General features: G+C 32.2%; 1 protein-coding gene across 1 annotated transcript; it reads left to right on the top strand.

Annotated features, from left to right (window-relative positions):
* The first annotated feature begins 14,579 nt into the window (after nt 1–14,579).
* On the top strand, nt 14,580–57,085 carry LOC123657725 (homeotic protein Sex combs reduced-like). The gene is made up of 2 exons (XM_045593243.1): nt 14,580–15,339; nt 55,157–57,085. The coding sequence occupies exons 1-2, from the start codon at nt 14,580–14,582 to the stop codon at nt 55,459–55,461; spliced, it is 1,065 nt and encodes a 354-aa protein (XP_045449199.1). The 3' UTR covers nt 55,462–57,085.
* Nucleotides 57,086–72,089: the final 15,004 nt, after the last annotated feature.

The raw sequence follows: 72,089 nt of genomic DNA, 5'->3' as shown, positions 1-72,089 counted from the left end.
CCAACTCAGTAGTTGATCCGATGAAGCAAATTAATATAATCGGTGCGGTCGATGCCAGCCTTAGTTTAAAAGAAATACACATGCGTTAAATATTTTTTTGCTTAGGTAGCAAATAGTACTAAAACAGTACTGAGTAAGTAGCAATATTTCAAATCAAATATTTCACGACACACGACACGACATGGGTCTTAGAAAAAAAGCTTTTATGAGAGTGGGGGTTAGAGATGATATTGATGCTGCCAGATGATTTTGAGAATGAGAAAGAAAATCGTAATTTCGCTCTTAAACTTAGATAAAAAAAATGATAAAATATATTTTTTTTTATTGTATATTATTAAAATCATCGACGCCTTCCAAAATGCGACGATGTTCTAAGGTATCGCTCGTCTTGCACTTCACTAGTTTTCTCGCTATTCGCTTATGACGTCATCAGCGTGTCGTCTATACTTGACAACGGCGTGTAGAGAACGGATTAATGACTACGCGCTAGAGATGCGCCAGATTTGAGATATCAGATTTATTATGGCGATTTGATTGATTTTAGTTGATTTGATTTTTTATTCATTTGCTATTTATGTGTTAGCTGATGATAGTTTTATGTTTTTTACCTTTTGTTTTATTCAAATATTAAATAATTTATAGAAAATATAACACGTTTGAGTTGAATTTTGAATAGCTAATTTCAAAAATGACTTTTAATTATGATTTTTTTAAAGTGCAATAAAGAATATATAAATCATCTATACCATTTTGACTAGCCCGTTGGCGCAGTTTGTAGTGACTACAGGTCAGCGATGCTTTCTGCTCCGGAGGTTATGGGTTTGATTCCCACCCCGAGTCTGGGTATAATATATATTTATCTATATGTGTATTATTTACATGTATGCTTATCAAAAAAAAAATAGCTATACCAGTCAGCTGTTACCCAAGCATTAAGTTGCTTACTTTAGGAACAGATGACCGTGTGTGTATGTTGTAAATATTTATTTATTTATTGTTTATTTATACCTCTTGCGTCACATCCCTAGCGGTCAACTATAGACGACTTCGGCGTTCTGGACATATCATTTACGTGGAATAAAAATGCATGTTTTTATTTCAATGTTTCTCAGTACGTGTAGCTCTAAAAGACTTGTTTTTTATACTCAAATGTTGCGGGGATATTCTATTTTCATAAATGTTGAATTAAAATACTAGAAATATTTTTTTAATAATTTTATTTAATATTTTTGTGGTCCGGGTTTTTTGTCACCTATAGACGTCGCTGGCGCACAGGACTCGCGAGCCCTTGTCAAGTATAGGTGACTACGGCGGTCAAAAGGTTAAGAATAAAATAAGTTGCCTAGTTGAAGCTCATACGACCATCTGTGTCACTGTGCTAAAGTTATTTATTTACTTCAAGTTTTAAAGATCCGTACTTCAAAAGGAAAAAACGGAACTCTTATAGGATCACTTTGATGTCAATCTGTCTGTCAAGACCATTTTTCTTGGAACGCGTGGAGGTATCAAGCTGAAATTCATATCAAATACTCAAATCTACTGTTCCTTGGCGCTGTAAAAAATCAAACTTCTAAGCCAACGCAATCTAATGATACAGCCGTTAATGCTGCAAATTTTCGACTCTCACAGGGGAATCAAAACTTACAGGATACTTCCCGTGAACTCAGAATCTTGAAATTTGGTACGAAGCAACGTCTTATAGCACTGATAAAGGAAAATTTGTGAAGAGCATAAATTTTGAGTTACATCATTAAAAATATTTTTAATAATTTTGTTTGTACGGAACCCTCGGTGCGTGAGTCCGACTCGCACTTGGTCGATTTTTTACTTAGACTGTAACATACCTATTGCAGAATGATAATAAAGTAATCATTGGGGTTTTTTATAGATCAATAAATGTAATTTAGATTTTTAGTTATAAGTAGATATTTGTAAGGAATGGAGAACTGCAAAAAGTATAGGTACGAAAACTGACTTCATAGGTTTTTATGTTGTTTTATTGCTTTTTCAAATTGAAAACAATGAGACAACACAAAACAGGGTTGTGAATGTTGGTAGAAAAATTTTAACATCTGTGGATATGGAACTTAAGAAGCTTTCATCCATGGATGCGTATGCGGATGCGGAGTCTCATAGGAATGCGGATGCGAATGTCCACAACAACCCTAACTCAGAGTAAGTACATCTAAAAACTTTACATGACTGTACGTCATCTGTATCTGTACGTCATTATTGCTAGAACTAGTTATATTAATATTATTATTGTTTATATATTATATATTTTCAGAGCAACTTACAGTTGCACATATTATGGAACACAATTAAGTATGCAAAAGTCGTCTCTAAACTTCAGGCAGAAGTATATAAATAAACTCAAATGTAGGATAGAAACGTGCACTAATAGCTAGCAAACGACATAGGGATATGACAAGCAATACAAATTAGTATTTTTAATCATTAATTTTATTGGTGTCAAGATAGCATTATAAAATAAATAATTGTGTTTGCTAGCAAACGAAAAAAAAACCGACTTCAATTACATCGACAAGTAATACAACGCAGATCGACGAAAAAATAGTCAAGCAACTACGCGTTATCAAAGATTACTCAAAAAATAGTTATCAGATCTCGATAAAATTTATATGTGACCACATTATAAACATCAGCTTTCGATTAAATTAAAAATGATCAAAATCGGTAAACCCAGTAAAAAGTTATTTCGGATTTTCGAGAGTTTCCCTCGATTTCTCTGGGATTCCATCATCAGATTTTGGTTTCCTTATCACGGTACCAAACTAGGGATATCCCCTTTCCAACAACAAAAGAATTATCCAAATCGGTACATCCACTAGAAAATTATGCGGTATAATACAACGTAGGTCGACGAAAAAAGCGTCAAGTAAAAACGCATTATTGGATATAACTCGAAAAGTAGTTGTTAGATCTCAAATAAATTTAAATGGGACCAATTGGCACACACCACCTTTCGATTAAAACAAAATTTGTCGAAATCGGTCTACCCGGTCAAAAGTTCTGATGTAACATACATAAAAAAAAAAAAAAAAAAAAAAAAAAAAAAAAAAAAAAAAAAAAAAAATACAGTCGAATTGAGAACCTCCTCCTTTTTTGGAAGTCGGTTAAAAAAGTCAAACCTAACAATCAATCAAAGCATTACACTTTAACGTACCTGAGAATAGGTACCCACTAGTTGATCCTTCGAATCTCTTTACCTTTTTTTTTAAATGTGTTTTATTAATTTAATTTAATTTTAACAAATCTTGTTTTTACAGTAACGGATACAAAAGTTGTATTCTTTTAAAAGCGTAATAACTTTTATCTGAACAGACTGTGTTCTGACTTGATTCAGATATAAGAACACATTTTTTGTTTTCCTTACATAGGCCTGCGATACTACTTATCACAATAGTTATACAGTGGATAGTGGATACGATCAAATTAACTCAATTAAAAATAAACTTCACTTACAAAATGAAAGCTAGCAAATTTGACAAACAGTGTTTTTATGAGTTTCTGTGTTTTCGTTACAGTTTGTTGATTGATTGACTACGATATTTTTTTTATAAAAAAAAATCTTATAAATTGAAGAGTTTAAGTAAGACAAAAGCTGCTGCAATTAAATGTGGAAATTTTAATATCAGGTATAATGTATTCGAATTTTAAATTTATCATTATTTGAAACTTCAGTGAGGATTAGTAAGTAAAAATATATTAATTGATAATATTAAAGCTTGAAATCTTTCGTTTAACTAACTAGTCAGAGTCTCACTTCACTTTGAGTTTCGGGCCAGTTCTCAAGGTTATGCAGAAACATAATATATAGGTAGGTACTTATTAACTACTGCTACGCTTCAGCCTGTAATATCCCACTACTGGGCATATGCTTCTTTGCCCATGTAGGAGAAGGATCAGAGCTTAATCCACCACGCTGATCCAATGTGGGTTGGCGGATTTATTCTCTACTATGAGTAACGATCGCTATCAGGTTTACATGATAACAATCGGGACCGACGGCTTAACGTGCTCTCCGAGGCACGGTGGGGAGACCCACAAGGACGCCGCGTTGGCGCAGCGGTTACAGCCATGGATTGTACCTGTTGCGCTGGCGATTGCGGGTTCGATCCCCGCACATGACAAACATTTGTATTGGCCATACAGGTGTTTGCCGTGGTCTGGGTGTTTGTGCAACTACTGCTAACTATTCTAAAAATCTTAACTACTTTCGAGGTTTGAAAAAATAAATAAATAAATAATAAACATTTTTTTTTTAAATTAATTACCTAGTTATGTTGAGGCTACCACCGATTTGTAATGAAGATTTTGTACAGAAGTATTGGCAAAAAGCTGTACAGTTAGTCTTTAAAAAAACTTTCAATTGTTATGTAATAAACATCAGACGATTATGATTACAATCGGAATCGCTGTACGTGTTCTCAGAAGTACGGTGGGAGTGACCAACAACGTGGGCACTGTAGTTGACAAAACATGTATTTATATTAATTATTAAGGAAATCGTATAATGTTTATTAGTGTTAATGCAAATAAACGTTTAGTAATGCAAACAAAATTATTATTATTATTAAATATTTAAAAAATGTAAATACACTAATTCAAAAAGAAACAGAACCCGGTATACGTAACAAACTATGAATACAATAAACACGTAGGTAACTAATAAAAAAAAAAAATCATATTTAGGTCGAAAATGACAAATTTTATGTTCATAGTTTTAAGACATAGGTATTTAAATTTAATTAATAAATTCATGCGTTAATGTCATTTATTAATTATTTAAAATTAATGTCATCCATTACTAATCTTAAAAAATGAATTTGAGTGGACAAATAAAAATATTTTATCAACGAATGAAAATTTTAACAAAATATTTATAATTAAGTATACAACCTTTACAAAGAGTGAACCATTGTAATGTATACTCTGAGGAGTGAACTATGTAGGATGGTAGGAATTATAAGACGAAAGAAGAGAAATGTGTTGATCAGCGCCATCTATCGAGCGATATTGTATTAACTAGCTTACCATGTTACAACAAAATGAACCGCCAGGCGGCGACACTTTACATTATATTTAAGAGCAATTATAATAGTAAAATAAATATTTAATAAATTAATATTAATTTTTAAACTGTTTGTGTTTACATATTTAAATATGCGATTGCGTTAAACATTTTAGTAGCTCGTGTAATTGTTTCTATATCTGCATGGTATAGCTTTTGAAGTTGATAAAAATCGAGGATGGAATTTCATACTTATGGCTATAGACATAGGGTGTGAAATTCGTTTGTAAAATACATTAAATAAAATATTTGATTAAAGTTAAGTGGGCAGTAAATATTTCAGATTAAGAGAAATATTCTTATGAGAATTTAGATACTACTGTTTTGTATAGGTACATAACATTACTGTTACACTGTCACTTTTACTGTTTACTTTATACATTAACAAAAAAGTAAAAGTTATTACTGTTAGGTATAACTATTAACTGTTGTATGTTCCTACACTTTACAAGCTGTTTATATTAATTTTATTTATAAGTACACTTAAAATGCGAGAAAAACGAATAGGTTACTAGCTACATATAGGTAGATACTCATTATTATAAATACAAACTGGGTACCTGATATGTTTCACATCTGTGTAAGTGCACGTACCAATTTATATTCTAATAAAAAATGTTAAAATAATCGGAGTACCCATCAACAAATTTATAGAATATTTAAAAAAATTAAAGTTGTGGTAGTTATCCTGTAGGTAGCTAGGTACATATCTATGTCGAGATAATTTTAGTCAAAATGCAGATCATTACTGTTTCATAAATAAATATAAATCTAAATGCATATAAATAAATTTTAATCTACTAATTTTTTAATTTAAAAATTTTCTCTAAAATAATATGCTAAATAAAAAAAATACCTATCTTAAAAAACCTGAATCCAAGATAGCGTTACATATTTTAAATCTCATCACGTATTATAAAAAAAAAAAATCAAGAGGAGAAAATTTTATCAATCGTAAAGTTTTCCGCTATAAAACTCAACTCAACACTTGCACCCCACTTTCCTCAACTAATTTCAACCAATGAGAAGTCAACATTTCACGCAAAGGGCCGCGCCCCCATACACTGCAATACGCATGCTTTCGTTGCAGCGAAATAACAGTCAACCGTCTGTCCCTTTCACTTCTACATCAGAATGAAATGCGTGAAAGTGATAGCGTGTATATTTTCCGACACGACATGCAAATTTTTATTCAATTGCAAATTAAATGTATTTAAGTAATTATGTATTATCTTTGAGCTGTAGTCGCTTAGAAATAGTGAAAAGAGGATACGGTAGGTATATTTGTGACTCTACTTACAATAAACATCCACACCTTATAAAATCAAAATAATATACAAATCATACACATATCAAAATAATATATAAGGTGAAAAAAATATTAAAATTTCACGAAACTACAAATTATACTTTTATAGGTATATTCTATAGGTATATTCTCTATATGTAGAGACGAAAGATTTCTTTTAATATTATTAATTAAATTTATTTATTTTAATTTTAATAAAAATATATCATTAATTACATTATTTAAAATTATATCGATTTCTGATTAGAAATTTATTTTAGATAAAATGAGTAATATATCAAAGTTAACTATTTTGTTTTCGTTCAATTGGAAATCGAGTATTAATTATTTATTAATTAATTGCTTTATACCTAATTGTAAATAAACTTCAATTGATAAATATCATTAATAATACCTAATTTTTTTAACACATTTAACTCTTTTAAGGAAACGGTACTTCTCATCAGTAATGTTGTGAAAGGAATTTAATCTTTGTATCTAGGTATTGTAAAACTGTCTCAGTCCCAATGTTGGACAAAATCTTCTACCAAAGGACAGGATTAAAATAGTTGTAAACATCTATCTACGTACGTAAGTAACTAGGTAATTGGTTGATTGTTTCACTGATCGATTCATTTTAAGTTTCGATTCCTGTTCAGTTATGTTTGTGCCAGCGCTTCTTTAAATCATACATACCTTAATCATACATTTTTTACTATAGACAGGCTTGTTTTTAAATAACTTTTATCAGAATTTTAGATTTTATTGTAGTAATTAGTGTTTTAATCCCTAAATAATATTATAAATTCGAATGTAATTTTGTTTGTTACGCTTGCACTCGAAATCTACTTAACCGATCATCATGAAACTTTGTATACATATTTTTGGGGGTATAAGAAGTAACATAGGATACTTTTTATTAAAAAAAATCAAGGAGTGTAAAGCCGCGTATAAGAGCTAGTGATAAATACAAAAATACGCACAACTTAGACATATAAAATACCAAAGTAATATATACAATTATAAGTATCTCCATGAGCTTATAAAAAATTAAGTAATATCTGTCTTACATTCTCATTTTATTTTAGGTACTTATTTAATTTCTTAATTTCTAATATTCAAGATAGCTTTCAATGTTAATTTCTTATAAGAAGGAAATAAATAAATAAATCATTATTTTACACTAAAAGTTAAAAATTCTTTACAGTAAATATTGTATAAGTGTTTTTGCTTACAAAGGCATAATTACGTTTACCTACGTTACGTGTTTTACATAAATTTAAGTATAATTCCTTTATCCTATTAGAATCTGTTGAGTTCAATGTATCCAATTAGAATTTATATCAATAAACTTTGTGCAAAATTATACTAATGTGTTACAAACATATAAGTACTCTATAGTAAAAAAAAAACATTTTTTCTGTATTTTTTTAAAATTAGAATCCCAGCAGTGGGATCTTTAACTCAAGCACACACAGTTAAACACCTATTAACGATTCTTGAATCAACACTTTTGTTCTCTTTTTTTCTTATATAAACAGAAAGAGAGATACACTACCCTAAGTCGTAAATTTCCGAGACAAGTCGCCGTTTGAGTTATGTGTTAGAACATGTGCATGTTTTGTCGTTTGGTTTATTAAGTTGTAATAAATTTTATACCCGAGGGAACGGGAGGTGAGACGTAGCTACATCGGCTATTTACTATTTTATACGCACAAATAAATTAGGTATAAAGCGAATTTGATTTTTTCACGTCTTAATATGAGTATTTTTATGTGGACCAGAAAAAAATTAATATAAATTACAAAACAAGAAAAAGTACAAAAGCCCGCTTTGTCAACATTTGGATAGAAGCTGACTGACTATTAATTATAATAAAAAACAGTTGCAATGGAAACGTGTACCTATTGATCTATACCTAAGCTATCAAACATAGAGTTATTGTGTTTTATTCATAAGTATCATCAAATCAGCCTTTCGCAGTGCACTACTGGACATAGGTCTCCACAAGTTCACGCCAAAAATGGCGTGAACTCGTGTGTTTTGCCCATAGTCACGACGGTGGGCAGGCGGGTTGGTGACCGCAGGGCTGGCTTTGTCGCACTGAAGACGCTGCTGTCCGTCTTCGGCCTGTGTATTTCAAAACCAGCGGATGGGTGGCTATCCCGCCATCGGTCGGCTTTTTAGGTTCCAAGATAGTTGTGGAACTGTGTGTTATCCCTTAGTCGCCTCTTACGACACCCACGGAAAGAGAGGGGGTGGCTATATTCTTTAATACCGTAACCACACAGCATATAGAATCATAAGTATAAAGAACAAAATTAGCAGCTAATTCCTTATAACTTTATTAAACCATTATTAGCATTAAATACGTATGTATAGATAAGCTTTATAATGTTTTAATACATACTCTTATTACAATTGTTATTAAGTACCCAATCATTTATTTTCATACACTATATCTCTCGTTGTTTTCATCACCAACGTGAAGGTACCTTTACCTATAATTAAAATTAAGTAATACCTACCTATTTAATTAATGCACCTAGAGTATATTGTGTGACACTACTCTGGCTAATGGAAGTTGTTTGTGTGATAATCTTTTATTTTACGTAAGTGATAAATTTTAAACGATACAGCAGATTTTTATGCTTATAGGATTCATCATTACAGCCTATACAGTCCACTGCTGGACATAGGCCTCCACAAGTTTACGCCAAAAATAACGTGAACTCATGTGTTTTGCCCATAGTCACCACGCTTGGCAGGCGGGTTGGTGACCGCAGTACTGGCTTTGTCGCACCGAAGACGCTGCTGCCCGTCTTCGGCCTGTGTATTTCAAAGCCAGCAGTTGGATGGTTATCCCGCCATCGGTCGGCTTCTTAAGTTCCAAGGTGGTTGTGGAATTGTTATCCCTTAGTCGCCTCTTACGACACCCACGGGAAGAGAGGATATTATTATAGGATTATATATATAGGTATATTATAGGATTAGATGGCTTAAAAACAAAAAAGAGCGAAATTGTATGAAATAGGTAAATCTATTGTCAGAATGAGTGAACATCAAGAAACAAAAAATTAAAATATGGTATAATTAAGTGATTGCATCAATTTATGAACTCTTTGATGGAAGAAGGTATGTTCATTACAGCAACTTATAAGTATTAAATGTTTGTGTTATGTATACCTAGATAGTTAATACACTATTTAATCGAAGAAAGAATTCAATCCGGTTAACTCTGGAAACATGATAAGCATAAATATTATATATATGAGTATATAATATATAATAAGCGGTACACAAAAACTAAGAATAACATAAATTACACACTACTTTTAACTGTATGGGCACGCTAAAAATCAAGACTTAATTACGCGTATCGTTTGTTTTATATCAATTAAAAAGCAATTGACTGGTTTTAAAAATTGTGTGGTACACAGCTCATTACGGAATAAGAACGCCTTTTATTCATATCTAGGGATATGGTTTTTTTCTTGCTCATTATCTATTTCCATGTTTTCGGTTGTAGGAAAATATATATTTTTGTATAATAATAATAATAACACTTTATTTTATACTAAACGAAAAATAAAATAAATAGGCAACATTAACAATAATTGATAGAAAAATGTACAAATGTACAATAATTTGTGTTTATACCTAATTATATAATCCGCGCCGTATTTAGCTAATTTCTAAATCACATACAGCTCTTGATTTAAATTATATTCATTAAATCAAATTTAACTTAACATAATTAGTTGCTTAGAAAATGTAAAAAAAATAACAATAAAGAAAACTTAGACATACAAAGTACCTAACTCTTTACATACTTTACATAATTACGTACAAACATATGCCTACGCTTACATGTACAATTAGACGATTTAATTGTTAATATACATAATTAAAATTAATTTATTCAATTGTGTTTCTGTAATTAACACATAATAATTACTGTGTGGTTAGACGGGTACATTGAATGAACTGGTAATTGAACGTACCTACTACATTTGTTAAGAAAGGTTTTTATTTTATAAAAAACGTCTAATAGCTATTAAAAATTGTTGTGGACTAGTTAATGTATTACCTTATATTATTACTACATCATTGTACAATACATTAAAAAATTGTACAAAAGGCAGGCTTAATGCTAAAAGCATTCTCTACCAGCAAACCGTAGGACGTATAAGAGTATATTTAAGAGTATATAGATGTATTATATGATATGATAGAAAAGCTTTAGAGTATGTTTTATCATTTACATTTACTAATTTTAATGAATAAACTATTGCGAGGAATTTTCGTAAAGATAAAACGATATACGTTATTTAGGTACGGGATGAATTTTCAAAAGCTTGTTTTAGTTTTTGCCTACCCTATACATTCCTAATACAATAATGTTATATTATAATGTTACCCATACCTAAAGTATTCCAGCGTAACATCAATATTTTTTGTTATGCTAGAGTTTCTTAAAAAAAAAGATAGGTAGGTACTTAATTTTAATACTAGTCGGAAATTCATTTGTAACATAATATCACATGAATAGGTAGACATTTTTAAATAGCCGGGCAGATTCTAAGATAAAATAAAAATAGGTAGGTACGGTAAATTTTAAAACAATTTTAAATTGAATTCGAAACAATTTAATATCAACGAATATTTCCTTATAAGTTAGATATAAGCGTAGTTCTTAATTGTAGTGACATTGTGAATGTAGAGAATATAAACTAAATACCTACCTATATTATGGTTTTGATAACAAATATTCCTCGTAGACAGGCTTTCAAAAGGTGCAACAAACAAATTTTAGCATATAATGATTTAATTCAAAATAATATAATTTTACTTCAAAAATCCGTAAATAAAAATCTTGAACCTCAAAATTATGTTTTAAGAGTAACATGGTCACTCTACCTACCATAAAGATGAATTATACATATACCGAATAAATATATCGAGTGCTATGTATATGTGGAATCATCTCGTTTACGTAAACAGAAATCAAACTAAGTGTGTACTTATATTATCTTGTCAAGAAACTAATAAGTAAACAACAATTTGTTTCAAGCGCAAAAACGTAGAAAATGTCAACATTTTATTTTGAAAACACTGTTTACCTCTTCCATGCAAACAAATGCAAGACAAGACGTACATCACTATGCCACCGACTTTCCTGAATCTATCACCGTTTAATTACCACAGTGCAATCCTTCACATTGTCTTAGGGTGCATAAAAATAGACATATGTACATGTAACACGTAACATGTCATTTATTATGAGTAGCGGTTGGCAATTTTTATGCCTTACTCCTGTCACTCCCGCCACTGATGCATGGAGTGTGTCCGTCCATTCCGACTTAGATTGAGCACTTGTAGAATATTTTAATACAGTTTTGTCGTGCATATAATTTTGTAACTACCTCGTATTTCTTTAAAATAATATTTCTATACGACTCTGTCAATTGAAGTCAATATCTAATTCATTGAAATAGGTATATAAACTACAATCCATAATAATCATTAAACTATTCAAGCCATATCCAAAAAACGTATAATTAAACCACTTAAAAGCAATTACATCGACCACTGGTACAAAAAAACATCAACAAATAAAAACAAATAGCGAACAGCGGATAACAACGCTCTCAAAACGCTCGGACGAGAGCGTTTCTTTAAGCTCGAGCGGGAGCGTGTTGCGAGCCAGGTGCGCCCCGCCCCACCCCGCCCGCTTAGCTCGACTCACCTCATCGCAGTGCACTCGACGCCCGAACGCCGGGAAAACATCAACGTTTTTCCACCGCGACACACGCTTAGTTCGGAAATCTTTGACTCGTCTTCGAATACGATCGACGTTCTAGTGAAGTGACGATAAAATTGTGGGATGTTTTGTGATTTTATGTGCTTTGTTGTTAAATAACTTTTAAATATTTTAGAGTAAGTATTTTTTTTTGTATATTTGATAGTTAAAGAATCAAAGCGGATCGGTAATAATCTACTAAGATAGGTTGGATTTAATGTGTCCACTTGGAGCTTAAAGTTTTATACTAGAGCTTTACTTGTCTATGCTGTTAATAGGCATATTATACTTCGATATTTTTAATAGCGATTAATTAATAGTTAGTTTTGCTTATAGGATGTTTTTAAAACTATTTAACTTATTATTTTATTTACTGTATATTCGTATTGAATATTATTTTTTATTGATTAGTATATATTACAAAAGTTCATATTAAATTCATTTATATTTATTAAAAGGTTAAAACTTTTCGTATTATCCAATTGTAATTAAATAAATTACAAATAAAACTAAAAGGACACAAGAAATTTATTTCAAAAATATATATGTATTATAAAAGATAAAGTTATTATATTTACTTTTATATCTATATAAAAGGTTCTACAACATTATAAGTATAAAAATAAAGAAACATTCGCTATGGACAAACGATGCATCGTTGCATATAAACAACATTATATAAATATTTGCTTACAACATAATAAAAGCAATTATAAAAATTAATCTAAAACTAAAATTATAGAAATACCAAATCGCCTCATCAAAGGATGTCGAGGTTAGGCCACTAAGAAAAGCAAAAAAAAAACACAAGAATCGTTCGGCCCATTTAATGTGGACCGGACGGGAGTGACAAAAATCTAAACTGAAATAAACTAGCACATGTTGTCTGGATGTCACACGAGAATGAGGGGATTAAACTGTAAAGTTATTTTATAGAAAGTATCGAATAAAACCTCTTTTTTGTCTTACGAAATTATTTTGCTATAAAATTTATGTTTATTTCACTGTCGGTGGTTTTACCTTTATGGTTGTTTTACTGCAATAAAAATAGAGATTTAGTACAGTGTAGATTTACAATTTGTAGTAAATAATACATAATAATCAGTCTTTTTTATTTTATGACTAGAAATGCGTTTGTTTTATAATATAAAAAAATTGTTGTTTTATATCTTATTTAATTTTGAAATTAATTTAATTATTATGAAATAATAATAAATTACTGACTATAAATCACACCCGTCGACTTTCTGTAGTACTTTATATTTAAACGCTCATAGCGCAATATCGTTTTAAATTAATTACCCTTAAAATATTGAAAATCATAACAATATTACAGTCACGTTGACGTGTAATAATATATCACTCTTGCAATTCCTTGACTTTGAGACAAATAGAAGACGGCGAGACCGTTCATAAATAAATAGAGCCAAGAAACCAGTTTACAAGTGCATTAAAGTGAAAATATTATAATATTAATACGAAACAATTATTCATTTCAATAATAACTCATTTCAGTTCGTCTTCATCGCACAATAAATCTCTCAGAGTCTAAAAAAATTCGAAACGCGCTCCACATAAGATGCAGCGTGAAAAATCTGCCAAATGCACAAAATTACGACGCATTTCGGCAAAATTCACACATTTGTCATTCGTTTCGCGTACGCGACAAATAAATCGAATACACAATGACTGCTAATTTGCTCATAAAGATGTATGCACCGAGCGGAGTTCATAAATCGGCAGAAGTCACATTCGGCCTACCGCTTACACCCATAAACCTCTGTGGACACTTTTATAGCCCTACCACGTGGCGGAACAGAGATTTTTTCTTCACGACACTTGACATGTGCACTTCTCACTACGCTTCAAAATGTCATTTATTAATTTATTGTTTAGTAATAGACCCCGAGTGGGACAAATATTTAAAACTATGTAAGTTGTACAAAGTATCGAAATCCTGTGAAGTATTGTTTGATGGTGCCGTCGTTTTTCGGTTTTACTGTGTTGATATTACTACGATATTTTATTTTTGTATTGTGTAGCATTATTTTAAATTACTATTGAATTACAAATCTATTAACTACCCTAAACATTAAGCTCCTCCAAGAATATTAAGTTTTATGATTTAGTTTTATAATATTTATTGGCTTTAAAATATTGTGTGACACGTGTAATATACATTTATCACTTGTAACGAGACATCGTACTTGACCAATTAATGCGTTTCGTTCTTTCACAGGTCCATCAATCAAGCTCCACTCTACGAGGACAATTGAGTCGGACCGCGAACATCTGTAGCACTTAACATGTCCAACTAGACAATTCAGAGTCCGACTAAGAATGACATTCTTCGAGTAAACTTCAGAGATAAGAGAGAAAACAATCTGTTACCAATGAACGACTTAAATTATAACGCAGGAATGAGTTCCTACCAATTCGTTAATTCCCTTGCATCATGCTATGGGAATCAGGGACCAGGACGTACGGGGACACCTGTGGAACAATCTGGTCATCCAGGATTGCCGACTCCCGGTGCAGACTATTACAATCCGAACGCTACAGCGTCATATCCAAATACTTGTTACTCTCCGCCACAAGTCGGCCACCATTATCCTCAACATCCATATGCGACGCCAGCAGCCGGAGCTCACATGCAACCTCAAGCTATGATCGATTACACACAATTACACCCACAAAGACTGGGAAGTGCAGCCAGTCATATGCATCAACATTCGAACCCAAGCCCCGGGGCTCTATCACCGAATATTATGTCAACACCACCCAGCCAAGCGACAAGTGCGAGTTGCAAATTTGCTGACTCGACTTCTACAACCGGGGTTGCGTCACCACAAGACCTGTCTACGTCCTCTGGTCCTGGTCGAACGTCACCGGGTTTTGGGAGCGTGGGTCAAAATTCTGGCGGAACGACCAGCACCAAACTCGGTCTTACTACACCCATCGCTTCTCCTGTGGAACACAAAGCGAATATAAACCAAAATATCTCAAGCCCCGCTTCAAGTACATCTAGCAATGAGAGTAACGAAGCAAATAACTCTAGTTCAAGTAATACGAAGAATGCGAAGACTGCCTCTAACGCACAAGCGAATCCTCCGCAAATTTACCCGTGGATGAAACGCGTTCATCTTGGACAAAGTGAGTAGTTTTTCATCATATTTTTGATTAGATTTAATATTTAACGGTCTTTTATGCAATGATTTATTGTTTCATTGACTTAGGAAATAGTTAATGACGTAAATATCTCGGTTTATTCTTTTTTACTCGAGGCGTGAAATCGTAAATGGTTCTGTTTCCTCTTCGAATCATAGTGTGACCACGCCTCTGTTAAAAACCAACACGCTCTAACAAGAAACTATTCGTCAATTAGGAGTCAAAGCGGAGACGAAATAAATTATATATCTTTTTTAAAACATTAGCATGCGTTAATATTGGATCAATACACCGGGCTGATGGATGATGTCCATAATAAGGTATAATGGCTTTGTTGGCGGGAGCTACGTAGTGAACATCGCAGATTTTTTCTTCCCAGCTTCTAATGATAGGGAAAGTACGTCGTCACTATGACGCGAGATTTGATGGATTCTTACCTTCCGGTATTAACCGTAAATTAGATTATTCAATCGCTTCATAAGTGTCTGCCAATTTATTTATTTACTTAACTTTTCCAACCTCCATATTTTGATAAAACATTAAACCTTCGTCTTTTTAAAGTTTTGTAACAAATTCTGTTGACAATCTTCAGCTTAAGGAAATAATTTATAAAGTAGGGCACAGTGACATACGCTATAAAATCACGCAATCAAATTAATGCCTTAATTAAGTATACTAAGTGTGAAAAACGGGGATGATACAATTACTACTGATAAATAGGTACATTACATAATATGACACTAAAATATATTTTTTAATTTTCTAATACCCGAAAGAATATGCTCACTTAAATTATAAATAATAGTTTTTAAACAATAATATAATTATAACATTTCTAGAACTAAGTTAAAAATAAATAAAGACAAATCCTAAGCTTCGTGTGACCTGAATTATGAGAGAATAACGCCATATCACATTGCATGTTTTAAATTGACTTGACACACATGTGAGAGTAGGTAAACGTTCTAAATGTTTAAGACACAAGACAGGCGCAGATGTTAAGATTTTTCATATAATTGTTTTTGTTTTCTTACATTTACCGGCTAGGCGACCTTGCTGTTATTTTCTCTAATTAGCTTTTAATTGACGTGATACAAATTATAGTAAACGCTGTCACAAAATAATGTATATAGGTCTACGAATAAGTGGTTTTGTAAAAACGCAAAGATATATTTAAAACGTTTGAAAGATAAATGTATGTTTTCAAATAATCATAATTGCAATAAATATATCCGGAACGAACTTGTATGTGGTATAATAATAATAGAAATGAAGTACCAATTTAATTAGTTTATAAAGGCAATTAATAACAAAAAGTGTAAAGATGCTACGGAGGTACATACAATTTGTAGAAATTGCATAATAATAAAATAGAAAAATGTGGTCAGCTTTTACAAACTTATCTAATTTTCGTACCTATCAGTTTTATTTAGGTTTTCTAACAAATTTAACATATAATTCAAAAATTGCCATAAATCAAATACCAGATACTATCTACTATACTTCTAATTTTTTAAGCTTTTGTTTAAAAAAGTTTTAAATTAATTAACTTATATTTTTAATTAAAATACGGAAATCCTGTTTAACTTTCTAACATACGAGAGAAAATACGAGTATATTCAGCTGTAGTTATCATCTATGACATATAAAACTATAAATCAACGTGTTGATTAAATTACTTAAATGACATTATTTATTAAAAGATATTTTAAAATGCAAATAGGGTCGCAGTGATGCCATGCTTCGAGGTAATAAGTCAAGAGTTGTCAGCTATGCGTGTAGTCTAGGACTCCTTACATTTTAATACTTTTAGAATTTAGAGATATATACAAACAGATGTGTTATTTTTGAACGCGTTATTGTAACATCTATAATAATTTTTTCTGCTTTTATACGTAAATATAGGAACAGAAATTACATATATAATGTATAAATGTATAAGGTTAAAAGCACAATCTTACTCATTTAAGGACATGTTTGTGACACTAAGTTTCGCGTTATACATAAACCCAAATAATAAATCCATCAATCCGAAGTAGAGCAGTGTGGTGGATTGAATTCCTACCTTTCTCCTACATAGAGAACGAGCAATGCCTAGGATGTTAGAGACTAAAGATAGAAAATAATGTAAAGATACATATACTTTGGATATAAAAAGGTTAGAATAAGACGCACTGCACTTCCTTCAAATTATACTTTTTTTTTTTTAATAAGTATTAAAGAGACATTAAAGAGATTTAGAAATGAAAATATCGTAGTAATACGACACGGATTTAGTTACTCATAAATTAATCTGTTAATATTTATAAAGATAAACGAATAGGCTATTTTAAAGGTTATTTCATTGAAGCTTTTATGAAGTTTTACCATTTTATAAAAAATATGTTTTAATTTTAAATTCGTTACAGTATCGACTTAAATAAAAATATTTTACAATGTGTCAGTTTAAATTTCTGCCTTTCTTTGCTTTTAATGCTAGCTTATATTACTCAATTATATATGTATGACAAAGTAGCGTTTCATAGCCTCCTTTGTATCAAGGAAAAAGACATTTTAAATCGGCTTGGTAAAATTAGTGCAATGCTAATTGTTTAGATTCAGTATAAATAATTAAAACAAAGTAAAAATATGCAATGTAGATTATCATGTAGTTATTTATTTGGTAGTTTGCTAATAATCGTAATTGTTAATCGGATTAAAATAAACAACGGAGTTAATTTTATTTATACTTCTTAATCATAATTTGAGTGCGTGATTATTTTGTTTGTAAATAGAAAAACTTCACGTTACAGCACGAAACATTGTTTTCCTGGGTAATTAAAAATTTATACAAAGCCCCTGAACTTTCTGTATTGCGCGTATCGTATTTCAAGATCAAGATACTCATAATTGTACGTTTCGGTTTTTGTACTTATAGTGCAACTGTAATTGCATATTATTGAACATTATTTACAAAAGATCGTAGTAACGTAAAACCGATATAGAATTTTAATATATGAAATGTTATTTACGTTTTTTAATTCGTCTTTTTGCAAAAATATGTTTTAGCTGACAAGATCTTTAAAAACGCCTATTTAAGTACATAAGACTCCCAGTCTATTATTTACCGATATGAGTGTGCTTAAAGAAATTACATAGCGTAATATACGATTAGATTTTAATCGATGCAAATTGCGGTAGGTATTTCAAAATGCCGAGACACAGGAAATTACAGTTAATCATAAATATGGAATATGGAATAATCAAGTAAATTCCATGGAATAATGTCGGCAATATTATTAGTCTGAATTTGTTATGCACTAGATAAGAACTTGAATTATTAGAAATGATATAATAACCTTTAATTGTTTTAAATAGTTTCTGAACTTCATAAATAAAATTTATGTTTTATTAGATAAGATCACGAAAAAGTAACAAAATTCCATTGAATATTAATATTTGATTGTAAACATTTTTTGTAAAAAATATTTGACTTAAACATCTCTACTTATAAATTATTTATGAATCGCAAGCTTAAAGAAAAATGATATTCGTGTTTTATATTGCTTTTTTTTTAAATCATATTACTTTTTATTTATTTATTATAACATACATTAGAATAATATATGTACACACATATAATAATAGTTTTTCGAGTGGTTTTAACTTCAAATGAAAAAAAAATACCTATATTTTTCATAAAGCTTATAACTGTCTATCTGTCATTCATAACAACAAAATACGTGACATTTTAAAAATAGAATAAAGGTGGATTCTAAATTTATATAATCAGTCAAATTCTAGACATAAAATAAATAAGCGAAGCCATTCCGAAATCATTTACTCAATCTAAATCACGACTGGCATAGCAAAAGATTTAAGATACCGAAACAACCTCCCCCGTATTTACTATACATAGATAGAACAGAAAGATGAGCTTTAAGATAAAGTACCTAAGCGTTCTAGACCTCAGGGCCCATCTAACCGGTCACTACCGCGGCAAACGGCAAAGGGTTAAAAGAACAAAACTTAAGTTCAAAATGCATATGGAAAGGGTTAATATAAATAAAATGCTAAAAGTGGAATGGCGAAATAAAAAAAAGGGATTAGTGCGCCGACCCGTGGTTGGTCGAGTCGGCAGCCATAACGGCGATGACGTTGCAAAACCTTGCGAAACTTGGTCCCTGACATACCCATTATAGTGCTATGTACAAAGCCATATGTATTTTAAGCAGGATGCAGTCAATTTTAAAGAGGATTATGATTTTAAAATAACGATATTTTAAGCATTTATATTCGTTGGTTTGAATGTTATAGGAAATAATTTTGTAGATATTTATGTTTAAAATTAATACTCGTTGAATGATTGTAACTTTGACGTGGATTTACTAATAACACATATTACGATATTGAATACAATTGAGGTTTTTGTTCAGAAACTTTTTATACACTTACCCATTTATTATCAAGCATTATAAAATATATCTTATTCAGTATATGATTTTTATAAATATTTGTTATTGAGTGTAATAAACAAGATAAAATAAAATTGAGTAGTTTTAAAACATCTTTAAAATTACCTCATCATTCTTTCATGAAATTGAATGCAAATTCATTTATTCAGATAATTTCTGAGAATATCGCTGGTTATCGTCAACGTCTCTTACGACGTAGTTCATAGATTATACATTTCTACTAAATTCCATGGCAACTCATAATTTCAAACCTGATATGACTTTCAAGTACATCGAAGAAAAAACATAGCTTGGTATATTATTAAATAATTACAAAATACATTTATTCAATCACTATTCACGCAAAACTGTTAAAACTATTACGTACTAAATCATTTTAAGCACACGGGAAAAACAGCGCTTAGTGTATCGAACATAAAGTCCATAATGTAATATATTGGAAAAGTACAGTCAGTATCAGGATTCAAGTAAGCCCTTCAACTCCCTTAGGACTTTCCAACTTCAATTATTGATGGCAACTTTAGCTGCTATAAAACATACGGGTAAACCGTTATTTTTCATGATGTTTACTTCTAAATAACACGCAGCTTCAGTCGAGCACCATTGCTAAAACGTGTAATTATGTGCCAATTAAAAAAAAAATAGCTTATTGTACCTAATATATGCTTTCAATATGACTTGCATTTATAATGAGGCTGTAATCATATTAAAAACCAAGGTGTTTACTCACGCAAACGCGTGTGGCAGGTGTACCGTCATATTTTTTTAAATTTAATTTCATATTGAATAGAAATTATTTATAATTTTTTAATAACAAGATGGCGGATTGAAGTACATAACGCACGTTATTAGATCGCTTCAGGAAAAACTCTTTTTACAATATTGTCTTGTAATGTTGAAACAACTTTTTCGGATTTTATCGCGGTTTATAATTTTTTTAAATGCCCGAAGTTTCAGATACTTTACAGCAACCTGACCGGAAGACCTTTTAGATTACTTTTTAGATGTTTTCGTTAAAAATATACCTAAGTAAGAACAGTGTTATATTAATAGTATAAGTTGTGCTACTGTTTAGTTCTGCGCATCAAGTGAATACATTTTTCGTTTTATCAGATATCACTAAAAAGCTCTATATTTAAAACTCAATATTAATAAATGAAATTGTCCTAATTTATCATAAGGTTTAATTTATAATACCTGTTACAAATTAAACAAAAACGCGATGCGCTTTATCGTGAACATGAAGTAGGTATCTACTGCATTTAATTAATTACCTACAACGATATTTTATTATCATATATTTACCGGAATGGTTTATTAAATTTAAATTTAATTGATTTTATGCAGTCGCGCATTTTATATATATTTTTATAGTAGCCATGACATGACAAGTCATTTTAGCCCTTCGCCATCGAATTGCGATGTATTTTAAGCGATGAATAAAGGAAGAATTTCTCTTGTCAAGGCGTATAAATTTTTATTCAAAAGTGGAAAACTTTATTTTTAATTCCGCGATGGAAAACTATCTACCTAATTAAAGAATAATAATATTCAAAAATTCCATTGCTTATTTACTAAAATTTACTAAAAAACGTCCATAGACAAAGTTGAAAAACTAAAAAAACATTATAAGTGATTAAAAAATGATCCTCTCGGTTTCACTCACGTAATAAAGATATCGATACTTCTCAAATTATTATACACTTATTTATAGCTTTACTCTTATCAAATGCAGTTTAACTTTGTATTTTACTGAAAGCGGAATAAAATTGTTTGAAACAATATCAGTTATATAAGTATAATAAAACTGTAGCCAAACAACGGAGACAAGTTTTCAATTATTACACAGTGAAAATAACGCAAATATTTCCAATACAAAACAAACAAGATATTTCTCAATACAACCTTAAATGATTAATAATGCTTAAATACAATATAGATTTGTGTTAGATAAACTTTGTGATTCTATCTCTACAGGCATCTTATCTTACGGCCTACTCGAACCTTGAGCGTTTACAACTCCGTCATCTTTAAAACCTACTTTACTTTAAACCTACTGCAGTATTTGAATACCTTTAGATATAATATGGAAGAAATAAATATAATAAACAAAAATTCTCGACCTACTTATAAAACCATAGTTTTAGTACCTAGTAGTTAGTAGAGGTTTTTTAGGACTTTTTATTATTGGATGCGCTAATCTAAGAAGATACCGATACCAATATGAATAATTGTGATTTATTTATTAAAAATGTAGTACACAATATTATTTATTTAACTTTATTTATACCTATAAACGTTAATCTGTCCGTTAATCTTTAAAAATTATAACAGGTGAAACCTTAGCACTTGGGATTATTAAAAAATAAGTGATAAATAATAAGAATATGTTTGATCAGATTTTTCCAGGCGGTTCACGGTAACTGTGTAAGCTTTTTAATAACATGCAATGTGCTAAAAGTTTATTGTTTTGTATTAATAACTGAGGTAGGGTACAGCAGGAATTTTATGCTCAAAATATAGAGCAGCCCGACTGGGGTAGTACCTCGACCTTTCAGAAGACCACAGCTAAATAATACTGTTTTCAAGCAGTATTGTGTTCCTGTTGGTGAGTAAGGTGACCAGAGCTCCTGGGAGGGATTGGGGATTTAGTCGGCAGCACGCTTGCGATGCTTCTGGTGTTGCGGGCGTCTATAAGCTACGGTAATCACTTACCATCAGGTCAGCCGTACACTTGGTTGCCGACCTAGTTATATAAAAAAAAGATCATATGAGTATGTATCTCATCTATAACTTAACACGTCCTACCACACATTGTTAGTTTTTTTGTCATTAAAGCTAAAAATACACTTGCACTCACTAAATCGCACTAGTTTTAACTAGTTTTAACTGCTTATCCATTTTCTCATAACATTTGTTATGTTGCTTGTACCTATAGGATTTGCAAATAGAGTCCCTAAAAGTTTTCAAGCGGAAGGTCTCGGGTTTGAGCTTAAACATTAAGTTAATGATGATTAAACCTTCCTAAACCTTCAAGGAGCTTCCAATATCTTACATTGCAATTAGATATTTTATGTAATTAGCCATAGAGCTAGTCGTAGTATTTTTGAATATTAGCAAGGTGACTCGGTAATACAATCAAACAAGATTGCATATATATAACTTGTTGATATTTCCTTAAGATTTTTGATTTCCTTATTAATACATAAATTGGGAGGTAAGCATTACAAAATATATTTAGTAAATATTTTTTTAACCGAGTCCAAAAAAAGGAGGAGGTTACTCAATTCGAACGTATGTATATATTTTTTTTTTATGTATGTTGGATATTTCCGTCGTTTATGAACCGATTTTGATAATTCTTTTTTTGTTGGAAAGGAAATATCCCTAGTTTGGTACCATGATAAGGAAACCAGGATCTGATGATAGGATCACAGAGAAATCGAGGGAAACTCTCGAAAATCTGCATAACTTTTTACTGGGTGTGCCGATTTTGATGATTTTTAATTTAATTGAAAGCCGATGTTTATCATGTGGTTACATTTAAATTTCATCGAGATCTGATTACAACTTTTAGAGTAATCTTTTATAATGCGTATTTACTTAACAATTTTTTTTGTCTACCTACGCTGTATTACTTGTCTTGTATAATTGAATTCGGCTTTTCTTCGTTTGCCTGCAAACACAATTATTTATTAATTACTTTCTTGCATACAAATCATATGATACTCTTATTTTGTACTCTCGCCATTCTTTATGTAATAAAAAATTATAAGTATGGTTTTTTAAAATTAATTTTTATGTGTATTTCAGTCTACTTACTCGCTATTAGTATGATCAAATCATTCGTAGTCTAGTCTATTTTGCTATCAGCGGTCCGGAATTATTTTTCTACTTAAAAGAAACCGGCAAGAAGCTCAATAGTTAACCATTTAAAGAAAAATTTGTATACTCGTATTTATAATTATAAATTAAATTAATATTTATGCAGTAAAGTTATTAATAGGAATTAACTATAAACAAGTCGAATGCATTCAATTAAAATATACAAGTCGTATAATGAAAACCGTGTTCGCATTTTAATTTCGTTTCAATAACCCGTGTCGACGCACAGACACTGATTAAGTTTCCCATAAGGGTTCGCTTACATTACATACATACACACAAAGTTACATATATGTATATGCGCAAACGCACCATACTCGGAATTAGCATAGGAATCCTACTTCGTTACTTAGGACCGGTTGAAATACACTCTCGACTTATGAATTTTGAATATCTATAATATTTTTTGTTATTGTACCTGTTTTATAGACAATTTTTCTCTTAGGTAGATAGTATTACTTAATAAAATAGGCATCTTCTAGGCAAGCGCGCACCACCTTAGGCTGCATCTGCACTTGCCTTCAGGTGAGATCGCAGTCAAGCGCTAGTCTATATATTAAAAAAAAAAAAAAAAATACAAATGTGTTTGGACTCATTCAAACAAATTGTTTCTTGTCTTTTGTTTTAAATTCGTAGTTCGATTTTAATTTGTTATTATTACTATTCCATACTATTTTAATCACGTATATTTTTACTTAATACATTTAAATTTATATACAATTATATCAACTTCGAACTTCGCTGCAAATAATGTTCATAATTTTTATTTAAAATAACGATAAAATTCTACGCTCGTTCATCTCATATATATTAAATGTAATATATTTACTGTTTATTTATAAATATACTAAAAAACACATGGGAAAATGTTTAGAGCGATGTCATCCAACGCCCATACATTAAGATCCGCTACATTGATAGTGTAAATTAGCCAGAACCGCGCAATGTGTAAGAATCCGAGTCGGCAGCAGTAACGTTCCCGATGCAAAGGTCACGATAGTAATTTTAATACTGGTTGTAGAGTCTATTTAAATAGTTTAAATAAAATTGAAACACATCAGCTGATTTATAATGTGATCAAGATTAAGCCATAATATTTAAATATTTAGACTGTACCTTTTTAAAAGTATGTACTTTCTACTTTAGATTATTATTTCTAAGCAGTTTTGAAATATTGAACAGAACTAATCCTTTAAAATTGTTTACAATGGATTAATTAACTAAAAATATTTTTAAATATAATTAACAACCAAGCAACTTTTAAACGATATTTAGAATTACATAACTTTTTTTTCGTAAATTTACAAAACGGCATTTTTAATGGAAAAAAAATGTCACACGATACACACGCTACTTAAAGTTTGGTTGATATCTTCATTTTATACTGCAAAAAAATTAAATAATACAGCTATTGCTGTCAAAACTGTTATAATAGTAACTGTGCAATTGTTTTCAAGTCCATAAATATCTCGTAACAAAGGACTTGCGGTTTAGTCAAACGTTTAACTGTCTGATAAAGATTTTTTTTCATCTGGAAACCGCCTTTCCTGCGGCGATTCGATGCCTATAAATATTAATACAATCAAATGTTTTGACGTGGACCTTTTTTAAGCTTTTATCTTCTTTCGCTTATTTTTTGTAAGGATCGATTTCGTTTTTATTTCGTGTTAATTTGGGCAACGAAGTCAGTCTTTTAACAGATCGTAAAGTAGAGTTTGAGGGCACGGCGCCAGGTGCGTATCGGGGGGTTTGGCGCAATCGAGCAATATTATAAAATTTGCAAATACGCAAAACCATGTTTGAATATATTATTTAACATTTTTCCTTGCAAAATACAAGCATTCTCAACGTCTTTGTGATAAATTATAATCTTATAAATATTAATTATGTATTTGTCTATAATGTCTTGAATGTTAAAATAAATAAACATTTGAAAAAAAAGGCATTAAGATAAGCATATCTCTCTGAAGTAGGCAAAACAACAGCAAAACTTTTGGTAACATACTGCTTAGATCAAAAATAAAATCGAACAGACTCCAAACCCTAGGACGCATTTTAAATTATTTATATTTACGAGCTCATATTATTTCAAATTAGCATAACGGCGATTACTCACACTATATCATTAATTCTTAAATAAAAACATAAATCTCTACGCCGACTCTAAAGACTGTAGAACAAACACCCACAATTTTAACAATGATACAATCGAAACTGAACTTTAATATACAAGCGATACGTGTGACGTAGGCTTATTTTATCATTACAGGTTCGGTTTCGACAAGATCTGATCAAAGTATCTAAAATGGTCACAGTTAGTGGGTTAACCACTTTAAATTGTCATCTGTCTGATTTATTTCTGTGTCTTTTGCGGTCAACATATTTTTGTGTGCGTCCTGTCTTTAATTTCGAATTTCTTTTACGTTCCGTTTTGTTTTGATATTGTTGAACGAAACTATTTTAAGTCGCAGTAGATAATAATCTAGTCTGTACTTACATAATTTACGTACTCGACATATTTTGGCCGACGCCTATTTGCGAATTCGCCAGGGGCGTATTCAGTTAAACGCTCGTAAACTATAATCATTTGCGGACCATAAATAATTGCGTGGTCCGGACCAGCTTTTTGTCGGTCGCGATGCGCCCGCGCAGGTAATATAGTCATAAATTTCCATAACCGCCACTCGATCTTATCAAACATGATTTTAATTTGATTTCGGAACCACACGTGTTGAGGTTGTTTCTTCACGAGTTACGATGGTAGGTATAACTAATAAACATTAGCTTTAGTAGCACATAATAAATTTATGAAAATATCACATAAAACATCGTCGTTCATAGTAATTTTATTGTCATTTTATTGATTTTAAATTACCATTAAAATCATTTCAATTCATTTTATTGTGAATATTGTTGTTTATTAACATTACATAAAAATAAAAAACGTATGTTTATTATCTATATATTCACACTAGACGTTGTTCACGGTTTCACTTGCAATTTCGAATATTCGTGAGTATAGCTGCTCTATTTTTCGTTCATGTTTTGCTATTATAAAGTATACCTACTAGCTTACGCTTTCTAATTAAAAAATCTATACCCTCATTTTCAGGTCCAATTTCGATTAAAAGCTTTCAATGTTTGCATCACAATCTAATGTAAATATCATCTATTCAAACCTGAACTGATTTATATATTTATTAATAAACTATTTAATTTATTTGGAAAACGTTACAGAAACAATTACAAGAATAAGCGTAGCATAAAACAGAAAAATATATACAAATTATACCCTTTATGTCTCACTAAGAACATAAGGATAAGACTTACAGAAAGAACAGTAAAGATGATTAGTTATTACTATTAATAGTCTAGAGCCAATGAAAACACCAAGGCAATTAATTGATCTAAACAAATAACTTCCTAGCTTGTGTACACGTGTGTTTTGCCAACATAATATACAGCATAAGATCTGATCTAAAATCACCCACAGAAAGAAAAATATTAGTCTTAAGAGAGTGGTAATGGATTGAACGTTGAAGATCATTCGAACGCTATCCCAATTCACACGATACTAAAAGTGCAACACGATTTATTGTCAAATGTAATCAATAACATCGAGAATCGAATCCGTCTCTAATGACATGTCGTAACAAAATACATCACGCCTTTTAAACTATAATGTGCGGACAGGCTATACATCATTTGGAATATTGATAAGAGAACGATAGCTGCTATCAAAATAAAATTCATGTTGATACTTATTATTTATGTATATCTTTAGCTACGATGAATGGAACAAATGAATTGTAAACGACGCAACGGTCGCGGACATAACTCTGAGCTAGAAACGCTAAGTCTGAAGTAATACATTTATATAAATTGTTCAGGTGTTATATGTCCTCGGAGAAATTTCAATCAATACTCAAATTTTATTTTTTTATCCTAAAAGAATATGGAATAATTATAGGACATATGGAGACTGTTTGTGATTGATTTGTCTGTGATTGAATTTAAATAATATTAATTGCATTAGTTTGTGAAATAAAATTTTATTTAACTTATCACATCACACGTTGGTTAACCTAAAAACCTATCAACACATGACATATTTAAATGTGAATTACTATTATTAATAATCTTTAAAAAGTTCTCATCAAATTCACATATAATCATTAATAGTTTTGATTCTTACTTTGATACAAACTGGCCACTGGCCCAAAATAAGTACTGACCGCTTACGAAACGACGATTTACAACCCACAGTGCCTATTATCTAGTATCATACTATAATCCATTTATCACCGCTTTTGTTTACGATCCTCGCGTATCATCGACTATTAATTATAATGCCTTTTTCATTTTCGAACTTTGACGTACTTGCTGTGTGACAGACCGTAGATAAGAATGTTAATGTTGCTTGATACCGTCTGTACCTTACACAACAATAGTACAAACAAATATATTGTCTATACTGTGACAGTAAGATTCGTTTTCACTTTTCAATTTCACAATAAGACGGTAGTTGATTTTGAATTGTAAGAAGAAGAGTTAGAGTCGACTGTAGAGTTGAGGTTTGGAACACCTTAACAGCGAAATCGAGAATTTTGATGGATGCGGTTATAATTGTTTCTGTATCGATTATGCCAATGATAAATATTTCTACTATTGCTCGTTTTATTAATGACGTGGAAACGGAAGAGCTGGGCGATGCCCTAACGACACGGACGTCACAATTAATATCGGAGCTGTCAAAACAGCTGTCAGCGGGTTTGTACGTCTGCTTTATAGCTCGATGTAATTAAATTCGTCATATTTATTTACTTTCAACGCTTTTTAATGTCTTTTCTATTTGAACCGTGACCGTAAGCTTTAATTATAATCTTTCAATCGTTACTTTTAACGAAATTTAGAGAAAAAAAAACTGTTAGTATTGTAATGTTTTAAGTTATGTAGGTACGTTATGGTAGGTACGGGAAACTAATCATTACGATAAAATATTTAGGTATACTATAATTAAAAAAAATTACAATGTTCAAATTTTCCCAATACAATGAGTTTCAAGCTAATTAATATATTTTAATTATTTAATATTTTATTATATATTTTATTGGAATTAATTATTGTTAACCTAAAAATTAACTCACACATACCTTGTATAATAAAATTTTCATAGTTAAAATGAATTTTACAAACCTTCGTGGCAAATCTCAAAGAGCTTAAAAAGATCTCAAATAATAGAGAAAATCAATAGCACCCCTAGTTCAATTCCTCTAAAATTAACGGTACCGTATAAACCAGCGACGCAACGAACCGAACAGGAATTTAAATAGTCTGAAGACGACTTTAGCGCCGCAGTGTCGATCAACAGGAATCTCTTGACAGTCAATCACACTGGTCAATGGAAATTTAAGCGTTATCTCATATTCTTACAGTTTAAAATCGTACGTGATGGCTTTAATGAAAAAATTGCAAAACTCTTTTATTATCATTTTTTTAACTATTTTAAATAGTAATTAATATATTCCTTAGAGAACTGAAATGAAAAAAGAGAGTCAATCCTGTACTTTACTAGAAACTTGCAAATACCGTAGTGTTTAAAAACCTAACATATATTTTTCCAACTAAGAACATGTAGCATCTTTGAATATTAATTAGTAATTAAAAGTAAGGTCTTAATGAAGAACAATGTAGTGAAATAAACAACTTTTCTTTACCGTAATAACATAATTAGCTCCATATTCCCTGATACTCTGTTAAGTTGTTCTGTAAGCGTTATATTTGTATATTTTCTATTTTTAAATTTCAAATTAATCTTTACATAAATTTGCAACCTTCACCTAATCTCTATTGAAAATGTAGGCGCGGTACAAGCAACACCAGAACAGCAATATTAGAAAAGCCCACACGTTTCTCAGACATTCCTGCAAAAGGTCAGGAGTCAGGACACGACTCGACAGCATGTGACGGAGGTCGACATAGCCACTTCATTAATTCCTGAACGTCTGATCAATACGGTATTATTTGAAAAAAAGAACTCAAGAAAAACTTTCCTAACTAGAAATATACCTCTAAAACAAAACAAAAGAAATACCACGCTTGCAAACAAATATAAATTGTAAAACAAAAAATTGAAAAAATACGTTTCTATTGACTGCATAAATTTTCCCTTCAAACTGTCCTCAGTTTTATAAACGACATGTATATTATTGGAAATCGTGTACAAAACTAAATATTAAAAGGAAAATTCTGTCATCCTAATAGATGTTAATCTAAAGTTGTAAACAAAGGAATCGACAGCGCTATTGTCGAGTAACAAGTCTACAACTACCCCCGCAGTGGGGCGAACCGCCTCGAACGAAACAAAACGACAGTTATTAATGGTTATATGGAAAAAATATTGTTGCGTTTGGTTACCCCGGCTTTTAAAACGTAATAAACAATATGCAATTAAAACGCCAATATCAGATTGATGGTTTGATTGATAGTAGCTTAGTTTCTGACTAGAATTTGTGGGGTTTTCCTAATTTACACTAAAACGTTCAGTTCTCTTAATCGTTTTTTTTTTTTTGTTTTTGTTTGTGAATTTAGTATTTCATTTCAATACTACATTTTACTTTTACCTTTATTTTTGTGCGTTGGACTTCATTACTTTCATTTGATATCTATCCTTAATTTCTGGCTTGTGAAGCCCTAATTATAAAAAATAGTAGTAGTAAAAATAGTAGTACGCAGTCATGTGAAAAACAAATTAAACAGTAAATGTTGTACGTGCGTGCATGAAATAATACACTAAATTTAAATTATCAATAGTGTTAGAGATAACAATTCAATGAGCGTGATAATTAAATTACTAAGTGTGTAAATATATTTTATGAATAAACCGTACTGTAAGTAGATGGACAGTCTTGCTTATTATATGCATGTATAAAACACCTTAGTTGCGATTCAACTTTTACGGTTAATAGAGTAATAATTATACTTCTAGATGATGTATCAAAATGAAACCTTTACAAGATTTTAAGTTAATACTCCAAGGTCACACTGGAAAATCGGTATCCAATTTTCTTAATAAGATTTTGATCGTTGCGTCTACAATTAATCATACAGAGAGTATTTAACTGAGGAAGGGCATACCAGGAAATTTACTGCTCAAAAATGGAGCAGCCCGACTGGGGTAATACCTCAACCTTACAATCAAGCACTGAATAATACGGCTTTCAAGCAGTGTTGTGTTTCTATTGGTGAGTTAGGTGACCAGAGCTCCTGGAGGGAAATAGGAGTAGGGTCGGCAACGCTCTTGCGATGTTTCTGGTGTTGCAGACGTTAATAATCTACGGTAATCGCTTACCATCAGGTGAGCCGTGTGTTTGTATGGCGACTTAGTTAAAAAAAAAAAAACAAAGAAATAGAGAAAAGTCTAGAAATAATTGCTTCGGCTTCTATTCCTTTCATAAAGACATAACACGTGGTTCAATAAGTCCCGAGACTAAGTACTAAAAAAAGGTCTTTTTTATAAAATTAATTTTTATTCATCAACATAGTCTCCTCCAAGAGCGATACAGTCCCTCCAACGCTTTTCTAACTTTTCTATCCCATGTGTGTAGAACGGTTTGTCTTTGGCTTCAAAATAAGCCTCCGTTGCTGTGATAACTTCACTATTTGAGTCAAATTTCTTACCCTGAAGCATTTTTTTGAGGTCTGCAAACAGCCAGTAATCGCTGGGGGCCAAGTCTGGCGAATAAGGGGGATGAGGAAGCAATTCGAAGCCCAATTCGTTAATTTTGGCCATCGTTCTCACGGACTTGTGACAAGGCGCGTTGTCCTGGTGAAACACCACTTTCTTTTTGTTCATGTGAGGCCGTTTATCCGCAATTTCGTACTTCAATCGCTCCAATAAGCACATGTAATAGCACTATTTATATTTTGCCCCTTTTCAAGGTAGTTGATGAAAAGTATTACACGCGCATCCCAAAATATAGACGCCATAACCTTACCGGCCGATTTCTGAGTCTTTGGACGCTTCGGGCGGCTTTCACCAGCCGCTCTCCACTCCGCTGCCTGCCAATTGGATTCCGGAGTGAAATGGTATATCCAGGTTTCATCCATTGTTACATACCGACGTAAAAATCCTTTTTATTATGATTCATCAGCGCCAAACATCGCTCTGAATCATTGATACGTTGTTCCTTTTGATTAGTTGTAAGCAAACGCGGCACCCACTTAGAAAAAAGCTTTTTCATGGCCAAATTTTTATGTAAAATAGTGAAAACACTACCAGCTGAAATCTTCACTATCTCGGCTATCTCTCGCACTTTTACCTTCCGATCTTCCAATACGATTTTGAGGACTTGGTTAATATTTTGTTGAGTCACTGCTTCATTTGGACGACCTGAGCGTTCCCCATCATTGGTGTCCATGCGACCGCGTTTGAAGTCGGCATACCACCGACAAATGGTTGCTTTAGAGGGAGCTGATCCTGCATAACATTTTATAAGCCATTGCTGTGCTTCAACGGTATTTTTTCCTATTAAAAAACAATGTTTTATCAACACGCGAAACTCGTTTTTGTTCCATTGTATCGAAATTACAACCGTAGCGTCACTTAAATGTTTCAAAATCAATAATTTTATTGTTCCATTTTTAAAAATTTGACACATATTCTTGTATTGATAGCCAGTACTTTTTAAAAATCAAAAGAGTTTTTAATATATGCGCCATTTCCAGGTTAGTCTCGGGACTTATTGAACGATCTAGTATTTAGTCATTTACAATTTTAATGCACGTACGGATTTTGTATATATGTACACAATATGCAATATCTATATAAACATATTACAAATCTCTTCCAACACATGTCATGTCATGTTTGATGACATTGTAATTATCTATGACAACGTATATGAATTCAATTGTGGTGCCTGTATTTAAATAAAGGAGCTTGAAGTTTATTCCATTGCGTTCATATAACAAATATGTACCTACAGTTTTTGACAGTTCTATTAATTTGATCATTTGCCGTTAACGTTTAGGACGTTATAGTTACATGTTAGGTCTATATATTACCCATGTAATTGTACCATACCCACCGTTTTTCAATCTCCCAGAAAAAAATACGGAATAAAACGAATTTATTAGTTATGAATATATTTTTATAATTAACTAACCGATCCGTGACCACTTTTTTGGGCGCTTTTTTTGATGCAATAGTAAAGTTTTCATCTCACTCGCGTATTTCTCCGACTTGATTGAGACATATACCATTATTGTTCACTGTTTTTTTTTTTTTTTTCGTTCAATAATAATAAAATATAGTCTATATAACTCCTGAATAGTGTAGCTTTCCGTTAGTGAAATAATTTTCATAATCGGATCAGTATTTCCTAAGATTACCTTCTACAAACAAACAAAGTTAGAAACTTTACCTCTTTATAATTATGTGTTAATCTTTCGTAGTTTATTTATTAAATTTTATTAATAACTTAAAAAATCAAAATTTGCAACGTATATTTAAATTTAAATACATGTTTTATCAATTTACGACTCTACCTACAACTTTCAATTTGCGTTCTTTGATATACATGTTAGTTCAGTACAATTACAGCTTTAAACCATAAGTTGATGCTATACAGCCTACTAAATATAATAACTATTTTGTATATTATATTTTAAATTAGCCAACCCCGAGAACTTGGTAACGCTGTATTTTTTTTCCGTAGATTTATCGACTTTTTAAATTAATCGAACGTTCCTTTAGACAAAACTTGTCCTAAAAAACGGACATTAAATAAAAAAGAGTTATCTAACTCCTCTTTTTAGTAGGTTATGTGCATACATTTGAGCTTCATTTATTTCACTTAACACAAACATAATAACAAATTCATGTACCTACGTATTTCCAAATATCGTACACCAAATCAATTAAAATGGCGGTAATATGTCCCTTTGTAATTGGTTAATTATTATCGCGGTATAGGAGGGGCTGCCGGTTCGGTTTAGTTCAAAATATGGGAGTGAAAGCTATGTAAGGCTTTTATAAAGCTGCGTATAATAAGTAGATTATACAAGTATTCCAAAGACCTAAAAGAAGAACTAAAATTAAATTTATGATGATATTATATTATGATTAATAAATACAGGACGAACTAGAATTGTGCTGTGTGGCTACGGCACCAAAGAATGTACCCCCTCTCTTTCCGTGAGTGTCGTAAGAGGCGACTAAGGGATAACAAGGTTCCATTACCATCTTGGAACTTAAGAAGCCTACCAATGGCGGGATAACCATCTAACCGCTGGCTTTGAAACACACAGGACGAAGACGGGCAGCAGCGTCTTCAGTGTGACAAAGCCAGCCCTGCGGTCACCAACCCGCTTGCCCAGCGTGGTGACTATGGGCAACACACATGAGTTCACGCATTTTTGGCTCGAACTTGTGGAGGCCTATGTCCAGCAGTGGACTGCAATAGGCGGAAATGATGAACTAGAATTATATTTTTCGTATACTAGCCATACACGGTAAAAAAAATCGGTTATACTTATTTAGGCAAGTACCTACCTTTTTTACATTTATACGTCATTTAAAAATTATAAACTTTCCAATTTTATAATATGGGTTCATATCTGCAAACAAACTATTGTAATCAAAATCACGTGTTTTCAAATAACTACTAAGTTTACAATGTCATCGTTTTGCTAAAGTAAAATTTTCAAACATAAAATTTCTAAAATTTTTCTTTGCTTTACTTATGTATATATAGAATCACGAACGGTTGATAGAGCATGTAAAATATATCAAACCAATTCTACTGACTGAATTTGAATTGACAATAAAAAAAAATAGCAATATTTAATATTATTAACATTCACAACTTAGTTAAAAATTAGTAACATTATCAAAACTGAAACAAAAAAAAAAAACAAATGTTATAGTCCATAATTAATATACCCGAATTATGCGTAGTTTAAACACATATAGAGCTAGTCAAAACATATACAAACAGAATTGAAATCTGCGTGAAACACTTCTAAACACTGACGCTTGACGATCAGTTTGTTTTGAAACGTCGTTCGCGACGATAGCAAGCCGCTCGTTTCATCTCACGTCGAAACGCCCCCGATCTTACGAAATTACTAAGACGCCGTTATATTCGGCTTATATTACAAGAGCGAACATGCCTAGCGATATTACCCATGTAGAATTTGTAATCACAGGTTGCAAATAAATTATTATCCTGCATTTAAGCTACTCACAAGATTTATCAGAAGGAGGTAAATAGTCTGTTCCGCCTTAATTATTAAACTTCAGTTTTAAGTTTACAGGTGACTCCAAATATCTAACAACAAATGAACTGGACTTTTGTGATGTAAAAGAAAAATACATCATAATTTTTTTATTTATTGGGTAGAGTTTGCTTCAGAGAGCTCTATGCGCAACCGATAAAACCTTAATTATTTAACCCAATGGTTGACGTCATTCTACTTTTATGGTGTAATGTTATGCAAATATATTTCTTAAAATTTACCTAACAGGGCCTGTGATTAATATTTTCAAACAAACAGACGATCTCCTCATCTTGATTATTAGTTTAAAATACATGAAGTTACCAAATGATTTTAAACTTTAGCAAAAGACAATAAAGTATGTTTTCGTGTACGATTAATTATGTTTGTTTTACATTTTTTAACGGAATATGTCTTTTATTACATTAATTTTGTCTGTGCTTATTGATATGCAATCTTTACGTCATAATAAACACATTGTTTTATAGTAAGCTTGTTAGTCTATCTAATGGTATCTAACGTAATTTTTGATTATATTATTGACGTAACAGTTACTTAAAAATTATAACTACAAACAAATTTACTGTTTACAAAATGTCCTTAAAAATTTATAGAGTAAAATTAACAAAACTAACATCTCAAATTCAAAAGCTCTACCTAAAACTGTTCGGGAACTTTAAACGTAAAGCTGAGCTGCATTCTGAGAAATGTTTTCCTATCCTATCAACTCGTTTTAATTGTTTTGGCAGTACCGTGTCTCTGTCTAGATGAAGAGAGGCGCGGGTGCATCCCGTCACTTAGCAGCGTCTGCGCAAAGCACCTCGGATTAATTTAATCCACTCGCTAAGATGAAAAGTCCTATAGAGTAGACGCGATACGTAGTAATCGCTTTATTAATCACTTGTAATTGAATATACTTACGGTATTCGAAAACGATTGCTCTGAAATAACCTACATTTAGCGATCCATTTAGTGGCTAATTTACTATGAAGGTATACACAAAAGAAAGTTTTATTTGCCTGGTTTTAATTTTTTTTTTTAAATTTTATACAATATTAAGTAGTACAAATATTACATTATTCCAAACGTTAATACACGAAAACTATCTTAAAACATTAACTATCTCTTTCCCCGCAGTTGGCTCATCAGTCGGCCAACAAATTAGTCGGTGTCACTACAATAATATACAGTGAGCGGCTCGGTGTACTCCGCAGGCCGGTGCACGTCGCATAAATCGCTCAACACTGACGAGTAATGTTTTGTATGGAGATTTCTTTCGACGAAACCGCGGCTGCCGTGTAGTAGCCTTTATCTAGTCGTAAATTAACCCATGATATTGATAAACGGGAGCAGTTTCTTTCTTTCTCCAGCCGCCGACATATCGACATAATTATTCTATTCGAATTTATTACTACACAGGTGCCAAACTTGCGTGGAGGTTACAGATACTGATAGATATGTCTACCAATATATATTTGTACATACCGGTTGGTGGCGATGACCATTATATGTACCTATGTCTTTATAGTTCAAACAAACGAGTCTATGCATTTGTTAAAATCTTTTTCAATTCTGATAATGGGAGACAGATTAATTTTATTATTTACTTATTTATACAAATCCATAGGTAGCTCTATCCATAGGTAATAATTGTGATTAAGAGCTATTCTAAGACCGTAAATTATTTTCAAACTCTCTTTTAAGTGTTTAAATTTTTATAATACTTAATTTTTAATAAGCACAATTTAATCATTTACATTTTACATTCATATTAACGTGATGAAGTCTCTAAATATTAGTTAAACTAGTGCGTGCCTATTATGATATCATGATCTATTCTCGGCCCATTATAGCGTACATTTACATTCGTGAACTTCGAGGTCTCAATACTTTATATTATAAAGCATAGCTTTACTGTCTTTTTTATAACACAAACTAATGTTATTTGTTTCTGCCTCTTTGTGGTACATACAAACCCATACCTTCAGCTATTCAACCCTATTAGAAATTCACCGCAAGTGGTGTTTCGAAAAAAAAAAACTTGTTTCAGATTTAAATGAAACAAAGAAACCTATTCACGCAAGCTATAAATCACATTAGTGCGAATGCTAGCAAATGTTGCAAACAATTTGCAACTCAAGGTCAAATTGCATTGTTATAGCAAACTTTTTGTCACTTCTCGTGTCCAGTGAAAGAAATTACTTTCTTTAGAATCTGACAGAGTGACTGATCTACAAATGCACAATGATTTGCCTATTATACTTTTACTTTCTCTGAAAGAGACTAATAATGTTGTGGAAAAAATTAAAGATTTGCATGGAGCCGACCCACCACGGGCAGGTAGTGTCTTGTAATCGGTCGATTTGTCTTATTGTCGGAGATGTCGTTTGTTTGTGTTCAGTGACCGCGACTGTGCTCGAGATAAAAGCAATAAATTACGAGCAACGGAAGGTGTTTGTAATGGTCGCCGCCAGAGGTGTGGCTCTTAACATTAAACGATGCACTTTTAGTATTTCGAAACGTTACGAAATTATTGAAAAATTAATTATAATATAAATATTCTACGGAAAACATGGCTAAAACAATTTTAATGAATTCGATTAAACTTGTAATGTTTTCTGATAGATAGGTTTATATTTTTGATATTGTTCTGTATAATTTAATAAAAATAATTAAAAAAAATAAAACGGCACTAATCAGAGGATGATTATATAAAATGTAATGGTATACTTCGCTGACGAAAAATAAAATAGTTTTATGCTTAAAACCAAATGACTATCGAAATAACATATTTTAGGTTTGGCCACAAGAAATTTAAGCGTAATTTTAACTGTAATCGACGAATGAGAGATTTGTAGTCACTATGCAAATTAATCGATAAATATGTAGGTATACCACAAATATAATTAGTTAATATTTTAATTGACATTGAATTTTATTAATTTTCATTTTATATGAATAAATTATACCAATGGAACGGGTGTATCAATATTAGACACATCAACTATGTTACACATTTGAGATAAGAAAGAGATCTATAGGTACTTGAATTTGACAAACATTTTAAGTAATTTTAATATTTAATGTATGGTAATTAATTAGCATATCTATTTCCTCGAACATTAGATTTGTTAAGTTATAAATAAAAGCTTATACCTACGAGACTCGTTCGACCAGATTTATTATAAAATTAATATTCAATTAGCTTTCCGCACATGATGCTGGGCTGGGCGGTATTATTAACTTTAATTTATGGCATCATTTACGAACGATATTTTTAAATTATTACCGGTTTTTCGTCCACGGTAATTGTGGACGCGATCGATTTGAGAATCGTTGGAAACATTTTTGTTACTTTTTTTTTGTTAATTTAACCTTAAGTATATACAATTTTACTCAACACGATAGTCCATTTAAAACATATCGATATATAATAAAGTAGGGGCTGTTTATCTAGTTCGGGTAATTGATAAATCGTAAGTTAAATTATTTGTATTCGATGGAGCGTTTAATAATAAAATTGAAACTAAATAAAATTTTTATACTTCTTAAAAAAACATTTCTCTGAAAATTTGGAATCATATAATATGAAGGTAAATCAGTATTTTCATTAAATACAAAAACGATAAATGTTGTGCCTTTTAATGTATGTTTTTGATACTTTTGCCACACTCTGTAGGCATTGAAAAAAGTTCTTAAAATGTTATATAGCGCTTCAGGTCTGCGGTTTTTTAAATGTTTAATGTACCCAATTATACTCACAGATAAAAAAGTCTTTAACTTCGTAAAAAGAAATCGGAAAACCCTTTCATCTACATAAATACATACATAACTTACATATATGTATGCGCCCGACAAACATTACCTTTTCTCTTTTAGCAGTTGGCTGAAAAATGTTATTATGTGTTATATTAACAAAAAAAAAAAAACCTTCACTCCTTCCACTTAAACTACCATACATTTTAATTTCACAAAATTTAGTAGGAGTAAGTAAAATGTAAAAATACTCTATTTAGTATATCTACAATTTAAAATTTAGTCGGTATGACTTAGAAATAGACTATCGGCAAGCACCAATAAGAATTTATCAACGGCGCCGTCTGCGCCCGCGCACAGATTTATCGCGCGTTATGTAAATCTGTACAAGATATTAGCGTCCCTAATATTTCTACGTCGTGATTAGTTCACCGCGAACTTGAGAAATTTGTTCTTAATGCCAGGTTTTGTACACTCGTATCCCGATCTTATCATTTGAATCGCATTCGTGTAACCCACTTTGCTGCATTGCCCATTTGTATTATTATCCGGTAAAATAATGTTAATGCTTGTCAACGTTTATATAGGTACTTACTAGTTCTTTGTCAACCGACTTTGTTCGTGTTCAAACCGGTGATAAATAGTAACCATAGACTATCGGATTCGATTACTGGATTTCGACTAAGCCAAAACAATAACTTGTATTTAGTACCTAACGCCGTAGCTTTTATTTAGTTCAACATACTTGCAATCGCTATGTATACACCTAACGTTATCTTAAACCGGTAAAAGGCCGCTATTCAGTTACTACACAAATTGCGAATCGTTTTATAGCCTACTGCTGGCATAGACCTCTTTCTACATGTAGGAGAAGGATTACAAATAACTTAAGCTGTATTCATGCTACAGAAAAAATTACTTAAGGCGATTGATATATTTCAGAATTTTGACGTTCATAGTTTTTTTATTATAATATAGTTTTTATGTTTTCAAAAACACGCTTTAAGGAAATTGATATTACTCAGATATTCTGATAAATATGAATGCATGTGTAGTTTAGAGTATGTAGAATTTCCGTATCCCTACCGTTCGAAGAAGTATATTTACAATATTAAAATATTTACGTGCTACTTGCCTTACTACTCGAGACTACTAACTTTTCCTGTTACTCGCTTTCAATCGCAGTACAATTAACGATAGTTGTCAAATTGGAAATTTTTGTTTGTAACTATCAGAAGTTAATATTACAATGTCGCAGTCAATCATATCTTTATGTTAATATATACAAATAAATAAAATTGGAGTGTCTGTTTGTAATATTAAAATAACCGCTTTTTACTAAATGCATATGGATGTATACACGGTAATTGTACCAAAATGACATTTCTTACAATTTTCATCTGTCTGTCTGTCTGTCTGTCTGTTTGTTCCGGCTAATTTCTGAAACGGTTGGACCGATTTTGACGGTACTTTCACTAGCAAATAGCTGTTGTAATAAGGAGTAGCTAAGGTCACAAGACGCTGGCGTTATTTCAGTAATCCTTTTTCCTCAACGGCCATACATTGTGACTACGTATTAGCACCAAAAGTAACAAAGATTTTTCAAAACACTGTCATAAAGATACTCAACAGTAAATTTAATACTTGATGTAAATGGTGAATATGATATTAAATTTGAAGTGATTTCAGTCATTTTTGTAATTCATGTTAATAAAAGAAGGCAGCGAGCCAAATTATAAGTGGCGACGACTAGAAAATCACGCTCATAAGACACAATTCGAATGATGACACAATTTGGTAAACTCACGTTTTCATAAACACTAAAATAATCCGGTGTTATTTTTTATTTTTATTTTTCCTCCGGAGAAAATCAATACCCAGGAGTAGATGCTGAATCAATCATTCTTTAAAAAAAGTTACATACAATGTTGAAATAACTGTTTCTGTTAACACATCTTATTCCACTCTACGAGAAATCATTTTGTTGATTTTATCGAAACAAATATAATATCCAAATGTATGTTAAAACATAGTGATTATAATATACAAATACAGATAAACATATTCACATAAGTATATTGTAAAAGCGTCGGCACTTACAATTTAAGACAAAGTTTTACAAATTTAGTCGGGGACGTAATTAAGTATCTTTCGATCGATCGTTGGTGATCTTAAAATATCCGCTGACAGGTGTAGTATAATATACATCAAAGTACCTTCTTCCTATATGTGGTATAAAATTAAGCTGCATTGCTATATATCGTTTTCATTTTAAACATATTTTTAAATTTGCATTGTAATTACAGCCTTGCATAAATCGTTTGTATACCGAAACTGCTTTAACATGTTTCACCCAACCGCATGTTCGAGCCAATAAAAAAAAAACGAAGTTAAGGATTGGACGAATGAAATTCGAGGTACGATGCGGGTAGCGTTTTAAGTAAACCCGCGATAGGTAGGCGACAAGTTAAAATAATTACTCGACGGACAACTCGCGATAGTGGCGGCTTCGGAAACAAGACCTTATCGTGAATAACTTTAATACCATTTCATACCCACCTGGGATATCTTTGTGATTATTCACAGAGGGATTAGTAGCCAGACGGCATGACCTTTACGGAATTAGTGAGACTATGATTAATTATTTTAAATAGATCAAAGTTGGCGCGCCTTTTTATTTCCCAATAATCGAAATTGACAAAATAGGTAAAAAGTATGGGAATTCCAAAAGTGCGCGCCTCATAATCTAATTTTTTAGTTTATAGCTAATTATAAATAAACTACATTGACTTAAGCCCTGAACTTCGAAAGGACTTAGTTTTAAGTCATACTGAAGCGTATAAAAATAAACAGACTTGATTAGTTAAGTTTTTCGGCAGTCATTGTAACTACGCCAGTTTTTATATAATTATATATATATATATATATATTTGACAACCGGACGTCTATTAATTTTTTTAAACATTTTTTATTTATTTATTTAAAAAGCAAAGTGTCTTTTAAGAATGTCATAAGTGTTAAAACTAGTATTTTTCCATTACATTTATGTGTAAATATTGTTCTCCAAGTGCGATAGAAAATAAATGTAGATAGTTTTAGTTCAAGAAATCGCTTATTTTTTTAAGGCGAGTGTTGAGTATAACCTCATCCGCTTCGCTTATGAGGCATGCAGTACAGCTTTGAATGCTAAGTCTTAACAAAATCCTTTAATACTCTTATGTCTGACGAATCTACCTTCTAAGCATTACTTTATGCATCTGTATTATAATTTATTAAATACCTATACAAAATGATGTAAAAGTTGCTAGTTTCAACTAGTATACACTAGATACAATTATTTTATACTAGCTGTGCCAGCGACTTCGTCCGCGTGGAATTTAATAAAATAATTATTGTTCAGTTCGCAGTTATGAAAAAATTAAAGTAGCCAAGTTACTCCTTATTATATCAGCTGTCTGCCAGTGAAAGTCCCGTCAAAATTGGTCAAGCCGTTTCAGAGATTAGCGGGAACAAATAGACATACAGACAAAAATTGTAAAAAAATGTTATTTATGAATTTAGTAAAAAGCGGTTATTTTAATATATATTACAAACAGACACTTCAATTTTATTTATTTGTATAGATAATTAGTATAATAATATCACAACTGCATTTGTTTGCTGAGCTAAAACTACAGCTTAATGTTTTGTTCATGTTTGGACTTAAGATAAAATTACTTATAATATGGCATCGAAAAAAAAAATGATGGTTCGATTTATTTCTGCAATATAATATATCACTTCATTATTTAGTATATAAGATTAAACAAATGTTTAAGACCTCGTAGGTACCTTTGAAAGGAACTTAAAAACACGAGCCTTTTATAAGCCGTTAATGCGGACTATATAATTGTAATAAACATTTAATGGTTTTTAAGTTAGTAGATAACCAATATTGTATACACAGACTACCATTTCGTAGCTTTTTTTTTTTGTAGAATAATAAATCAACTTTTCAGATTATATTTATAAAAATTTCGTTCATAAATGTATAATTTTTACACCGCGATAAGTAAAATGAAATTAATATTCATGTATCGGTGAATCGCAACGCAGCACATTGAATATAATTGGAGGCACATCGCCTGCACCGAGGGCGTAGAAATTGAGTGGGCGGACTTTATACCGTTCTCACTTTATGAACAACCTAACGCCACTCGGCTTTGTTTTCATCTTTTTGCAATTATAAATTATATACTTTCAGTCTTTTTTTTAATTTACTTTATCCTTGTATTGGTCATTTTCTACTTATGGGTATAAATATTTCCGACAGACTTAGGTATCTAACCTACTGATCTTTATCCTGACTACCTATGGTCTATACAAATGGTCTATATTATAATGGAATCAAATATAGACTGGACCACTCTATAAATAGCTATGATACGATCTTTCTGCAAACTTTTTAAATAAACATTTCCAATGATAACTTCCCTTATAATTAATCCACTAAATTGACTATGACTATAACTGACATAAGACTGAACCGTTCTATGTATATGGGTCAGTCAGTCAGCTCAGCTTATTGCAGTCCACTGCTGGACATAGGCCTCCCCAAGTTCGCGCCTTACATTCCGGTTTTCCGCAATCCTCATTCAGCCTACACCGGCGATCTTACGTAGATCGTCAGTCCAACGTGCCGGAGGAAGTCCCACGCTGCATTTTCCAAGACGTGGTCTCCACTCCAGGACCAAGTTGCAGAGTCTCGATCATCGGCGTAGGGTAGCTCGTCTGTCGGTGTTCTACAAAATATATTTCGGTGAGTGTGCGAAGGAATTGCACGATCTAATCCCCCCAACAACCTTCCGCCACCGGGACACTAGGCGCGGTCAATCGTTCCATCCTTATGTCATTGATATGCCACCTACGCGCACAAAACGCTTGGGCACTACTTTCCTGATGCGCACAGCTAAAGAATGGAACTCGTTGCCCGCGTCTGTGTTCCCCGAACGATACAATCTGGGTGCCTTCAAGGCCAGAGTGAATAGGCTGTTATTAGGTAGGCATGCTCCACCTTCGACCGCATCGTCACTTAACATCAGGTGAGATTGTGGTCAAATGCCTGCCTATTTGACATAAAAAAGGGACCTGTCTGCTCCAACGGCCATCGGTCCTGCGACACAGATGACCACACACTGACCACTGCCACTTCAACTTGCTAATTCTGTGGGCTATGTCGCTTACTTTCGTTCTCCCGCGGATAGTCTCATTTCTAATCCTAATTTTATGAGAAACTCCAAGCATAGTCCGTTCCATTGCACGTTGAGCGACTTTAAACTGGTCCACAAGTTTCCCTTCGTCAGTGTCCACGTCTCAGTTCCGTATGTTAACACAGGCAGGACGCATTGCTCGAAGACTTTTGTCTTCAAGCATTATATTAAAATCGTAGTGATAATAAGATAAATTACATTAAAATAAAAAACCTTATATATATATATATATATATATATATATATATATATATATATATATATACATAATATAATAACTAAAAAATATTATTAAAAGGAGTCCCTTTAGGCAAGGTTCCGAAGATACTCGCAGCGTTCCCCCTTTGAATAGCTAGACTTATTTTTTGTCCGAAGTAGCTGCCAGCTATTCGGTCTCCTGTGACGTCGAATAACCTTTTTGCTATTTCATTAAAAAGTCTAACAAGTTAAAAAAAAGTTTAAAAGTTTAACATTATTGTGTAGCGGCTGAAAAAACTAAAGCATACAAATACAGGGGTCTAGGCTCCGAACATGATTTTGTCCCATTCGGTGTCGAGACCCTTGGTCCGTGGGGTCCTAGCGCTATAAGACTTTTTAAGGAAATAGCAAAAAGCATTATATTGTATATTGTATATGGATGTTGCTACAAAATTTCCGCAAACTTCATTTATATTTTTCAAAAGATTAATTGTGCATTATTCAATTTTCATAACAATTACATCAATAGTTTTTTTTTCTGGTCTAGTTAATAATCAGACGTTCACCCAGACTTACGATGTCTGAAATATCGACATTATGCTATAGGTTAGCTTATATAGCTTAGCTTCCTTATACAAACATTAATAGATTTAAATCTTATTATAGACGAGACAAGAGAAGATTAGACGAAAAAAAAATCTATTTTATTCTGTTACAAATGAAATCAGCAGTCGTTCTTGATTTTGAGGATATTTACATAAATACTGATTCTCGCGTCTAGTAAAATCCTAATCTGGAATCCTCAACGTACCAACAAACATAAATTTTGTTACCATGCGGTCAGTTCTGTCCGACGGCTTCTCTTTTCAAATGCAAACAATTATTACGTTTTTTATTTTATTTTACGTTTTTACAACTAAATTGATAAACATTTTTGAATATCATATCAAAAATTGACCGCTCCAGCGGGGTTCGAACCCGCGTCTCCGACGTACCGTGTCGGCGCTCTAGCCAATTAAGCTATGGAACGATGCACCCGCTCGAGCGAAATTTTCGATATGATAATTTTTAATTTTCGGTTTAAGCGAACCGTGGCGCCGTCTATAGTGAGCTCTTTACATTTTTCCATAGCTTAATTGGCTAGAGCGCCGACACGGTACGTCGGAGACGCGGGTTCGAACCCCGCTGGAGCGGTCAATTTTTGATATGATATTCAAAAATGTTTAGAATTCCTAATGTGGGTAACACAAAAATAAAATCTTAGATATTAAAAATAGCACGGTGTCGTCTCCTGTCAAAGATTTTCATTGTAATATGAAACTTTGAATAGTTACGGGTTTCTGTAAAGAGCTCACTATAGACGGCGCCACGGTTCGCTTAAACCGAAAATTAAAAATTATCATATCGAAAATTTCGCTCGAGCGGGTGCATCGTTCCATAGCTTAATTGGCTAGAGCGCCGACACGGTACGTCGGAGACGCGGGTTCGAACCCCGCTGGAGCGGTCAATTTTTGATATGATATTCAAAAATGTTTAGAATTCCTAATGTGGGTAACACAAAAATAAAATCTTAGATATTAAATTGATAAATATATTTTTTGACCCATTTTAAATTGTTTTAAAATTATTGTAATTACTGTAGTTTTTATTTACTTAATAGACTAGTATTTTACTAGTTGTAATCACTACTAGTGTTGTTACTGTACATTATTATAACTTATTATCAATAAAACTACTTTTTACAATGAAATAAATGCAAAATCTTTTAAGGTGCAATTTTCGATTAAAATGGTTAAATTGTTTGTAATAAATAAATATCTACACAATACACACGTCGGTCACACGGTCGTCTGTTCTTAATTTAAGCAACTTAATGCTTGTGTTATAGGTAACAGCCGACTGGTATAGCTACATTTTTTTTGTCGATAAACACACTTAAAAATAATACATATATAAATAAATATTTATATTACACCCATACTCGGGGTGGGAATTGACCCCACAACCCTTGGAGCCGAAAGCAGGGTCACTACAAACTGCGCCGACGGGCTAATCAAAATTAAATTAACTCATTAATTAATTATATAAAAAAAACATATTACGACATTCTTTTGCCTTGTTACGGAACTCAAATAAATATTCTCCGAATGGATCTAAGCGAAGTTTAGGATTTAATAGTTGTCAAAATAATATTATCTACAAATTTTTCATGCATAGCAAAGTCTTTTTTTCTAGAAAATATCCTGAATATATTTTAATAAGTATGTAAGGTAAACACAATTCCAGTGTTTACCAAATGTACACTATTTTTGTCTTGAAAAATCCACTGACCAAGGTCTTTCGCACATTCAAGAATGCATTTGTATCCGAGAAAATGTTTTTGTTTTTCTGCAAAATAGTAGTAGTGTATAGTAGTAGTGTACTTATATGACTCAGGCTTTCCTGAGATGGTTGTGATTTGTATCATAAAATGTCTATGATTGTCTGAAGTCGGTTTCTAAGAAAGAAAAATCTAGAGATGTCGTCTAAGCAACTGGAAGCTTTTTATTTTAATTAATTCGTTAAAGACTATTAAAAATTCGGTTAATTTTGCAAAATAGAAGCACACTCGTACAACATGCTTAAATTAGGAATATTTATCGAACTATTTTCGCAAAAAAGGTATTAAATCTCTTTTGAAACGAAGTTCCTTATAGTATTCCGAGGGGCGGGGGAGGGTAAATAAAAGCCTAAGATTCTTATGTATAGTCTTATGTATGATGGCTATACACTGTCTAATGTATAGTGTAGTGATGGCTGTTATTATTATTGCAGTTTGCTTTTATTATCATTGTAAATAAAATAAGTGTTAAGATAATTTTGAAAAGTAGTTTTTTTTATCGAAAAAAAAATCATAATAAAAATGTATACCAGGATAACTATTTTCATTACGACTCGAATAAAACTAAAAATTAATATTGTATAATAAAGAACTTCGTTCCTATCTGATGTCCACGACATTGTACGGTTTTACATAAAAATAAATAAAATTGGAGTGTTTGTTTGTAGTATTAAAATAACCGCTTTTTACAAAATGTATATGTATGTTATACACGGTACATATACCAAAATAACATTTTTTATAATTTTTTTCTGTCTGTTTGTCTGTCTGTCTGTTCCCGCTAATTTCTGAAATGGCTGGACTGATTTTAACGTGACTTTCACCGACAGATAGCTGATGTAATAAAGAGTAACTTAGACTATTTTTATTTTAGTTTTTTTTTTTCATAGCTCTGCGAACTGAACAATAACTATTTTGTTAAAATCCACGCGAATGAAGTCGCGGGCACAGCTAGTTATTGTACATATTCTGTATATTATAATGTTTAGAGAAAGTTCTTGATCGCTTTTATTCTTTTAACTTGTTGTAATATTTTTTAGTTTACCTTTTATAATCTCACTAACCAGCCGTTCGGACGTCGTGGAATTTCAATTATGGTTATTATAACCTCTTTTAAAATGCAAATCACCTTTTAATCATTTTTAACATAACTAAATATGTGTACATAATGCAATAATACAGTATAAGTGTACATATTTATATTTTATTGATTGATTGATTATTGATTGATATGTATTATTATATCCGGCATATCCGGTATTGTGCTATTTATTTTCAGTTATATTTAAATTTAAAGACTTAAAAATAGTGAATTGTGTATAATATATATAGTAATTTTAAAAATAGCTAGTAGTGTATAAATTTTGGTATTCTAAATTAAAATATTTATTAAATCTGGTAAATGATTAATAATAATAATAAAATAATATAAATAATCTGGTAAATGATAATCTGGTAAATTATAATTCTAAATTATTTATTAAATCTGGTAAATGTTTCTTTTTAGTAAAATTTTGTATATCAAGTAACTGTTTGGAAAAACAATTTATTGTAGAACCACCCTCTTTTTCTTTTTTGTAGCTTAGCTACATTTCATCTTTTCTTTAGTTATAATAAATAATAAGTAAATCTGTGTTACGTATTTTTATTCTAAATGCATCATTCGTCTGTCGGAGTAATATTTTGGCGCCCTATTTAAAATAAATTTTAGATATTTATTCCGCTCCAGGGTTTACGAGACCTCATGTCCCTGTGATACTAAATTTGAAATTGATATATGTCTCATAGCTAGTCCGGTCAAATTTTAATGATCCAACGGGAAGTGCAACAACGCCTAACCGTGAGTCGTAAAAACTTAATATCTTGATTGGAATAATTTTAAGAAACGTATAAAAAATTGTAGCATTATTTTAAATCATCGAAAATTTTCCTACCTAGGTTTAAAATTTTAGCTCGAAATTTAGAACACGAGACTAGATCTGAATTTAAAAATTCACCCGCTATTCATGATTAATGTGTCTGATCGAATTGAATATGGTGGGATGACCTGTTTGACGATGCACCGACTGCTCATAATAGGCAGATGTTATACAATACGGTCGCTCTGTACTGTTGCCTAGGAACAGTTTTGTTCTTCATAATGTTTTTATATTCCTGTATCGTTCAGGTGTTTTGTCATACATATATATGTCCTTTGACTTTTCTTGATAAATGAAATAAATAATTTTTGTTATTTTTTTTTTGTTTGTTTTTTGTTTGTTTTTTTTTTTTTTTTTTTTTTTTTTTTTTTATAAATAAATAAATAAATATTTACACAATACACACACGGTCGTCAGTTCCAAAAGTAAGCAACTTAATGCTTGTGTTATAGGTAACAGCCGACTGGTATATAGCTACATATTTTTTTTTTTCGATAAACATACTTATAAATAATACATATAAAAATATATAAATAAATATTTATATTACACCCAGACTCGGGGTGGGAATCGAACCCACAACCCTCGGAGCAGAAAGCAGGGTCACTACAAACTGCGCCAACGGGCTAGTTTAAAATTACCGTAATTATAGTATACCATCTACGTATGTATCTGTAACCGATATCCCCATTACTATTTTTATTTAAAGCTTAAAATTATTAGTATTATACTTTTAAATACTCGTAATATTACATAATATTTATGTAAAAATTAATAATATAAATACTTATATTTATTCTATACTAGCTTTTACCCGCTGCTTCTCTCGCATTTTTTTTATAAAAAGTATCCTATGTGACTTCTAATCCCTCCAAGAAAATATGTACAAAGTTTCATGACGATCGCTTCAGTAGTTTTCGCGGAGTTTCGCATATTTATAATATTAATAGGGATTTTCACTAGCATAGGTTTTTTATTTCGGTTTCATTTCCTCGTGCGAAAATCAATTTCGTTTCGTAAATGCATTATATTTTAATTGCATTTTAATAACTTGCTGGACTTATTAATTTTCATTTATAAACAATAATTTATTTGCTTTAGATAACAGAATACTGAGTATAAGCAGGTGGTTTATTACATGTATATGTTTTTTGATATGAGAAAAAAATTATTACAAGATAAAAGAGAATTAATACTCTTGCACATGGAATCATCAATTGATCTTTTAATGAAGACTAAAAAAATTCTTATAATGCGTTAAGTAGAATGTAGGTACATGTATAATTAAAAAATGACTAACAATTTTCATTGTCATGTTACGATTCTAAGTTCGTCCGAGTATTAATGGTTTTTTTTTTGTGCTTATATATATTTACTTAAAGACCGTATTGGTATTTTTAATAACTTTTAAGCAAAAAAATATATACAAACAAAACATCATACTGTACTATCTTCGAAACTATTTCGAAAGTTATGATACATTTCAGGCTATAGTTTCATTAAGCAAACCCACAACGTAAAATTTATTAAATAATTATTATTATAATTATGACTAACTGACCGGGTGAACTTTATCCTTTAATTTTCATTTATAATAATAATAAAGGTGAAACCTATAAATATCTCAGAATGTAAGAGGCGTTGGGTATTGATGACGGACCTATGAAACAACTGGTAAAGAGGAACCATTCTTTGGCTGTCTGAAGAAAGTTCTCAACAGTTTTCTTTCGTGCGGTAACAACGTGCCTTTAACAGTTGGATTATGCCCTTAATCGTCTATAGCTTTGGCATTTTGAGATGGACTCAAACGGAATTAAATTCCCTTGATCGCCAAGTCTGTAAACTGTTAACAGCGCACCGAATACATCATCCTCGATCGTCTGTGATGAGATTATACATCCCACGAAAATGTGGAGGTCGTGGATTTTTAAACACTAAAATTCTCCACAATCGTAAGATGTATAATCTCAGAAAGTGCTTTTTAAATATCAAGAGCGATATACACATGGACGCTGTGCCACTTGATAAGGGCTTTACTCCGCTGTCCTTAGGCAAAGAGAAATGGCGTAAGCCTATAGTAATGCGTACCGTTGACCACGTGGCCGTATGGAAGAGCAAGCAATTACATGGCCGGTTCTAAAAAGTTTTGACAGACCCAGATGTAGACCAACCTAGCTCTATATCCTGATTACAACACGGGATCCTCTTCGGAGAAACCGATTTTGTCTGTGCAATCATGGACGAAGTTATTATTTTATATTTGAAGTTAGACGAATAACTACAATGAAACATATCATGAAAGACGGAACTCCAGACATAAGCCGAGGTTGTCATAAACCTGTAGAATCCATTAGATATGTTGTTTCCGGTTGTAATAATCTTGCTAACGGTCAGCACTTGCACGGACATAACCAAGTAGCCAGGATTATCCACCGACAACTTGCTATTCGATACGGCCTCGTTAAAAATGTGTTGTCTTATTATAGGTATAATCCAACGCCATTTCTTGAAAATGGTCATGCATTTCTCTACTGGGATCAGTCTATTGTCACTGATAGGTTTATTGCAGCCAATAAACCTGATATAGTACTAGTAGACCGATCAGCGCGCCGAGCAATTATTGTTGACGTTACAATTCCACATGACGGTAATCTCTTAAAGGCGGAAAAATAAAATTTAAGTAAATATTTAAACCTTGCCTACGAGATTACCAGCATGTGGAATGTAGATTCAATAATAATTGTTCCTATTGTCGTGTCAGTAGGCCGCGTGACGTGACGCCGCGTTGGCGCAAGGTTACAGCCATGGATTGTACCTGTTGCGCTGGCGGTTGCGGGTTTGATCCCCGCTCATGACAAACGTTTGTATTGGCCATACAGGTGTTTGCCGTGGTCTGGGTGTTTGTGCAGTCCTTGTGGGTCTCCCCACCATGCCTCGAAGAGCACGTTAAGCCGTGGGTCCCGGTTGTTATCATGTACACCTGATAGCGATCGTTACTCATAGTACGGAATACATCCGCCAACCCGCATTGGAGCAGCGTGGTGGATTAAGCTCTGATCCTTCTCCTACGTGGGGAAAGAGGCCTATGCCCAGTAGTGGGATATTACAGGCTGAAGCGTGTGTCGTGTCAGTCGATGGTCTATTAGCAAAGGGTTTCAACCAACACCTTAAGAAACTCTCGCTTGACTGTTGGATCAAGGGTCGGATTCAAAAGGCAGTGTTGCTTGAAACGGCCCGCATTGTGAGGAGGTTCCTCAGTCTGTACGTTTAACTACCGGCGGCTTGGGACCCAACCTGCCACCGGAGGACTGTTATTTTTATATTTTTAAATATTTTCATTTGTCTTTTTTATAAATATAGTACACATTCAGCGATTATTTTTTATTATTATAGATTTCACGATTAACAGTTAACTTAAAACGATTAAATAGTTTTATTTGATTGTCATTTATTTGTACAGAAGTCCATTTCAACGCTATCTCATAATCATCGGCTTGACCACAACTATAAAAATACTTGTGACACTTTTATTACACGTATTCTGTTTTCATCTAGATGTCATTAGTCATGTCGACTTTGATGTTGTATCACTAAACATTTTATGTTGGCATATCTAGAGGCCTCGTTATTAAGTACCTACGATGATGGAAAGATATACATTCGATGGTTAAAAAAATGTTCGAAATGGCTTCTGTAGTCATTTGTCATTTTCAGATTTAGAGACGTGATCATAAAAGCAATTATGTAGTGAAAATTTTTCTTCATTTTGAACGGGATATATTTTCAAAATGTTTTCACAGTTTAGTACGTTACGGTTAAGAATTTTATATTAATATATTTTCTACAAAGTACATAAAAACATTAAGCATAAAGGAATTTATAGCCTATTTCAATTTTAATACTTTATACCTATAAATGGTTGTTCAATATAAATCCCACATTCTTTAGGAAAAATAATAGCTACAAAAATAAAGGAACACTGTAACTGTAAAACGAATAATGAATATCATACTTTAATTAATAAACTTATTTATTTATTTATTTATTTAATTAGAACCACCAACAGAATTGCATGTTAAAAAAATTACAATTAGATATATGCAAAGGTATTAAGTATATACATATAATTCCTCTTAAAGGTAGTTACAGCATGCGCTTTAGACAATTGAGTCATCAGCATCAAAAGATTTTAAACATATAGGATTTAAATTAAAAAAAATACATACAAAATAAAGATCTAAATACATAACTATTACTATTATAAATTAAGATAAGTTAATATAAGTGCTACATAACTTTTGATTTGAGGAATCAAATGACTTTAATAGTTTCTTTTTAAATACAGCTAAGTTATCTGCAAAGATGTCTAATGACTTGTTTTTAATTGTAAATTCTCTGTAGAGCCTACTCAGTCTAGGGATTAATTAAATTAAACTTAATATTAATATGCATAAAAACAAAGTTAATAAATTAAAAACTCAATAGAGTTGAATATAACATTAGCACAGCTATATAAACTTGCATCACAGAAGATAATTCAAGCGTTATTCAAAAAAAAAAGATCGTTTTAGACGAAATTGACTCCAGACAGAGGCTATTTTAGTTTTCAAATTTCTCATCCATAGGTATTGCGATGGCATTAATTTAAAATTCGACCATGCAATATGTCTAGACTCAACATATCGAATATAAAATGCTCTGTGACCTAGAATTACCTATGCTAGATAGAAGAGGATCATTTTGATACTGTTTTTTATTTTAATAAATTTTCAATAAATAATTTACAGTGTCACGTTTTGCTTGCAGTCGTCATCTTATTCTAATTCGTGCACTCTTGACACGTATCATAAATGTAAGAAAAGTTGTATTTGTTTTAACTGAAGAAAGCATATTTTCTCTTTATATTTAGTATAGCGAGCGAGCGAGTGAGCTTATAGCAAAGCGGGTAGTTATAAAATAATATACAAATAATATAGTTTTAAATAATATACAATAAATCAATATGTTATTACATACGAGTATAAAACAAAGAATGCTATATATTATTTAATCAAATTAATAAAAATGTAATTACTATCACCACTAATAAATAAATAAAAAGTGTGTGTACGCACGTAAGAAGCTATCTAAGTTCACGTTGCTAACTTCTTCGTCGTTGACTAGCTAACTTCAGAGAGTCGGTTTTTTTGTGACGGTGCGCGAAAAGAAGTATAACTTCAATATATGTGTATGTTACGAGCTATTTATTTATTAATGTATTATTTATAATAATGTGAATAGAAGCAAACAAAACAATATTAACAAAGTGAGAAAAGTAAAATATCAATATAATAAGATTAAATATTAAAAGAACAATTTGAAAGCCGTATCCACAGTTAGCGAGTCTTCAGCGATACAATAGGCACATAATGACATTGCGCGCCTTGATATATTACAAAATAATGTAACAAGCTAAACTTTGACATTTTGATGGATCGCGATACCTGTTCCGAAGCATTTTAACCATTTATCGTCATCTGCACTTCCTAATCATACCTAATTCAAATTAGAATTTTGATGTAAGCGCTTCATCAAAATCACCATATTTCTGAATTCACATTGAAATTCACATGCCCTCGTATTGTGTCCATTCGTTTCGTCTCTGTACAAGGATTATGTTAAAATAATACTGGCAGTCAGTTGTTTGTGCATCGGACTGTCACTAACATTTCAATCACGTAGGGTTTTGCTGCTACATCACTTATTGTACTTCGGATGACATCGAATATTTATAGGTTTTAAACATCTTTATCGACGCAAGTTTGACATCTCGGACGGAATAAGGGATAATGTCGAACGCTTGTGCTGTATTTATTATCGTCGCCTTTCTTTTATGAATTGATCGTTCCGATTCTATAAATAATTTTTATGTGTTTGAATTTGATGCGTTTTAGAAATACATAAATTTTGAAAGTGTCAGGAGTCGTCAATAGGCACGATAAACAAACTGATGATAGTCGCTTATTTTGAAAGCGATTCATTAGCGGTCGAGGCTACTTAAAGAAATGTAACAAATGACACAGTTTAATTTGGAAGACAGAGTCAGACAGGCCGCGTATCGATCAAGAGTGGACTGGCGATCGTCCAAGCGACCAAGTGGTGGGCTGCACCGCCGACATACCGTGACAGGTGCGCCACACGGCATGCAACCCATGACTCGGCCGACTGTACGCAACGTCTAGCCCTTTTCTCGATTTAACATCATTATTAGCTTTAATGAAAACTATATTCATTACAATATAGCATCGTGTATCCTTCTTGTCAATAAATAACGTATCACATTAAAAAATCTATTAATATTTAGTGCTAGAAATGCAACAAAATCACGCAAAATATAAGTTCGTGTAACTATAAATCAAAATATTATAATAAAACGAAGAGCATTTTATAAATTATAAACAGAAATTTTGCTTTGAATCGTGCGCATTGCCGCAAGCTGTACATCACAATCGAGCAAGCGTGGCAAGGCACGAAGTCGATCGAGCCAACTTTTCATTGGCGCTCAAACGGGCATTCAGTTCTAAATATTAGCGGGCCTTATTTTGAAAACACTATTGTATGTAATTTAGTCTCGTAGTGAACGTAATGGAGTTGTATTATGTTTGAAATAAGATATTAACGATTGTGCTTTAACTTTTTCAGGTACAGTAAACGCGAACGGTGAAACAAAACGTCAGAGGACATCATACACTCGATATCAAACATTGGAACTGGAGAAAGAATTCCATTTTAACCGATATCTGACACGGAGGAGACGGATCGAGATAGCCCACGCGCTCTGCCTCACCGAGCGCCAGATCAAAATCTGGTTCCAGAACCGGCGCATGAAGTGGAAGAAGGAGCACAAGATGGCCTCCATGAACATCGTGCCATACCATATGAATCCGTACGGTCATCCTTATCAATTCGATCTTCACCCGAGCCAATTCGCGCACCTGTCAGCATAGGATCAGTGGAATTTTTCGAATAGTGGATAACTGATTTATTAAATGAAAATTAGTCGCCCGTGTGATGAACGGAGTTGTGTGTAATATCGTCATTGAGATATGAGGTGTTACAGCAACTAGACTAGATCAGTTATTCGCTGCTCGAAAAATTATTAAAAATATAGACTAATTTGTTGAAAGTTGTTGTTGTGACATTCAGTGACGTTTTAAAATAAAAGTGCTTCTGCAGTAACACGTGCCAGGGAGAGTTCAGGAGACGATCGAGACCAAACAGGACAATCGACTATCTTCTTCTTAAATTATATTAATTTAACCATCCATTTCCTAAAAGTGGATAATATGTAGCTACGTTTATTGTTAACTTAAAATCAACATGTTTATGTCGAGTTGTTGATTTAGAAAGAATTTTGCCTAGTCATAAGCTATAATTTGATCTGCATAATATTCCTAAAATTGTAAGATAAAAACGAATAATAAATGATAGTGTAAATTGTGATGGCTAGTTAGATATAAGCTAAGGCATGTTTGTTAGATTCAAACTTAAAAAAATCACCTATAAAATATGTAATGGCAAACATATTATAAAATAACATATACAAATTTTATGAGTATGGAATAGCCGTCACCCCAAAATAACAAATTCGGAAATGTACAGGGATAAGGTAAAATTTGGCAAAAACGAAAAAAATATAATGTTGAATAACGCATGATTTTTACTTAAAACATTTCACTAAAGTAACTTCTAAGGAGTAAAATAATTTTATAGATTAGCGAGGGCTTGTAAAAACGCTGTGAACTTTCAATAACAGGATTTGAGCTCAGTTAATATCTGTGAATAGGTAGCTATTTGTTCTTAACTTGTAAATATTGAAACTCACTAGGTATCTGAAAAAGTTTAATATATTCATTATAGTATCAACTTTTTCGATGAACTGTTTTATGTTCCTGTTCTTAGTTGTAAATAACAAATAATACGAATATAAAAACAAAAACGTGTTGAATAGAATTATTATTTAGATTATCATTAAATAGGTTTTAATGTCCACCAACGATACCAATTTAATAATTCATATGCCTATTGTGTACTTTAAAATCTTTAATGTCGTATTTGTAAAATGTACTTAAATTGTAGTTAGTGTGTAAAGATTTTTAATTTCTTCTTTTAAAAATATTGTAACGTTATTTCTATAATTTCCTTGTCACGTCCATTAAAAATTTTCGAGCATTGCTTAAAGTTCTGTTACTTTTCTATGAATTTCGTATTCAGCTGTGATATTTTGTTATTCATAAGTGAAACAAGCTTGTGTTTCATGTTTCACAACTGCGTATTGTATTGCGTTCTGGAATTTTGTTTGACTTTCGTTCTTAATCTGGTTAATTTGTTGCTTTATTTATTGTTTGTAAATAGTAAATAGTATAACTCGATTTATGTTGTATTCGAATTTTTAACAAAAACACAGTCGTTGTTTCTCTTAAATTTTTTCAACTCTGTAACTTTATATATTGTATTGTGCAATAGGACGCGGCTTATTATTTGAACTATCTCTTTTATTTCCTATTTTTGTAAAATATTGTTTATTTACTTGTGTTATTTCTTTGTAATTAATAAATATAAATATCTTTATCGTTCATTCCAATTAAAATGAGAGCTCTAGGGAAGTATGCTACATGATCATTTAAATTATTGTATTGTATGAATAAAGTGTATTAAATTTGAAAAATTGGTGAAGATGATAAAATAAATTATGAAGATAGACATGAGTTTTATTGTTTAAATGTAAAATCATAGAACATTATTTAAACTGTACTTTATTATTTGTTCTACCGCACGAAATTCAAACCATTAATGTAAAAGATAAGGTTCTAAGTTAATTAAATGATATAATTTGTGTAATGCACAAAATCTATATAAGAATCTAATTAGAATCTCTTTGTAAATAAAATCGATTTTTACAAGAGCTCGCGCACAACAGCTAGTTCAATACAAAAATAATTATTATCTTCAAATTGCTGTTAATACTACGTGATACTGATTCTTTAACCTACCTACCTACAGTTCCAAGATTTGAAGAAAGTTAGAAAATACAAGAAGGCCGATACAATACGGAGTTCATTTGAAACATTTGCTGCAACCGCCAGCTCGACGCCTAGTATTGAGTGATGATAAATGATGGAAGCAATGACAACCTGCGAGGGGGCGCCAGCGTACCACGTGCCAACAAAGAGTCGAAAAATGCGAAGGTTGCCTTAGTTTGTAGGTCGCGGGTATCGGAGTCTGAACCGATAAATCATCCTGTCCGAATATTTTACTTCATACAGTAACGCAGTGTACTATAGAAATATTAATGAAAACTACGAACAATCCATAATTTTTTAAATAAAAAGCCTAAAAGTGTAACTTTTGCTTTGCGTAATTGCTGAAAAATGCTAAAGCAACACAAGAATGTTGATTATTTTTCGAGAGTTTATGATACATACTCATAGTGTATACAACAATGTATGACCAACAAGACGTATGTCAGAATTATACATAGAAACAAATTTGCTTTGAAGTTCTTAGGTCAAACCACCTACTTGTTCGTACCTGTTAGAATATTTCTATGCTTTGTGTATAAATTTCCTCTTCATCCTAATATACACAGACCTATGTCTTTCCATGAGACTGAGGGTCATTACCTCATTGCTATTGACATTTATCTAAAATGGCTTCAAAATGAAAATGATACTTCTTCTTCTAATAAAACAAAAGTATATGTACCTACCTATATTAATAGACAATCTAACAACGTTTCAGTATAAAACATGATACAATATTATAAAAATACTAGCTGTGCCCCGCGGCTTACCGTAATTTGAGGAAAAAACGTTATCTTAATATATATATATATATATTACGCGTCACGTTGTTTGTCCGCAATGGGTTCCTAAACTACTTAACCGATTTTAATCAAATTTGCACACCGTGTGCAGTTTGATCCAACTTGAAAGATAGATTATCCCGCCATCGGTTGGCTTTTTAAGTTTCAAGGTGGTCGTGGAACTTGAACTTTGAATGTGTCATCCCTTAGTCGCCTCTTACAACAGCCACGGGAAGAGAGAGGGTGGCTATATCATTTAATGCCGCAAACACACAGTAACTATAATTATAAAATTTTATTCGCTCATTAGTCGCTATTAGGTAAATTAATTAATTGCATGAAATTTGACATGAAAAATAAAATTTTCCAGCGATAAATTGTACTATGTACTTTCCTCTTTGCTCCCTAGAAGCAGCAGCTTTTGAATTGCGATATGTCAGCAATAGTTGCTCAAATACTGCTATCGCGTTCGAGTTATGTAATAGAGCAACCAGTTACAAAACGAAATCAAACTAACCATCTTATTTAAATAGACGATACATTAACATTTTTGTAAAAGCAACTGGTACCGAAGTTATGCGATACGTATCGTGGCCTGTGTGTCACATTACAATGACTAATATTATTAATGTTCGTCTGTCCGATCGCGGTTACGATGGCAAGATACCTTACATTAAGGAGAACTCTGTGTCGCAAATCATTTTTCATCAGAAGCCCACTGTGTCGTGTGCGTTGTATGACATTGTTTTGACGACCGATAAGATATTATTTAATGTACAACACGGGTCACATCTCTTGTGGAATATGATTCGATTTCTCTCATGAACTGTTACGATATTAATGAGCTTTAAATTAATTTTCAGATTCTATCAATTTCTCTCAATTTAGTTTCGTATTAGTGTATGTAGGTACTGAACATATAGATTACTTTTTTGTACTTGAAAGTTACGTGACTTGCATTCATTTATTTTAAATTCTAAAATTTGAAAAATAAATTTAAACCTAGTTAAAATTTGTGACAATAAAGTAAAAGCAGTAGTTCTTGACTCTTCCTACTATATATTCCTTTAAAATAACCTGTGTGTACCAAAACAAACGGTTCAATATTTTTAGAGAGAAAAAGTTACAAAATCCATTCATACTCTGGTAACAGTTACGGAATTACGGTATGGTAGGTATTAGATACGGTAACCATTTGACTTTTACAAATTTAAATTAAAAAATTGTAAAGAAAAAATGATATCATTAAAATATAGGTACGATAACTATAAATTGGTGTAAATCTAAATCAGAATCATTAGTTTCGATGATGGATTTAAAAAAAAAATAAGAAGGAGAAAAAATTACCTTTAATAATTTGCAACACGTTATCGTCATTCTGTGTACAACATACTTTATAAAAATTTTAGATTTTTTTATATTTAATTATGTATGCTAAATACAATTATGCTAATAATCAGATTGGTTTGATTATTATTATCTTTCCTAGTAAAAATGTTTTAAGTATTTTTATAGTTCAATAAATTTTAAATGTTACAATTAAAAACAGTAAGTAGAAAAAAAACTAATAATACCTAATAAAATGATAATCGTAATAAATTAAAATTCTACCACATATATTTGAAAAAAGAAAGATCTATGTTCAAATAAGTTTCCATTACTATTTTACTAACTTAACTTAAACAAGTAATAGAATGAGAATTATAATAACTCAAGGCTTATTAACATCTCTATGGTTCGCTGTCTACTGCACTCATAACAAGGCTTCCATTTATATGATTTAAATCGCACCAGCACGATGATTTTACAAATACAAGGAATAGTGCAATACAAATATTAAATAATTAAATAATAGATATTTTTAATCTATAAAAATATTATTATCAGTAGTGTAGGTGCTAGAGAAATCGCGATATCAAAATTAATAATCGATTGTAGAGTCTGTTAATACTCTACCTATAAATTTTAGGTGGAATGAATTGAGAATATAACACACTTTATGACAGTTTTTATTATATTTTTGCTTAATTCATTATAGGTTTGAGTTTTAGCGAAAAACATTTTGGGTAGAAGAAGAACACTTACTAGGCACCTAAAACAATTGTCATACCCGAGGGAAAAAACCACAGAAATAATGTAAATGGACTTCAACTTAATTAAGTGAAAGAATATCACAAATAACACGTTAAAATTTTTTCTTTAATCTAGACGATTAACTATTGCAGTTTTAACCACATTTTATTTGTTCCATAACTAAGTTAAGAATAAAATCGAATTGTGGACATTGTTCCGAATTTGTTTAAGTCGCAGTTATCTTTTAATTTCATTATATCCTCACTATGTGACTTACCAACAGTGAACTAAGTATTAAAATAAATTTAGTAGTTCTAGTGTTTGTCAGTTACAAGGAGTAAGTAAATTATTTTCTGTAAATCTTAAAGACAAGGAAGATTTCGTTTGTGCGACATCTATAGCACTAAGCTGAAACTGTAATAACAATTTATAGTCAAACGTTTTTCAAAGCTAAGGCAGAGATGAAAATATTTAGTTTTATAATTTTATGATAGATGGCGTTTCATCTATTGAGGTTCCAGTGGAAGTAACGATACACTGTTGTAAGATACATTTACATAAATACTGACCTAAATTTATAGTGACTTTTCATCGTCATCACCTAAAATTATTTTAAACAAATAATTTGATCTGCTTATTTATATTTTTATAACGTAATCAATAACGATAAGAAGCAGTGGAACCAGTTTGGTTCTTAACGAAATTGATATGAGTAAGCGTTCTTTCTATCCGATGCGAGATGGCGCTAGCGTAGAATATGTTGGTAAAACAGTACGTGAACGATTTTTAGGTGACATTGACTAAGCTTTGAGAAAGCTCTTCGGTAGCTTTGTAGGAAGACGCGTTTCATGAGGGCTTTCAGTCGATTTTAATATTTTACTTGTTTTAAACTATCGTCGTCGGCTGTGGCGGTTTCTTCAAATACGTGAGTGGACATACTTTTATTACATTTATAACTTTCCTTAATTGCTGTGTTATAATTTTAATCATAGTCAGAGGTTCGACGTAAAAAATCGTTACGTGAACGAGAAAGATAATTTCATTTTAGTTGCCGCAGTAAAGATGCTCCCAGATTTTTGTTTACGTTAATTTTTATGTTTTCACAAGAGTTCACAATGTTTTTGTATGGTATCATTTCGTATTAGATAATAACATCTATGTATAATAAAACTATTATTATTTATTCAAAAAAAATCAAATGACTTCATACTTGTAAATGTATACTTACTTTTTTTTTAATTTGACATAAGTTTTGAAATCATTGATATCGTTACCGCGTAATTTGTTTAAATTTTTATTCATTACTAATGTTAAAGTATTATACCATTTTAAAGGTTGCTTATAACATATTATTAAAATTAGGAAAAAAAATCTTCTTTTTCACTATATAACAATAAATTATATAAATTATTATTTACTGAAATATGTGATTTTTTTTATTTGAGTCAAATATAAAACCTTTTTTTTAATTTGACGTACAAGTAAAAAAAAACTAAAGCAAGAAAAAACAGTCTTAATTTATTATAATCCTATTTGCGTCATAGGATTACAACGAAATAGTTTGCATTTAAAAATTTTAAAAGGCTTACTTCAAACAAAAGGTCCTTCCTAAAACTAATCGTAGTAGCCTGTTAAAAGCCGAGATATAAAAAATGTTGACGTGAAATGTATACCTGACTTCCATGAATGGCGATATATTTTTGTTTAAAGGTTGTTTGTAAAAAAAGGCAATAAATATGGCCGCCACAAAGGCACCTCTGGTGCGCCTGCGTCGACCCGGGACTTGCGCAGTTCGATTAAACAAAATTCCCGTTTTTAGAAACCGATCCTGAACGATATTTTTGTGAATTCAAATTGTTATTCTTCATCAATTGTATAAAAATATCTCTTTTTCAATTTTAGTATGGCTTACTAATTTGTTACAAAACAATTATTTCTTTTTTAATCTATAATAATTTATTGATATTATTTATCCAACTGGTTCAAATTGATTTTTTTTTAATACATATAAGTAGATATTTTACTACTATGTTACTGAACTATTTGTTTCTATTTCAGTCTCTTGTACATAGTATGTATTATTTTGTAAGAAAATGTAATTACCTATTATATCATTTTATTTGTTTTATCACTTTTAATAACACAATAATTTCTTCACTATACCAACATGTTCTACGAATTATAATAATAAAATTCAGTACATTATATTTTCAATTATTTTAAAACTAGCTTTTACCCGCGGCTTCGCTCGCATTAATGGTTTTAATATGTGTGTGTGTGTATGTGTGTGTGTGTCCAGTAGTGTCCTATGTTACTTCTAACACGTCCAAGAATATGTGTACAAAGTTTCATGATGATCGATGAAATAGTTTTAGCGTGAAAGCGTAGCAAACAAACACATTCACATTTATAATATTATATACTAGCTGTGCTCGCGACTTCGCCCGAGTGGAATTTAGCAAAAATGTTGCTGTTCAGTTCACAAAGTTATAAAATAAATAAAGTTCTAAAATAAAATTAGCCTAAGTTACTCCTTATTACATCAGCTATTTGAAAGTCCCGTCAAAAACGGCCCAGCCTTTCAAACATTAGCCGGAACAAACAGACAGACAAACAAAAATTGTAAAAAAATGCTATTTTGGTATATGTACCGTGTAATACATGTGCATTTAAAAAGTGGTTATTTTATTATTGCAAAAAGGCACTCCATTCTTATTCTCCACTCCAGTCATATTTATTTGTATAGATTAGGAATGTCTAAGCATTGCTTTTTCCATTCCATATTTTTACTCAAATAATAGGAAGCTAAGCTCTTACTACTACGCTTTGAAAAAAGCTGTTTGGTGACTTTATTAAATACAATTCAGCTTGTAATATCCCACCACTGGGCATAGGCCTTTTTTTCCAAGTAGTAGAAGGATTGGAGCTTAATCCACCATGCTACTCCACTATGGGTTGGTTATATATTTCCTACTATGAGTAACGATCGCTATCAGGTATTTATGCTAACAACCGGGATCGATAACTTAACGTGCTTTCCGAGACACGGTACGGAGACCCACGAGGACAGACACCCTAAATGGTAAGAATTATTTGTAATTAATAATACCCATCCTGGAATCGAACTCGCAAACCGTAGATGTATATGCGCCGACAAAACCACTGCACCAGAGCTAATTTAATTAAATATTCTCATTAAAATATAACCCCTGTGCATAATTCAGACACAACATCTATTCAATTATAGAGTTATAAGCACGGTCTAATTATTGGCTTGACTTTAAACATTAAAATTAAGTATTGTTACATACATTTTTAGCTAACAAATTATGAATATTAACATTATTATAATATGTATAGACATATTACTGTTATAAATAAAAAAATTATACCGAATAAAAATTCTTTAAATACGTCTATAGAACTAGAAATGACATACCTAAATGTATTATATTAAAATTAAAATATAAAGTAAGCAACAATTACTGTATAAACGGGTTTGGTTTTAAATACGCCTATCAATTATAAAGTATCAATATAAAAATAATTAGTCGATACATAATTCACTTTATGGCTTATAATAACAACTTGTTAAGTAATGTAAGTAGTCGTGTTGACTTCATCATACAAGTGTCATATATTACAAAATGGAGCGATAAGTCATGGTAACGGAGCAGAATTTATATCGTCTATTATTTCTATTGTAAAGCGAGAAGTATTACATGCTACCTAATTGTACACTTAAAATAACATTCTGTTATATTATTTTTTTTCTTCCTATAATTTTGATAGTAAGATTTTAATTTGCTTAAGACATTATTTAAAATTAAATTAGTCGTACCGCAGTGTATTTTAAAAGCACTAAACAAACTAATTTTGGTAAAGTTAAGCTGTATTATTCATTTTTTATATAAATTGTATCATAGAAAAGTAAATTTAAATTTAATTTAATGTAATTTAAAATCAAATTATAAGTATTCAAATCTTATTGTTACTGGCCATGAATACAAAAATTTATTATAGAAAAAAAAGAAGTATTTTGAAAAGGGAACGTTTATAAAAAAGCACACGACTGTTCGGATACACGGCTCAGCTTAAAGAGCTGCCAGCTTATACAAAGGGGAGCGGATTAAATTGAAATACTTTTTCAAATTCACCAATAGGGGGAAGGGTGTAGCGGGATTGGCCCTGCGCGTCCGAGCAGAATAATTTTTAGCTAGACTGATTGACAGGGGGCTTTGCTACCAAACTTCATTGATGAAAAAAAAGGTTCGGTATAATTTTTACCAGGTATAGTTTTTGTCTTGAAAATAAAACAGACACGATATTGCCTCAACGTAATTTAAAATCCATTTTTTTAATTTAAAATTTTTGACGTTTGATATATAACATAATCTGTAATAGAAAAGTAGTTTAATATGATCATAGTTAAACATCACTCAAAAACATTGTGATCAAAACACGTTTTGTTTTAACGCTGTCGACGTTTGAGCACAAGATTATGCATAGATCCATAGTAATTTCACAATATCACACGCAACTATTACTCTTATATGTATTACTGTAAAAATCATAATCGAATGTAACAATTTAATAGAATAACATAGACTATACCTGTTTTGTTTTTATATTGTACGCACCATATGGCATCTTGTTAGTTGGTCATAGCACCGGGCGGACGTGTCGCGGCGTAAAGCCGTAATCACGATGCTAACATTCATGTTGCGTTTTGATCTCTAGTATATTTTTTTTTTGCTTAAATTATTTGTAAAACCTCTAAAAATCTAGTCATAAATAATTTCAAACAGTTGCAAAACCAAATTAAATTGAATGCCATTTTTATACTGTAGCTTATTGTGCAGCCTATAAAAAAGTATGTGTCAACACTGTATTTACATTTTGGTTAATTTGGCTATTTTTCCTATGAAAGAGAAGATTTAAAATCAATTTAAATTATACGTTAAATTCAATTTTTCAGTTATTTATTTAGTTTAGAATCTATCAAAATAAAAGAAGGCTTTTTTACACACTATAGACAAAACGCTGTCAATCATTTTAAATATTTTCTCATTTTTTTTTTCTTTTTTTACTTCTTTACCGAAGTCATCTCAGGCGTCATATTCATACATTCTGTAAAAGATTAAATTGGAATAATTATAATATTTGCTTAGATAAGCTGAACACAAATAAATATTTACTACGCAGAAATACTGACTCATGATTTTTTTGATTCTATTAGATATCCTACAAGTCAAGTCGAGCGTAAGTTTATGAGTAGAAGCATTGTCGTTTAAAATTCTTATATGAACGCGGTTCGAGCTTGCCATCCGGCTTACATAATACTCAAAGTAATCACTCACTCACTTCAGCCTATCGCAGTCCACTGCTGGACATAGGCCTCCCCAAGTTCGCGCCACACATCCCGGTCTTCCGCAATCCTCATCCAGCCTACACCGGCAATCTTACGTAGATCGTCGGTCCAACGGGCCGGAGGACGTCCCACACTGCGTTTGCCAAGACGCGGTCTCCACTCTAGGACCCGTCTACTCCAACGGCCATCGGTCCTGCGACACAGATGACCAGCCCACTGCCACTTCAACTTGCTAATTCTGCGGGCTATGTCGGTTACTTTCGTTCTCTCGCGGATAGTCTCATTTCTAATCCTGTCTTTGAGAGAGACCCCAAGCATAGCCCGTTCCATTGCACGTTGTGCGACTTTAAACTTGTGGACCAGTCCCTTGGTCAGTGTCCACGTCTCGGCTCCGTATGTTAACACAGGCAGGACGCATTGCTCGAAAACTTTTGTCTTCAAGCATTGCGGAATCTTCGAAGTGAAGACTCGACGGAGTCTGCCAAACGCCGCCCAGCCCAACCGAATCCTCCTATCGGCCTCCTTCTCGAAGTTGTTGCGGCCTAGTTGGATAGTATGGCCTAGGTAAATATAATCCTGAACAACTTCGAGAAGGGTACCATCGACCGATACCGGTATCGGTATGACTTGGTTGTTAAATATAACTTTCGTCTTATCCAAGTTCATACAGAGACCGACACGTCGGGAGGACTCGTTTAGGCCGGCCAGCATTTGGCCTAACTCATCCAGCGTCTCCGCAAAGATGACAATATCGTCGGCGAAACGAAGGTGAGAGATGAATTCACCGTTGACGTTGATGCCCCGTTCCCCCCAATCCAAGGTCTTAAAAACATCCTCTAGCGCAGTGGTAAACAGTTTCGGTGATATTACATCCCCCTGTCTTACCCCGCGCCGGAGGGAAATAGGTCTTGTTCTTTGGTCATTGACATGAACGGTCATCGTCGCCGCGTCGTACATAGATTTTAGTACCTCGATATATCGCCAGTCGATATGACATCTCTGCAGAGAGTCCAGGACAGCCCAGGTCTCGACGGAGTCGAAGGCTTTCTCGTAGTCCACAAATGCCATACACAGCGGTTGATTATATTCTTCCGTCTTTTGGATAATCTGCCGAACAGTATGGATGTGGTCCACGGTGCTGTAGCCATTTCGAAACCCAGCCTGCTCTGGTGGTTGGAATTCGTCGAGTCTTCTGGCGAGACGATTCGTAACAACCCTCGAAAACAGCTTATAGACGTGGCTCAGAAGTGAGATCGGTCTGTAATTCTTTAACAGAGACTTATCGCCTCTCTTAAAGAACAGCACCACCACACTCCTGGACCACGCCTCCGGCGTGGTACCTCGGTGGATGACGGCGTTAAATAGTCTTGCCAAGGCTTTCAGGACAGGTCGCCCTGCGGCTTTAAGGAGTTCAGTGGTAACTCCGTCATCCCCCGGGGCCCTTCCGTTTTTAAGCTGCCCGAGCGCTGCACCAATCTCATCCTCTTCGAAGTCCGGGATACACTCCGAATAATGGCGCAACAATGGTGCCCGTGGATCTTCGGTGTCCCAAGTCGCAGGCTTGCGTGCGCTCGACGAGTACAGCTGTCCATAAAAATTCTCAACCTCTTCTCGGACCTGAGGGCGAGAGCAGACGGTTCTGCCATCTGCTGTTTTAAGCTTCGCAAGAAGGCTTCTCCCCAATGGTCTTTGGAAAACTTTGGACCCCCTATTCTGCTCAATCAGAGTAGCAACCTCTCTCGTATTTGAGCAGCGGAGGTCTCGGCGAATAATTTTCCGTACCCTCTTGGAAAGAGCCCTCTGTTCTGGCGAAGCAGCCGGCAACTCGCGCCTCTGCCGCATCAGATCCAAGGCTTCGGGAGAAAGTTTGGACTGCTTCGTTGGCTTTGTTGGTGGAAAGTGCCTGCGACCCAGTGTACACACCGTCTTCACCACGTTGTCGGTTATCTCGTCCACGTCGCTAGTAGTTTCCAGCGAATCGAATCGGTTTTGGAGTTCCAACTGAAACTGCTCGGAGCCACATAGTATTTGGGGCAGCGTAGGTCGGAGAGTAGATTTCATCAAGCGGGTCCGCTCCTTTCGGAGACATATATTCAGAGTGCCCCGTACTAGCCGGTGGTCGCTGCCGGTGTTAAACCTGTTAACCACTGAGACATCTCTGAATATATGCCTTTTATCCGCTATGATGAAATCTATCTCGTTCCTCGTCACAGTATCGGGGCTTTGCCATGTCCACCTCCTTTGGGGCTTCTTCTCAAAAAATGAGTTCATCAAGAAGAGCCCCTCCGATTCGAGGAAGTTGACAAGCGTCTGCCCCCTGTGATTCCTGTGCCCCAATCCGTGTGGTCCGATGCTCGATCCGTCGCGGCCTTGTACTCCCACTTTAGCGTTGAAGTCTCCCATAACAACGCTGTAGAAGGTCGAAGTAGTGCCATGTATGGCCCTTGTAATATCTTCATCCAAGGCTTCGACTTCATCGTCAGAGTGTGCCGAGGTCGGCGCATATACCTGTATCACTTTCAGGGAGTACCTGTCGGTGAGCTTAAGTACAAGGTACGCTACCCGGGTCGACACACTACTGACTTCCACAACGTTGTTAGTGAGAGTCTTGTGAACCAGAAAACCGACGCCACCTTGGGAAAGCCCATCACCTTCACGGAAGTAGAACAAGTGCCCGGAGTCCAGGATCATCGTGTCCTCTCCCTCTCTTCGGACTTCAGACAACCCCAGTATGCTCCACTTAATGTGACTAAGTTCTACCTCAAGTTCGGTGAGGTGATGGTCCAACCGTAGCGTGCGTGCATTATACGTAGCCAGGAATATTTTTCTATGGCAGCCTCCCGTACCCCGGTGATTCTTAGCACCCTCTACCCCACCGTTACCACGGCCGCTGCCGTAGCCGGGAATAGTGGGGCTGCCGGGAACTGAGGGCCTTATTTTTAGGTTCGAACTCATGGGGGTTTTTGCCCATAGTCACCACGCTGGGCAGGCGGGTTGGTGACCGCAGGGCTGACTTTGTCGCACCAAAGACGCTGCTGCCCGTCCTCGGTCTGTGCATTTAAAAAGCCAGCAGTTGGATGGCTATCCCGCCATCGGTCGGCCTTTTAAGTTCCAAGGTGGTAGTGGAACTGTGCTATCCCTTAGTCGCCTCTTACGACACCCACGGGAAGAGATGGGGTGGCTAAATTCTTTAGTGCCGTAACCACACAGCACAAAGTAATCACTCAAAGTAATGTTAACTGTCAATTGTTTTCTGCTTATAGAAATAATTAGAACGTACTTGACTTTACAGGATTCAAAAAGAGGATTTAAACTTTGTATTTGTGTTTTGAAAATATTATAGAATTTTATTTTATCAAGAGATCACCCATTTTTCTAGGTTTAAATGTTTTTGTGTACGGGAGATTTTCATTGACGTGAATTTTTAAATGCGCTTTTGTAGCATCAGTCGAAAACTAGCTAGATATAGACATCAACCAATAATTAATTAAAAAACCTGTTATACTGATTGCTCATTGTAGTTTAAAAAATCATAATTACTTACATTTTTAGATCTTAGGAGATGTTTGCAACTATTTAACAAAAAAAAAAGCTCATTATTAAAAAATATTTTAAGTTGTAAGTTATATAAGTACGTTTTGAAAACGACAAACGATACTTGGTTTTCGTGACTAACCTACAAATTTTCTACTACTTCCTGCACAAGGTAGATTTTTAATTCATAATTATTACATGTAAGCTAGAGCTCCGAACATTTTTTCTTTTAGTAAAATTATAAAACAAACCTTAAGAAGAAACTGCGAGTGCCACAATGCATAAAAACGACCAGTATCGTTTTATACATTTCAATGCCTAAGAAATTCATTTATTATTATGACTTCGCTTTCCGTCCGTAGGTAGACACTTGAATTGTTTAAGAAATCGTGTTACTAGGATTCAGATATTTTCGGTTTTTTACTTGATTATAATAAGCATTATTTATCTATATTAATTACCACTATGTATTCACAATAATATAAAGCTAAAAAGTTTCTTTGTTTGTTTGAACGCGCTAATTTACTAAAGAACTGCTGGTTTGGATGAAACATTATTTTTGTATTCAATAACCTATTGACGGAGGAAGTCTATATCCATAATAATATATAAATTTTGAGTACTTATTATATAGTAGCTATTGTAATTTTTAGTATTTTTAAATATGTATACTCGTTGTATAGACTAATGCATTTTGGTATGAAAGTCTGGTTAAGTGTTGCTAATTTTCTTTTAAATTATATTACATTTGACATTTTATTGTATAACTAAAGCGGTCTTAAGCTTTTTACAGACTATTTATACATTTAAAATGTTTACCAGGCCTCTAATTTATTTTTTTCTTCTAATTATTTTTTGGCCTTATCTATACTAATATTATAAAGAGGTAAAGTTTATAACTTTGTTTGTATGTAGGGGGTAATCTTTGCAAATACTGATCCAATCATGAAAATTCTTTTACTAACAGAAAGCTACACTATTCTGGAGTGACATAGGCTATATTTTATTGTAATTGAACAAAAAATTCAGTAAATAAGAAAAAGATCAAAATATAATACCAAAATGGTAAATAAGTTAGCGCCATCTATTGCTATTAGAAAACAATTTATTAGTCTTTCGACGTTATTAATTTAGTCTCATTTTAGTCTATCGACGACGTTTTCTCGATTTTTGATAGATTGCGTTGGAGCAACATATTATTTAAGTGCTATAAAATTTGTTCTTTAAAGTATGTTAATTGGTTCTGTAATTTAAAATGATAAATACACGGGACCAACATATTATTTATTTAAGTGCTATAAAATTTGTTCTTTAAAGTATGTTATTTGGTTGATATAATAATAATTAACACCAAACGAAGTGGGCACGGGTCGGCTAGTTTATCTATATATTAATACGTGAAACAAAAACTTTGACCCTTTTTACGAAAAATGATGTACACTTATATTTTATGTAGAGAAGAAGTGCAGAATGCTAATATTATTTTAAAATTATGCATAAAAATCTATGAAATCAATAAAAAAAATACATTACACACACTACCATGTTATTGGCACACACACGCATATAGTCTTTTGTTGATTGTCAGTCTGTAGTCATATTAAAAATTACTTTATTTTTGGTTTTCTCTAATTTTAATTTTTAATTATTGTCGAATTTTGACCTCTGGGTAACCACTAGTTATGTTAAATACATATGAATCGTTAGAAATACACAATATATCTTAATAACTTAAAGTTGTCTCACAGCTTTAATAATCTCTAATCTCGTTTCATAATCATTGAGTTATTTAGTTTTTTTTTTTACACAATAAAAGCTAAAAGTATTTCTAGACCAAAACAATTTATAAAAAATCATTCCATTTTTTAGTAATCAAAACAACCAGAAAATAAAAATCTTTCGATTAATATTTAAATAGCAAAGAGTAACCCCCCGTAACTCCTAGTTAGGGGGTAGCTGAGCTAAGGCGTGGGGTACACCCCAGTAGGGTGTAACGGGGAGGGTGTAATATACTCTGTCGTCGGTCGCACTCGACTCCGCGCAGCTGCACGAGGCCTTACGCTTGGTAAGCCATTCTTGTTCAATTTACATTTTCGGCCTACTGTTCTATTCAATTTACTAAAGTTATATTTTATTAGATACGTTTCATTTAATTTATTCATTTATTTATCATATATAAATATTTAAATTGTTAATTTATTTAACAATGCAACTAACAAAATTAAATATAACAACAAAATAAAACAATACATTAATTGTAATTATTGAAACAAATCGAACATAACAACTATTTCTTTTTCTCTGATTTTTAAGCCTTCGACTAACTCCTTTTATTTATTTATTTTTTTTTTTTTTTGTTTTTGTTTTGCGCTACATAATTATGTATTTTACTCAGTTACCAATTTAAAAAAAAATCATTCCGCAACCTTGTCGTGTCACTGTAACCAATGAGTATTTATATCTACTAAGAATTATAAATTAAACACGAATATGCTTTTTATGAACATTTTATTCATATAATAAGTATTATTAAATACTGAAGTCATATTTTTTAAAACGATTTGATCGCCGTGCCTATAAATAGTATCATACTTTATCTTGTCAAACTATATAAGGTAAAGACTAGGCGCCACTTTGTTTTCAAACGTAGTTTAATTTGCACACTTGATAAATGTGTTGGCTCAGATTTATTTATCTCTAAAACCATATTAAAATTACCATCCAATTAAAAATTGTATTAAATTAAACTCAGACGTGCGGAATCAGGTGCACTATGTAGGTAAGCTATGCTA

This window comes from Melitaea cinxia, chromosome 11 (assembly GCF_905220565.1).
Source record: "Melitaea cinxia chromosome 11, ilMelCinx1.1, whole genome shotgun sequence".
NCBI lineage: Eukaryota > Metazoa > Arthropoda > Insecta > Lepidoptera > Nymphalidae > Melitaea > Melitaea cinxia.
Note: the sequence above shows the minus strand (reverse complement) of the source record. Positions and strands in the feature narration are given on the sequence as shown.

Excerpts from the sequence above, each read along its gene's own strand:
- LOC123657725 (XM_045593243.1), top strand. The coding sequence starts at position 14,580 with ATGAACGACTTAAATTATAACGCAGGAATGAGTTCCTACCAATTCGTT. Across the intron at positions 15,340-55,156 it reads ACGCGTTCATCTTGGACAAA|GTACAGTAAACGCGAACGGT; the intron begins GTGAGTAGTTTT and ends TAACTTTTTCAG.